The sequence below is a fragment of the Rattus norvegicus genome, chromosome 18, assembly GCF_036323735.1.
Source record: "Rattus norvegicus strain BN/NHsdMcwi chromosome 18, GRCr8, whole genome shotgun sequence".
Classification (NCBI taxonomy): Eukaryota; Metazoa; Chordata; class Mammalia; order Rodentia; family Muridae; genus Rattus; species Rattus norvegicus.
The window spans coordinates 41,398,100-41,470,188 of record NC_086036.1 but is presented as its reverse complement, the minus strand read 5'-3'; the positions used below and the strand labels follow the sequence as shown (position 1 = coordinate 41,470,188).

Below are 72,089 nucleotides of genomic sequence, written 5' to 3'. Positions count from 1 at the left end.
TGATCTTAGAGCATAAGCCATTGGTGTTTTGTTCAGGAAATTTTCTCCAGTCCCCATGTGTTCCAGATCTTTCCCCACTTTTTCTTCTATTAGTTTGAGTGTATCTGGTTTGATGTGGAGGTCCTTGATCCACTTGGACTTAAGGTTTGTACAGGATGATAAGGATGGATCGAAATGCATTCTTCTACATGCTGACCTCCAGTTGAACCAGCACCATTTGCTGAAAATGCTATCTTTTTTTCCACTGGATGGTTTTGGCTCCTTTGTCAAAAATCAAGTGACCATAGGTGTGCGGGTTCATTTCTGGGTCTTCAATACTATTCCACTGGTCTATCTGTCTGTCTCTGTACCAATACCATGCAGTTTTTATCACTACTGCTCTGTAATACTGCTTGAGTTCAGGGATAGTTATTCTCCCAGAAGTCCTTTTATTCTTGAGGATAGTTTTAGCTATCCTGGGTTTTTTGTTATTCCAGATGAATTTGCAAATTTTTCTGTCTAACTCTGAAGAATTGGATTGGTATTTTGATGGGGATTGCATTGAAGCTGTAGATCGCTTTTGGTAAAATGGCCATTTTTACTATATTAATCCTGCCAATTCATGAGCAATTCAAGATGTTTCTATCTTCTGGGATCTTCTTCAATTTCTTTCTTCAGAGGTTTGAACTTCTTATCATACAGATCTTTTATTTGCTTGGTTAAAGTCACACCGAGGTATTTTATATTATTTGGGACTATTATGAAGGGTGTCGTTTCCCTAATTTCTGTCTCGACTTGTTTCTCTTTTGTGTAGAGGAAGGCTATTGATTTATTTGAGTTAATTTTGTACCCATCCAATTTGCTGAAGGTGTTTATAAGATTTAATAGATCTCTGTTGGAACTTTTGGGATCACTTAAATGTACTATCATATCATCTGCAAATAGTGATATTTTGACTTCTTCTTTTCCAATCTGTATCCCCTTGATCTCCTTTTGTTGTCTGATTGCTCTGGCTAGAACTTCAAGAACTATATTGAATAAGTAGGGAGAGTGGGCAGCCTTGTCTACTCCCTGATTTTAGTGGGATTGCTTCAAGTTTCTCTCCATTTAGTTTAGTTTACACTGGTTTGCTGTATATGGCTTTTGCTATGTTTCGGTATGGGCCTTGAATTCCTACTCTTTCCAGGACTTTTATCATGAAGGGGTGTTGAATTTTGTCAAATGTTCTCTCAGCATCTAATGAAATGATCATGTGGTTTTGTTCTTTCAGTTTGTTTATATAATGGATTACAGGGGCTGGGGATTTAGCTCAGTGGTAGAGTGCTTACCTAGGAAGCTCAAGGCCCTGGGTTCGGTCCCCAGCTCCGAAAAAAAGAACCCCCCCCCCAAAAAAATGGATTACAGTTGATGGTATATTAAACCATCCGTGCATGCCTGGGATGAAGCCTACTTGATCATGGTGGCTGATTGTTTTGATGTGCTCTTGGATTGGGTTTGCCAGAATTTTATTGAATATTCTTGCGTCAATATTCATAAGGGAAATTGGTCTGAAGTTCTCTTTCTTTGTTGGGACTTTGTGTGGTTTAGGTATAAGAGTAATTGTGGCTTCATAGAAGGAATTCGGTAGTGCTCCATCTGTTTCAATTTTGTGGAATAGTTTGGATAGTATTGGTATGAGGTCTTCTATGAAGGTCTGATAGAATTCTGCACCAAACCCGTCTGAACCTGGGCTCTTTTTGGTTGGGAGACCTTTAATGACTGCTTCTATTTCTTTAGGAGTTATGGGGTTGTTTAAATGGTTGATCTGTTCGTGATTTAACTTTGGTACCCGGTATCTGTCTAGGAAATTGTCCATTTCCTCCAGATTTTCAAGTTTTGTTGAATATAGGCTTTTGTAGTAGGATCTGATGATTTTTTGAATTTTCTCTGATTCTGTAGTTATGTCTCCCTTTTCATTTCTGATTTTGTTAATTTGGACCTTGAGAGCTTGTTTGGAGGTTCTAGCAGGGGAGCGCAGCTACTCGTATACCCTTGACCGAAGACCGGTCCTCCTCTATTCGGGGAAGGTCGTCCTCTTCGACCGAGCGCGCAGCTTCGGGAGGGACGCACATGGAGCGGTGAGGGAGGAAGGGGACACCCGCCTAGCCAGCCAGATCAGCCGAATCAACCCTGGCGATCAATGGGGTGACAGATGTCGCAGCCAGATCGCCCTCACATCCGATTTTGTTAATTTGGACACACTCTCTGTGTCCTCTCGTTAGTGTGGCTAAGGGTTTATCTATCTTGTTCATTTTCTCAAAGAAGCAACTTTTGGTTCTGTTGATGCTTTCTATGGTCCTTTTTGTTTCTACTTGGTTGATTTCAGCTCTGAGTTTGATTATTTCCTGCCTTCTACCCCTCCTGTGTGTATTTGCTTCTTTTTGTTCTAGAGCTTTTAGGTGTGCTGTCAAGCTCCTGATATATGCTCTCTCCTGTTTCTTTCTGTAGGCATTCAGAGCTATGAGTTTTCCTCTTAGCACAGCTTTCATTGTGTCCCATAAGTTTGGGTATGTTGTACCTTCATTTTCATTAAATTCTAAGAAGTCTTTAATTTCTTTATTTCTTCCTTGAATAGGTTATCATTGAGTAGAGCATTGTTCAACTTCCATTTATATGTGGGTGTTCTTCCCTTATTGTTATTGAAGACCAGTTTTAGCCCGTGGTGGTGTGATAGGACACATGGGATTATTTCTATCTTTCTGTGTCTGTTGAGGCTTGTTTTTTGACCTATTATATGGTCAATTTTGGAGAAAGTACCATGAGGTGGTGAGAAGAAGGTATATCCTTTTGCTTTAGGATAGAATGTTCTATAAATATCTGTTAAGTCCATTTGGTTCATGACTTCTCTTAGTCTGTCTACGTCTCTGTTTAATTTCTGTTTCCATGATCTGTCCATTGACGAGAGTGGGGTTTTGAAATCTCCTACTATTATTGTGTGAGGTGCAATGTGTGCTTTGAGCTTTAGTAAGGTTCCTTTTATGTATGTAAGTGCCCTTGTATTTGGAGCATAGATATTTAGGATTAAGAGTTCATCTTGGTGGATTTTTCCTGTGATGAATATGAAGTGTCCTTCCTTATCTTTTTTGATGACTTTTAGTTGAAAATTGATTTTATTCGATATCACAATGGCCACTCCAGCTTGCTTCTTCTGACCATTTGCTTGGAACGTTGTTTTCCAGCCTTTCACTCTGAGGTAGTGTCTGTCTTTGTCTCTGAGGTGTGTTTCCTGTAGGCAGCTGAATGCAGGATCCTCATTGCGTATCCAGTTTGTTAATCTATGTCTTTTTATTGGGGAGTTGAGACTATTGATGTTGAGAGATATTAAGGAATAGTGATTATTGCTTCCTGTTATATTCATATTTGGATGTGAGGTTATGTTTGTGTGCTTTTCTTCTCTTTGTTTTGTTGCCAAGACAATTAGTTTCTTGCTTTTCCTAGGGTGTAGCTTGCCTCCTTATGTTGGGCTTTACCATTTATTATCCTTTGTAGTGCTGGATTTGTAGAAAGATATTGTGTAAATTTGGGTTTGTCATGGAATATCTTGTTTTTTCCATCTATGTTAATTGAGAATTTTGCAGGATACAGTAACTGGGCTGGCATTTGTGTTCTCTTAGGGTCTGTATGACACCTGTCCAGGATCTTCTGGCTTTCACAGTCTCTGGTGAGAAGGCTGGTGTGATTCAGATAGGTCTGCCTTTATGTTACTTGACCTTTTTTCCCTTACTGCTTTTAATATTCTTTCTTTATTTTATGCATTTGCTGTTTTGACTAATATGTGATCGGAGGCTTTTCTTTTCTGGTCCAATCTATTTGGAGTTCTGTAGGCTTCTTGTATGTTTATGGGCATCTCTTTCTTTAGGTTAGGGAAGTTTTCTTCTATGATTTTGTTGAAGTTATTTACTGGTCCTTTGAACTGGGAGTTTTCATTCTCTTCTATACCTATTATCCTTAGGTTTGATCTTCTCATTGAGTCCTGGATTTCCTGTACGTTTTGGACCAGTAGCTCTTTCCATTTTACATTATCTTTTACAGTTGTGTCAATGATTTCTATGGAATCTTCTGCTCCTGTATTCTCTCTTCTATTTCTTGCATTCTGTTGGTGATGCTTATATCTGCGGCTCCTTGTCTCTTCCTTTGGTTTTCTATATCCAGGGCTATTTCCCTTTGAGCTTTCTTTATTGCTTCTATTTCCATTTTTAATTCCTTCACCTGTTTGATTGTGTTTTCCTGGAATTCTTTCAGGGAGTGTTTTGATTCCTCTCTATAGGCTTCTACTTGTTTATGTTTTCCTGCGTTTCTCTAAGGGAGTCCTTCATGTCTTTCTTGAACTCCTCCAGCATCATGATCAAATGTGATTTTAAATTTAGATCTTGCTTTTCTGGTGTGTTTGGATATTCAGTGTTTGCTTTGGTGGGAGAATTGGGCTCCGATGATGCCATGTAGTCTTGGTTTCTGTTGCATGGGTTCCTGTTCTTGCCTCTCACCATCAGGTTGTCTCTGGTGTTACCTTGTTCTGCTATTTCTGACAGTGGCTAGACCTTCCTATAGGCTGTGTGTCAGAAGTGCTGTAGACCTGTTTTCCTGTTCTCTTTTAGCCAGTTGTGTGAACAGAGTGTCCTGCTTTTGGGCGTAGTCTTTCCTGCCTACTGGTCTTCAGCTGTTCCTGTGAGACTGTGTCCTGAGTCCACCAGGCAAGTCGCTTGGAGCAGAAACGTTGGTCTTACCTGTGGTCCCGAGGCTGAAGGTGCTCATGGGGGGCTGCTTTTGAGCTCTCCCACCAGGAGGGCCTGCGCTGCCTTTTCCCGGAGCCCCTGTATACCGGGGTCCCAGATGGCATTAGGTGTTTTCCTCTGGAGTTAGAAATGTGGGCAGAGTATAGTCTCTTCTGGCTTCCCAGGCATGTCTGCCCCTCTGAAGGTTTACCTCTCCCTCTCACGGGATTTGGGTGCAGAGAGCTGTTGATTAGTCCCCTCAGGTCTGGGTGGTGTCTGGACCTCGGGGCACCTGCCGCTGCAGTGCCCCTGTCTTCCAGTTCCCAGAGGCCCTATACAGTTTCCTTTTGGGCCAGGGATGTGGGCAGTATTGGTGGTCTCTCCCGCTCTGCAGTCTCAGAAGTGCCCACCTGTCCAGGCGGTGAGCTCTCTCTCCCATGGTGTTTGGGAGCTGTGAGCTGTGGGCGGGGATCAGTGAGGTTCGGGCTCCAGCTTAAAATGGAAGTGTCAGGTCCCAGAGGAATTTTGCCTCTGTGTGTCCTGAGTCCACCAGGCAGGTCGCTTGGAGCAGAAAAGTTGGTCTTACCTGTGGTCCCGAGGCTCAAGTTTGCTCGTGGGGCTGCTTTTGAGCTCTCCATGAGGGCGGCAACCAGGAGGGCCTGTGCTGCCTTTTCCCAGAGCCCCCGTGCACCGGTGTCCCAGATGGTGTTAGGTATTTTCCTTTGGAGTCAGAAATGTGGGCAGAGTGTAGTCTCTTCTGGCTTCTCAGGCGTGTCTCCCCCTCTGAAGGTTTAACTCTCCCTCCCACGGGATTGGGTGCAGAGAACTGTTGACTGTGTCCCTTTAGGTCTGGGCATGGTCTGGACCGTGGGGGACCTGCCACTCCAGTCGCAACAAATATTTCTATGTTTAAAATTAAACAGGGAGCATTTAGTAAGGTACTAGCAAACATGAAGTGCCAAATAATAAGTTATTGCCATCTTCATCAACATCATCTGTTCATTATTTGTTAGTCTGCAGCTTTTTGTCATTTGGATTCCAGGATCCATATCAGAAGATTCACAAATGCTTATAATTTTAGCTCTGAAGACCTCTTCTGGTATCCTTGGGCCCCAGCACATACACGGCAAAGTATGCATAAGTAAAAATACGTTCCAATAAATTAAAACAATCACTTCTAACTTTAGCAACTCAAAACACTTGTATAGTCACAGCCCATACACTGTTAAGGGAATTATTAGGGTCAAAGCCTGTGCCGTGACAGTCCTAAGGAGCCATGCTCTGCCACTCATCCTCACCGGTCAACTACAGAGACAAGTGATCATGAAACACAAAGGATATTGATCTACACTGGGAAGAGGAATGAATAAAGGGGTCCAGTGACTCTGACATAGGTCCATTTTTAAGGTCTTAGCATGAGGTGTCAACAGATGGCAAGAGGCATGCATAATCAAGCAGTCCTGGTCAGAGTGTACTCCTGACTATCACTAACCCACCATTGTCCCATCTCTAATCTCTTTGTTGTCTGTGTGAAATCTCTGTTCAGCTGGAGACTCTAGTTGGCACCAGGCCTCAGCTTTTTCTTCCTCCCAGCAAGAGATTCCTAGGAAAATTCCAATTCTACAGGGACCATTGTTCTAATAGTCTGATAGCTGAAGGGAGGGGTCATTGTCTCTTTAGAATGTCTCCATTCTTATCTGAAAAGTTAAAGTGTATGTGATGGCTCTAACAGAGGGTTAGGGAGATGATGCAGCAAGGAAAGGAGCTTGCAAAGCAAGCCTGACAACCTGAGGTCAGACTCCAGAACCCACAGGAAAGGCAGAAGGAGCAAACCAAGTCTACAGAGTTGTACTTCACACACACACACACACACACACCCCACACACAAATGCAAAAGATTTGTAGTGGAACTGAGAATTTCTGATTGCCTAGTGGTATGAGGCTTAGCTACAAAGTGTTGCCTCAAAGCTGATGTGCTAAAGGGTTGGTTCCCTGTATAGCATTTTCAGTGATGTGGTTCTGGGGAGGTCATTGGATTGTGAGGGCTCTAATTTCATCAATGGATCAATCCATTAATGGATTCATAGCTGAACTGGCCATAGGATAGTGACAAAAATTTTAAGAATGAAGGGCCTGATTAGAGGCAGTATGCCACAATGGGTATGACATTAGTCTTGCTTGTGAATTTGATGGGATTTAGAATTACCATGGAAACAAACTTCTGGCCATGTCTGTAAGAGAGTTTCTATATTAGGTTAGTTGAGGTAAGAAGACATATCTTAAGTAAATGTGGCATCATACCATGGGGTGAGATCCTTGACTGAGTAACAAGAAGAAGCAAGAGGAACAGCATCTATTGCTGATTGCTTCCTGAATGTAGATACAAGATACACAGCTGCCTAAAGTGTCTACAGTCATGGTTTCTCCAGCACAATGGGTTGTCACGCTTTTGCAGATCATATTTTATACCTGGCTCCCATCTTCACCTCCTGGTCACCAGGAAAGAAACTGTTTTTCTTTCTCACATGCTGCTGCCATGATCTATGGCCTGGCCTTGAAACAACTTGAACAAAGGACTATGTACCACAAGTCAAAATAAATCTTTATTGTGGTTGTTGTTTCAAGACTGGGTCTCATCATAATGAGAATTCACTATGTAGATTAGGCTGGCCTTAAACTCACAGAATCTACTTCTGCCTCCCCAATGCTAGGATTAAAGGTAGATGCTATTACGTTCAGCTCCATAGTTTTTTAACTTCCTGTAAGTTGTTTTTCTCTAACATCTTGTCATAGCGACAGAAAGCTAGCACACCTAGTAGCACTGTAGTCATTATATTCTCATGCTTAATAATGACACTGGTAAAACCACATTTACTCTTTGGCCCGAAGCACATACAATTATGCTTTGCATAGGCTGCTTGATGGTAGGAAACATCCATGCTATGGGTTGTATGCACTATACTTCACTGTACATTCTGTGGTGTTTGTACAGTTGAACCTAAAATGGTTTGTTTCTCAGAATGTAGCTCTATCATGAAGAATGCATGACTGTGATATATAAGCCAAAGAGTCAATACTGTTTGACTCTCCAGAAACATTAGCTATGCCATACAACAAAAGCTTATCAGCATAGGGTTCAATGGTTAGATGAGCTGTTGTTATTGAAGATTTTCTGCTTCTATTAGAAGACTATGGGCATCTTACATGAAAAATACTTAGTCTTCGACATTACACTGATATATAACTGGCCATGAAGAATATGCTCATAGCCAGGGAGTGGTGGTGCATGCCTTTTATCCTAGCACTCAGGAGGCAAAGCTAAGTGGATCTCTGAGTTTGAGGCCAGCCTGGACTTCAGAGTGAGTTCCAGACAGCCAGGGCTACACAGAGAAACCCTGTCTCAAAAAAGATTAAAAAAAGCAACCAAACAAAAAGAATATGCCACAAAATTAGTTTATAATTCATTGCCAAGAAGGAACACACAGCATCTCAGAGAAAGGGCATTTGAAAGACTAGAAAGACCCTACTACAGATTTAGATGGGTCTAACGTGGTTTACTCTAGATCACATAATTTGATCCAGATTGGAAGCTGTATGATACCACAGAGTTTTATGCTAGAGTGGCTCAGTAAATATTATCTATAGGGTGGAGAGATAAGAAAAAGAATACTTTCGCAATTAGCTAATGAGTGCCAGACAAACATTTTGGCCAAGAAAGTGTCTGTTTGATATTTTGTGCAAAGTACAGTAACTTTTCCAGCATTCTTAGAAAAGGTTATACAAAAGCCTTATATTCTCTCTCTCTCTCTCACTCTCTCTCTCTCTTTTCATGGTCTTGTAATCTTGTGTAAGATTGATATTCTCTGAGCTAGTTTATGTCTAATGGGAGAGCACTACAGTTAGTGTAGAGTGACATGAATACCACACTGCTTTTATTTCTTATCAATGAAAAGTGTACCAATATAAGACAAGAATGCCATTAATCCCCATCTAAAGCATTCAACTGCTTTTCTAGTCCAAAGTCCCAAAGTCTTCTACGTTCCTTCAACAAACAGCATGATCTGGTCTGCCATAGCAATACCCCAGTTTCTGGTAGGAAAATCTGTCTTAGTCACTGTTTATTGATGTGAAGAGACACCACCACCAAGGAAACTCTTATAAAAGAAAGCGTTAAACTGGGGGCTTGCTTACAGCGTCAGAGATTTAGTCAATTACTGTCATAATGGGGGACACAGCAGTAGGCAGGTAGCTGAGAGTTATTGATCCACAAGCAGAGAGAGGAAGAGAGAAGGGAGGAAGGGAAGGGACGGGGGTGGGGGGGGGGAGAGAGAGAGAGAGAGAGATTGGACCTGGCATAGGCTTTTTAACCTCAAAGCCTACTTCCACACATTTCTTCATAATTCTTCTAAATTCTTCTAACCCTTTCATGTAATGGCATGCCCTGGTAGCTAAGTATTTGAGTATATGAGCCTATGCAGGCCACTCTTATTGTAACCACCACAAAGATCTTGGATTGAAAGCTTTCAACCCTACAACCTCAAATTTAACGTCTTCAACAGAAAACCTCCAGTTTAAGTTGAAGTTCTCACACTGTGAATATTTTTTCATTATTTACTGATGTGCTGTTTAAAAATATAATGTAGAAACAAAAACAAACAAACCTCAATAGGGTACTGGCAAGTGTAGAGGCAACAATACTCTTGCTTTTTTAATAGTTGATTCGATTTATTGCAAAAACAATTTTCTTTATTCAGAAAATCTACACAAACACCCACATTCTAAAATTTTTTCTTTTCCGTGAGAGACATGAGAGAACTCAATGTTCAGGTTAGAATCTCCTATTGTTATTTTTTTCCTTTCTTTTGCGATTAGATTTAGCAAATTACTTATAATTAATTTTCTCCTCTGCTGGATCATATTTCACTGGAACTTGTTCCTTCATTAATAATTTATAATCTAATTTAACTTAAATTCTTATTAATATATGCAACTCAGAAGTAGCCTATTAGGACACACCCCTGGGATGAATGCTAAGATATGCAGAGCTTCAAAACTCAAGGTTGCTGGTCCAGTGGCATATCTTATTGGGAAGACTCCTGTATGACAATAGAAGAAGCTAGATCTTGGGGAACCTCATGACTCTGTGGATCTCAGAATGCTTACTCACAAGAGGTAAGTATGAAAACACTATTACGGTTGTACTCAAAAGTCATTCCATATAAAAATGACCAACAGGGCATGGGGCATGTTAGAACACAGGTTACTAAGTCACACCTTTAATGGATGTTGATTCTCTAGGGCTCAGGAATTTGCCTTTGTAAGCTTCCAAGTGCTGTTGAGACTGTCAGATTAGTAACTACACTTTATGAAGCATTATTTTATGGAAAAGGAATTCTTTCAATTTCTTTGTGTTGAACCCACCCAAGGTGTGTTGTATTATCTGATCGTTGAACATTCTGCTGTCAGTTTGTGGTGGCTCTACAGTCATTTTGCAGTCCCTCTCTGTCTTAGTGGGACTCATCTTGACATTTCTATTGGCCTTTTTCCTGCAGCCATGCATCTTGTCCCCACCTTCTCCTCCTGCACCCACCACCCAGCTCTGTTGTCATGTAACTTCCTCATGAAGTTAGCCAACTATAAAACTCAAATTGTGGGGGGCTGGAGAGATGGCTCAGCAGTTAAGAATACTGGCTGCTCTTCCAGAGGTCCTGAGTTCAATTCCCAGTAACCACATAAAGGCTCATAACCATCTGTAATGGAATCCCATGTCCTCTTCTGGTGTGTCTGGAGATAACTACAATGTATTATACATAAAATGAATAAATATATCTTTTAAAAACTCAAATTGTATTAAGCTTCATTGTTATAATAAATAAAATAAATAATAATTTTCCTTAGAGGTTAATGGGAAATAGGAATGGCTTATTTGAGTTGGAAGGCAGGGCTATGTAAAGAGTTAGTGGCTGAATCGAAACAACTAATAGCATGACAAGCCATTGATGATTTGATTAGTAACTGGCTTCACTCAGACAAAAGATTATTATATTTTTAACATAGTCAATCAACACTTACAATTGTATTTATTTTCTCTTGCTATGTGGATCTCACAAAGCAACAGGGCTACAGAGCACTCCTTTACAACAATGATTTGCATCAGCCCCCAAACTTTATGGACTATAATGATGTCCATTTATTCTATGGTTCTGTTGTTTCAAGTTTGGCATAGCAGGACTGGGTCCCTTGCTTGGAGTTTCAGAATACTGGGGTCAAAGTGTCAGCTGGCTGCATTCTTCTCTAAAGATACCATTGAAGAAGAATCTGTTCCTAGCCTCATCTATTCTGTTCTTTGACATAGAATTTAGTCTACATCAAGATAAAGAACTTAGTTCTTTGTGTATATAGGCAGCCCCACCTCCTTGCCTCCTTGGACACCAGTGTCTACTCCTCAAGGCCATTCACTCTTGTAGGCCTTCTTCCAAGATAGTAGTAACAGAAACTTTTGATGGATAGTAGGAGAATTTCCTTCAAGGTCACTTCTTCTTGTGTTTCTACTTATTTCTGCTGTCATAAGAGCAATCTACTTTCAAAGACCCACTTAATTAAACAAGACAGAACTGCCTGACTAATCTTATTTTTGACTCAAAATAATATAGTGATTAATAGCATGTTCACAGACTATGGTTGCACTTGAAAGGGGGATAACTGTATAAGGCCCAGAGTTACTGGGGTGATTTTGACTGCTATGGTTTGCTCCTAGGCCCTAATGATCCACATATGTTCCCATGTAAAATATGTATTTTACTCTAAAAGATTCACAGAAGTCTCTTCCTGTCATGGCATCACTTCAAAGAAATCTTATCGAAATATCATCAGCTCAGAAATGCAAAACACCATCTGTATCAGGTCCAGATGTGGTCCCTGGGGTAATTAATTCCAGACAGATTTCTTCTCTATTCATGGACCTGTGAACCATAAAAGATAAGCTATCTGACTCATACTTTTGACATACCATAGTGAAAGAGGGACACACACACACATACACACATACACACACACACACACACACACACACACACACACACACACACACACACAAACAGGTTATTGGGCTGGAGATATGGCTCAGTGGTTAAGAGCACTGTGGTCCAGAGACTGTTCAAGTCCCAGTACTCACAACTGTCTGTAACTCCAGCTCCAGGGAATCTAACACCTTCACACAGACATACATGTAGGCAAAATACCAATACACATAAAATAAAATAATAACTAGTAATAAAGGTAAACAAATTTACATGGGGTTGAAGAGATGGGTTCATGGTTAAGGATCCAGATTTGATTCTCAGAACCCATATGGTGGTTCAGGTATGTATAGTAACTCCAACTCCAGGGATCCAGTGCCTTCTCTGGCCTCTGAGAATACCAGACACATAAGTGGTACAGGACAAACATGCAGGCAGAATACATACAAAATAAATAAATTCACACACACACACACACACACACACACACACACACACACACACACACAAAGGTTATAGATAAGTCTAATGTAAGATGGGTTTTAATCTAGGCCAGCCCATTAGGCTTCAAAGATTGAAACTCTTGACTCTGCTTCATTCATTACGCTCTTGGCTTTTTTCCATAGAGGTATATGATCTGCCATTGGGAACAGGGCATGTTCATTGTGCAGCCCACATTTGACATGCCTTGAGTATCCATAGCACACATACATGGAAATTCATGATACTGTGGCAAAGCATAATCAATGCTTTTAAAGTCATTATTTTTGACTCATGTCCTCATTTTTAAAAGCATGATAATGTTAAGCACCGTATGCCACATTATGAGTAAGCCCCTGTTTTTTCCCCCCAGCAGTGATTTCATACCCTTAAGTGATGACTCCCTGAGGTTTGGAACATTTGATGGTGATGGTGATCTAATAGATAATTATACCAATGAACAAGTATGAGGAAAATAAGAAAACTAAAAAAAAATTACCAAAAATAAATGTTTTAAACAAAGCCCATTGGCATTTCTTTAAATCAAGGTTTCACTAGAATAATCAATCTCATTAACAAGAAAAGGTCTACAAAATTCTCAATTGCATTAGTCAGTCAGTTTCTAACAAGAGGAATAAGAGATTCCCCAATACCTAATCAAGGTACAAAGTCCAGCATGTAAGAGTCGTTTGGGAGAGTTTTAGACATTCAGTCTTGGATAGCACATCTGTGCAAGGCCATTTAGTGTGGGACCTGCGGTAAAGGTCATAAGCAGACTGGAGAAGACGGACATGGATGACGTGGAGAGAATGTCTTTAATGAACTGTAGCAGATGGACAACCAAAGCCTAGGACAAGCCAATGTGTCTGGTTCCCATTGAGAGCCTTTCAGATTTCTGAGCGGAGGGAGTAGAGGATTAATATTGTTGGAACAGCAAGCCAGATATAACCTTGGCAGTAGAACAGTAAATTGACCAGACCAGGATAATAACAAGAAGAGGACAAGGGGAGAAGTTACAGGATAATCTGGACATTTTGTTCTTCACACATTAAAACAATCATTCTGGCCTACTGTCAGCATAGAGTGTTTTCTCTGGGACATTTGTGAATGGCAGTCATGGCTTTGTGCTGATGTAGTCACCGTTTTTTTGTTCAGACTTGCTGGTGAGCAAGGGCAAAGATTCAGTGGGCTATTGTTACATTTGCTGTCCTGCATTGGGTTGTGTATAAATATGCTGTGTGGAGGAACCCACATACACATTTAGAGGGCATAAATTTCAACAAATAAATTTATATAATAAAATAGTTTGCCTATTAATGTCTGTTGTCCACAATGGCCTTGGAGACCATGTAGAGAGAAATTTACTGAACCTTTTGTGTTTATACAGAATAAAAATTCTAGTCTTACCAGGTAATTAGATAGGCAGGACATATTGAATGCCTACTGTGTATTTTATGGATGTTATCTTGCCTAGTTCTCAAGAAAGTCTTGTGGTAATTGGAACTTCTGTCCTCACCTTAAGGTTGAGGAAGTGGAGTATGAGAGATCCTGTCTTCCTGAGAACAATTACTAAGAAAGCTTGGTTCTCTCTGTAGCACTCTGTACTTTCTCACAACTTATGTATTGGTGTGAGCTTGCTAGCTGCGGATAGCTCAGTTGGTAGAGTATTGGTTGTCCAGCATTCATGAAGCTTTGGGTTTGGTCAGTTATGGTGACATGCACCTGTAATTCCAGCATGCAGGAGGTAGCAACAAGAGGATGAGAAGTCCAAGGTCATTCTCTGCTAAATAGCAAGTTGGAGGCCAGGAGACCGTTTCAACAAAATAAATTAATAAAATAGTTTGCCTATTGATGTCTGATGTCCACGATGGCCTTGGGGACCATGAAGAGAGGAGTTGACTGAACCTTTTGTGGGCAATAAACCTGTGTTGAGCTGAGTTTTCTACATGTATGGCTTGTACTGTTTACCATCTGGTTTGATGCGCTAATTACATAAACTCAGTAGCCATAACTATAAAAATAGAGCTGGAGCAGGATTAGACACAGACTGGCAGTTACTATCATCGTGGTTATTACCATTGCATCAAAGCTGGTGATAGGAACAATGGAATCTGAAGATGGTTGACAGGAAGTTGTAAACAGGAAGTAGTAAACAGCAAGAGCAGGGCGTTACCATTTTGCTTTCCAAGGGCACTGATGGAGAAGAGCATAACTGTAGATATTAGAGGATCCACTGGGGACTCTGGCTCTCAGCCAAAATCTTCCCACGCAAAGGTAAGACTTACAAACTCTTTTACCAAAGAAGGCCCTGATTTCTTTAATTCTATCAAGCCCTGTACATGACTCCAAGAGTAATGACTCCAAGAGCAATAATAAGAGTGCCAAGAAAATTAAAGCCTTGTTTTTAGGCCAAGTTATACTCCCATTGTTCTATTTATCCCTTTAGAAGACAGCTCTAAACCTTAGGCCTGTCTTTCTCTCTTCCCTAACTATGACAGCAGGGCACTGCCCAAAGTATTGTACTTACCCAATGTATCTACCATCTTGACAGACCAGATCTTTTGAGTTCAGACTCCATCTTAGAGAACCTGACCTAAGGTTAAACTCAAACTCTAGTTAACTGACATGCCTGTACCTCGCAATAGTTTCTAGGTTATTCCCCAACAAATCTGCACTTCCAGGTTACAAGTCTGCCCCTGGCACTTCACTTCTTTTTTTTTTTTTTAAAGATTTATTTATTTATTATATATAAGTACACTGTAGCTCTCTTCAGACACACCAGAAGAGTACAGATGGTTATGAACCACCATGTGGTTGCTGGGATTTGAACTCAGGACCTCTGGAAGAGCAGTCAGTGCTCTTAACCACTGAGCCATCTCTCCAGCCCGGCACTTCACTTCTTAACAATCACTATTCAGGAGGAAAGCAGAAGTTAAGTTTATGGTTTCGCTCCCAGCACCAGCCAAATATGTTAAAGGCTATAATGCACCCCCCCAATCAAATGTGTGCCAGGATAGATATCCCTTTCTTGCTTCTATAAGTGTTTGCCTAAAACTGGGCTTGGGGCTGCACCCTCCTGCTCTGCTGTGTTAAACGGTAGTGTGGCCTAAGCTCAAGCTTAAATAAAGAGACCCTAGTGTGATTACATCAAAATTGGCTCCTTGTTGTTTTTTGGGGGTTCATGAATGCTTCCTGGCACAACAATTTCAATCAGGATTGTAGCAGCTTCTTGCTTTCCTGGGGAAAAGTAGGTAGGGATTTCACACTGTGGTGACAGAGGGACCCAGGTTAGTGATTTACTAAAACAAACACAGCCTGAGAACTGCTAGTATCAAGATGAAGAACTGTATCAGGCAGGGCTCTTCTAATCAAGACAAATAGGCCTCCACTGCCACAACCTGCTATATACACATACTGGGTTAGTAGGGTGTGTCTTGCTTTTATTTTTGAGAGGGAGATATAATAATAGCGAATTACATTTTTAAAACTCTCTAATCAAAGACAAATTTTGAGATCTCTAAAAGCCTTGTGAGCTGATGGCTAAAGAGACCATCGCTTAGCCAGGCAGGTTCCAGCACTGTGTCTGCTCACTCTGGGTGAAGTCAGAAGTTGGTGACTGTCATTGAGGACAGCAGAAGCTAGGTCTACTCTGCCCTGTCATTCAAGCTCAGGTGAATTCCTAAGATGCTTCATGGCCTGGCTGCTTCACAACTCTGCCTTCAATTCCCACTGCTTCCCTGATGCATACTATCCAGCCATGAGTAGCATCTTTCAGCTCCTGGGCTTTCAATTTTGTTGTGGTTATTGTGTGTTTTTGTTTGAGACATACAAATATATGCGTATGTGTTATATGGTATATGTACATGTTCTTGTGTGCGTGCATTATATGATGAATATATAGAGCATGTGTATACATGTGTTAGGTGGTACATACACATGTTCATATGTATGCATATGTATTATGTAGTGTACATATATGTTATACATATATATATGTATGTTTACACTATGTGTGTTATGTGGTATCTTATACACGTTCATGTATACACACACACACACACACACACACACACACACACACACACGTTCATGTGCACATATTTGTAGCCCAGAATGTAGCCAAGTACAGCCTTGAGGACCTGATTCTCCTGAGTCCAGCTCCCAGCACTGAATGTGTGGTTACAGATGTATGCCAATTCACATGCTGAGACTCTTTAAATTCTTAGTAGCCAGTTCCTCTCTTGCCTTGGAGCCTTTCTCCTACTTCTCCATATCTCTTCTTTGTTGGTAAAAACACCCACTTCCCTTCAGTTTCTGCTTAGCTATCAGTCCTCCTCTTTGCCCAACCCACATGCAATGCTTCAAACGCTCCAATAGAACATGCACATGATCTTGCTCATGTACACTGGATTCCTAGGCTCCTCACAGTGACGTACAGAGTCTGCAATCAATATTGATTGATAGAATGAAGTTGGCTATGGTAGTGCAAGGCTGTAATCACAGCTACTCAGGAGCTGAGGCAAGAGGATCACAAGTTCACTGCCTACCTAGAAACAGAATAGGTTTAAGTTTAGTTTGGGCAACTTGGATCCTGCCTTATAATAAATGTGAAAGGAGGATTGGGATCATAGCCCAGTAGCAGAATATTTGCCTGCTACATGCAAGGCATTGGGTTCAACCCTTAACACTACACACACTACACACACTACACACACATACACACACACACACACACACACACACACACACACAAGTGGTTGACTGAATGAGTGAGTGAACAGTTAGATAGATGGATGCATGTATGCATGTTGCCTGACTCCCACTAATGATCAATCATAGGGCTATTTTTATTGGGATTCAAAGGTAAGAGGTATTTCTGATCCTTAAGTTAGCTGTCTAAAGGATGTGGAAAAATTAGAATATTTAGAATAGCAACAGAAATAAACTGGTTCCTGATAACTGATTGAACCAAGTCCAAGTAGGATGGTTGCACAGCAACCCTCATCTTCAAAGACACATCCGGATCCTGAGGATGTGATCCAGGCTTCTCAAAGGGAGACCCTTAGGACTATATATTATATCACCATAATGTCAGTCTTTAGATGGCTCCTTGAGGAGCTGCACAAACAAAAACTACACTCACGAGATTGACTCTCCAAATAGGAATTGTGTCTTGAGACTGGATCAGAAGTATGAATGAACAGCTACTCTGGGCTGGAAGCAAGGCCAAGACTTGGCATGAAGCCCCTCATTAACCATATAGCATAGAACAATGTCAGTGGGAGACACTCTTATCAAGAGACACAATGGCCTCAGTCAGGAAACAATGGGCAAGGGATTTCCCAATCAGAAATGTTGGGAGTTCAAAGACGTGTTTTCATGTCTGGCTTCAGCAAGAAAGTCCAGAGGAAGTTCCCTACTATTGGGGTTGAGGTCAGGCCTGGGGTAACAATAAGGTATTTGTAGAAGTTAGGTCCTGTTTCTTCCTCCTAGCCTCATGTTCCCAGAAATAAGACGCAGACTCAAAATATATTTACAAATAAGTAACTTGGCTATATAGCTAGGCTCCTCTCTGAGTAAATCATAACTAGAAATAATCCATTTATTTTAATTTACATTCTGCAACATAGCTTGTTACTTGTGCTCAGGTACCATGCACCCATGTCTTTACATCTTCCTGGCCCAATTCCCCACCTGATTCTATCCCAGAATTCTTTTTCCTCCCAGGAATCCCACCTCTATTTCCTGCCTAAGCCAAAGGCCATAGGCTTCTTAATTGACAGATGATGTATCCATGCAATACACAAGATATTCTTTCTACAGGTACTGTTGCAACAACAGGAGAAAGAAGCCAGAAGCAGGTAGGACTAGGGGCAGGGGTAAAGAAAGATCCAGCTGAACTCTTAAGAGTCATTATCAGCAATGCATGCTGGGTCTGTGTAGGAAGAACCTAAGATGGAGTGGGAGGCAGAGTCAGTGAATATAGTCTCTAGATCAATGGTTCTCAATCTCTGGGTTTGGAGGTTTGGGGGAGACTAAATGACCCTTTCACAAGGGTCACCTAAGACCATCTGTATATCAGATATTTACATTACAATTCATAATGGTACATTACAATTAGAGTTATGATGTAGTAATGAAAATAATTTTGTGATTGGGAGTCAGCACAACATGAGGAGTTGTATTAAATGTCAAAGCATTAGGAAGATTGAGAACCACTGTTTTAGATGTCCAGGATATCAGAGGGATTGGGGATGCATTAGAGCTGATCCTAGGTTAGAATGATCTCACAGAATTCCACACCAGGGATGTAGTAGATTCCACTGAGAGGATGGATGGAAAGGTAATCCTAGAGCTGTGAGCACCTAGGGCATGGAAGTAATTCTGGAATCTGGGTTAGTCACCTTGTAGAGGGGACATCACCAATAATGATTCATTCCAACCATATGGTGGGAAGAAGGCTCTCAAGCTGAGTATATAAGGAGGCAGCTAGGAGCTCCTGTGTGGGCATCGTTTTAGTGATATGTGGGAAGACAGCTCAGGTTTTTGTTGTTTTTGGGTTTTGTTTTTGTTTTTGCGTTGTTGTTGTTGTTTGTATTTTTTTGCTTTTCTACTTTGCCTGCCTTTGTTTTTTCCAGTGCAGGAGAGGTACCCAGGCCTTTGCCCATGTTAGGTATGTGTTCTCCCACTGAGCATATCTTCAGTCTGGGTAAGCAATTTCAAAGTTGAATATAAGTTAAATTTTATAAGACGAATTGATCTAGAAGGCTCTGAAAGAAACACAAAAGGATCATTCAAACATTTAGGGACTGGCAACAAGGTCTTTGCAGCAAGAATTCTCCCCAGGGCCTGGACAAGGCCTAGAAGTGTCCAAGACTCAGGCAGGGAGGCAGGCAGTATTCACTGCTGGAAGGACCTGGTAGACTACTGCCTTATAAGCGATCAGACTTTTCCCCCTCAGTCTGTTTGCAACTGATAATAACCTGGCCCCATCTGACATCCATCTGGCTGGTGATAGAAAATGCATAACCAGAGTATCACAGTTAGGGTGCCTCATCAGGCCATAAGCCAGTAACTCACTGTCATAGTCACTGTTCTATTGTTGTGAAGAGACACCAAGATCAAGGCAACTCTTATAAGAGAAAGTATTTAATTGAGGACTTGCTTACAGTTTCAGAGGCTTGGTCCACTATCATAATAGTGGGGAGTGTGGGACAGGCGTGGCAGGCAGGTACTGGAGAGCTACATCCTGATCCACAGGCAGAGAGAGTAGAGACTAGGTCTGGCATGGGCGTATGAAACTCAGAGCCCACCCTCAGTGATGCACCTCCTTCTACAAGGCCACACAACCTATGCCTCCTAACCTTACTCAAATAGTTACACTCCCTGGTGACTAGACATTCAAAATTATGAGCTGATAAAGGGCATTCTTATTCAAACCACCACACTCACTCACAGGCAATTTTACAATATTGGTGGGTAGCCTTGTGTCTCTGAGAACCAAATAAAAAACTCTGTAGCAGTCCTAGATTACCTTCTCTGAAGGTACTACCTTAATAAGATGGAATCATGACCGATACCCACAGAAACCAGCCAGAGGACTGGGATTCACATAAGTGATGTATGTCTCTTACTTGGAAAAACAGAGACAATGATCTTATATGGGCCATGGCCTCAAACTTAGCAGGCATAAGAATCATTTCTAGAATTTATTGAAAATGTACACTTTAACTAGTTTTAATTTATTAAAATAATAAAACTATTAAAAACACACATTGAGGACTAGTGAGTCTGAATTTCCAGGGAGCAGCAATGTGGAGGCCAAGTCTGCTACCAGAAGTGCAGTTTTCAGTTTATTAGAACTTGGTAAAACAATAGGAATATGGTTATGAGGAGTTTGCAAGAGGTGTGGTCAGTCAGACTGCATACCAAATGAGATATGATTAATAAATACTGAGGACAATTCCTGATTCTATCTTGCCAGCTAGAATGGAGCTGAGTCTATGGAATTACTGGTAAGGTTGGGGATAGGTGGCCCTGGTTGATGGGCTAGACATTCACATAGGCATGAGGGGGCCAGTCAGGGTCATGGCCAGACATCAGGATAGGAGGAAAGAATGAAGCTCAAACTGCATCCAAGGTCATCAACACCCAGAAAATTTTCCCAGAAGTTCTTGATGTGCTGGTAGGAGTCTGAGACTGATAGTAGCCTTTTATCTGGGACTGGCTCTGGCTGACTCTCCCCCTGGATTTCTGCTCCTCCCTGATTCACTGGGCAACTCCTTTAAGCTATAAAGAATCATGAGATCAGATCGCCAGTCATCAAGTGTATTTTCAGCCATCTGAAGAAACCTGAGATCCTACAGCAGAGAGGCTGGACAATCTTGGGGTGGGCTAGGTTGAAGATGAAGCTGACTCTCAAGATATTTTAGATCCTTTCTCAGGGCTACTATCTAGAGAGTTAGAGCTGGGGTTGTGACGGCTTCTGTAAATAAGACAGCAAAAGAAAGAAACAGACTTTTATACTGATACAAGATTTCTACCCCATGATAATGAGAAAATGATAGCACCATACCACAGACAGAGTCAGAGCCAAGAGAAATTGTCAGAATTTGGTGAGCAACCTGTTACCTGCTTGTCTTATGTCATCCAGGGAATGAGAGACAAAAATCCAAAATATAAAAGGGAAACTCGAAATTCTCAGTTTTAAAAGAATTCGACCCTGTATATTTCTATAATTTTAAGGTAATTTGGGGTTCATGAGTTCTTTAATCGAATTGCACTTCTAAACACTGTAGGAGAGCAGCAGCATAGAGAGACCATTAATCCCGGTTAAGCCGAGGAGAGAAGAAATAGGTCCTTAGGATGTGCTTGAGGGAGGGGAGCCAGGACTTTGGGGCATTTGGAAGTACCACCGCATGGAGAGAAAGGAGAAATAGATAAGAAGCTCATGGGTTTCCCTGCATTCCTTTTTCAAATTGTGTTTCTTTACCTCCCCTCCTGCCTTTCAGCTGGGCCTGTTTCTGTTGGTTGTTTAAAGTTCAGCCTAACCCTCATCTCCTTCCCAGATTTGCCCCAGTATGGTTGCAAGTTTTCTCCTTTGCACTCTCACTGCTGTTTCTGTATATATTTGGCTATTATTTATCACCATCACCATCACCATCATCATTACCACCATGACCACCACCACCACCACCACCACCACCACCATCATCATCATCATCATCATCACATCATCATCATCATCGAAAAGTTCTCACTGAGTAGCTCTGGCTGTCCTAGAACTCACTATACAGAGATTCCATTGCTTCTGCCTCCCAGTGCTGAGATTAAAGGAGTAAGCCACTATGCTTGGCTTGTATCCACTTTTTTATAGCTAGAAATAGCCCCCAGCCAGTTTTCACCAACCCCCTCCCCAACACACACATTTCTGCTCCTTTCCCCCAACACTGTGGATCAAAGTTAGGGTCTCATGCATGCTGGGTAACTGTTCAAACTCAGCCTTCCAACAATCAATTCCTTGAAATCAGGAAAGCAAGTTCCTTTTATGCTTCTCTAAATCGGTCTGTTGCCGAGTTAGTTACTAAGAACTAGAGATATTTTTGACTCATTATATCCTTTCCCCAAATTATATCTCATTAACAAAGTTACCGATAGTGTGCAGGTTGCTTCATTAAGGCTTGTCCTTCACACAAAAGCTGCCAGGGAACCCCCAAAAAACTGAACATTCTCAGAATAATGTAAAATAATGCTATCAATTATAGATCATATAGACAAAAAAAGGTCAGAAGAATGGCCAGGTAAATTTGAGAAACTTTGTTGCACCATTTTGCACACACTGTGTTAGTAAGGATTAAGACAAAGCAAAAACATAAAGTGAAGTTTGCTGAAGGCAGCTTCCCCTTGTTGTGTGGCACACCGACTTAAGCTCTAAGAAGTAGTATGAATACCCATTTCTTGTGATTTATAATGTATCCTGTTTGCAACTATTTGGGTGTCATTTAACAAGACAATTTGTTACCCAGCTAATAGATACTTTCTCAATTCAGCTCAATATGTTCAATTGACAAGGTTCCTTGAGGTTCTTGCATTCCAGACTAATATATCCTTTTATGATTCTTGTGAGCAAAATGTATGCCTGTGTTTTTTAATGAACTGGGAAAGATGAAACAATTGGAAGAGTTGGGAAGTGAACTAGCAAGGCATCGTAATTGTATCCCTCCACTAGCAACAGGTTTTAGGAAAAAGTATAGACATAAAGAGAAGGTTCAGAAATCAGAATTGACCTTAAGTCTAAGAGTCTACTTCTCTCTTAAGAAGTCTATGGAGGGGCTGGAGAGTGCCTCAGTGGTTAAGAGCACTTGTCCTTTTGAAAGACTGGGGTTCGAGTCCTAGCACCCACATTGGAGGCTCACTACTTCCTCAGGCACCAGGCATGCATGTGGTGCATAGTCATACATGAAGGCAATGCATTCATATGAATAAAATATATCTAAAAGAAAGTTAAAAAAAGAATTCTATGAAGGTCAGGTGACGGTGGCATCCAGCTTTAATACTAGAACACAGAGGCAGAGGCAGAGAGGTAGAGAGGCAGAGAGGCAGAGAGGCAGAGGCAGAGGCAGAGAGGCAGAGAGGCAGAGAGGCAGAGGCAGAGGCAGAGAGGCAGAGAGGCAGAGGCAGAGAGGCAGAGAGGCAGAGAGGCAGAGAGGCAGAGGCAGAGGCAGAGAGGCAGAGGCAGAGGCAGAGAGGCAGAGAGGCAGAGAGGCAGAGAGGCAGAGGCAGAGAGGCAGAGAGGCAGAGAGGCAGAGAGGCAGGGAGGCAGAGAGGCAGAGAGGCAGAGGCAGAGGCAGAGGCAGAGGCAGAGGCTGGGGCAGTAGAATCTTTGAGTTTGAGGCCAGCCTGGTCTACAGAGTTCTAGGACAACCAAAGTTTTGGTTTGTTTTTCCTTTTTTCCACTCCAATTGTCAGATACTGAGGACAGACACAGACACAGACATAGACAGACACACAGACAGACAGACACACAGACAGACAGACACACACACACACACACACACACACACACACACACTGTATATTGTCAGGTCCCAAAAAAGCCCAGGACAAGTCTTACTCAGTACCTGTGGTTCCTTCCAGGACTTCTCACCCAGCCCCCAACCCTAACCTAAACCTCTCCAGCCCAAGGGCTGGGCTTACCTTCCCCCCCAGCTTCTGATTCCTCTGTAACTCAGTCATTTGGCTACATGCTATCTGGGTTCTTCTCACTCTCTTGGTTCCCACTTGGTCTTATGGTCCTCAGTTCCTCTCTTGGTCTACTTATTCCCTCTCTCCTCTTCCCCTCCCTCCCTCTCACCAACCTGTTTTCTAGTGGCTGTGCTCAGTATAGAACCTTCCAGATGCCTCTGGCTGTGCTCTCCCTAACCATTCCCTAGGAGTGGTCATGTCCTCATTTTCATTCATGTACATGTATCAAAAATGTCAAAAAGGTAAAAAAAAAAAAGCGTGAAAGCATGAGAAATGTTTAGAATATGACAACGGAAAAAAGCAAAGTGTGCATTTCTAGGAAAATCATGATTGATCATGCAAAGACACATAATCTTCTGGGTAACATAGGTGACTATGTAAAGAACTAGGTTGACTATTTTTTAAAGATTTTTTAGTTTTGCTTAGTTTCTTGCGATGAAGTTTACCTTGATGATGAAGTTCAGTCTACCTACTCTGGTATTTTCTCTTTCCCAGTGGTACTAAGGAATTGTGTGGGTTTAAGGTCTGGCCAAACAGTGCTGAAGAGGTTCACAAGACACTTCTCAACCTAGTTTAATACTATAGACACCAGATTTTAACCTCATTAATTCTATAAGCTTATTTTCTCCTGTGTGCAACTGTTATTTTGTTTCCTGCACTCAGGCTTTTTAGCTTTCTTTCATTTTTTTAGTTTTTAATAATCTAATTTTTATTGACATAATTGACTTTCACCAGTCTTCTTATATAGTATTCATGTCTTGCAGCGGCCGTTAATAAAAAATAACGTTTGGCAAGCTCCAACCCGAGTTTCATTTTCTTAATTGTTTGTCTGGAGTGTCTGTCAGGGCAAGCTCGGTCTAACCTCATCCATGGAATAATAGAAGGAATGAGTGCGAGGTTGTTCTGGTGAGGGATCGTTAAGATTGGGCGCTCCCGAGGTCACCCGAGAGCGCTGAGGAGAAACGAGAAAAGACTGAGTGCACGAGATTCCCACAACTTCACAGTCAGGAAGCCCACCTAGAAGGTAGAAGACGCGACCCTCCCCTACCCGTAGCACGCAGGAGCGTTCTCCTCTCCCGCCTTCCTCTCCATGTGGGATGGCCCGCCTCTTCCGCGTCACGCAGGCGCATTCTACTTGGCGCTCTCTAGGCGCCCCAGACTTTCAGGATGCCCGCCCCCTCGATACCACGCATGCGCGTCTTTTGGGTAGCCCTTTTAGGCTCCACCCCCTCCCAAGGAACTCCGCCCTTTCCGTAGCACGCAGGCGCATTTCCCAGGGCGCTCTCTCAGGCCCCCGCCTCTACCTACGGCGCCCCGCCTCCCCCTTAGTACGCAGGCGCATCTTTCTGGAGCGCGCGCAAGGTCCGCCCCCCTCCCCGCCACCCCACCCCCGCCGCCCTGCCCTGCCCCGCCCCTAGGCGGTTGCTGGCGGCAGCCGCCGCCCTCCCTCGACCCAATGGCGCGGCTGCGGCGTCAGTAATGTGAAGCAGTGAACTGGCTTGTCCGGCCCCCGGGCCTGCAGCCCATTACACCATCCGCCGCGGCAGCTGCTGCAACGCGAACGGCCTGGGAGGGAGGGTGCAGACAGCTCCGCGGGGCGGGGCAGAGCGAGCAGCGCGGCCGGATTCATTCCTGTGGGGCGCGGGGCATGGAGGAGCTGTGCGGCTGCAGGCGGAGTAGGGCATCCCGGGCGACGGGGACAACGGTTTATATTTGAAGGGGCGGCCGGAACCGGAGCAACCGACGGCGGGAGGACCAGCCCCGGGGCAGGTAGTGATGGCTGTGGCCTGGGGCCCGGTGGGGAGGCCTGGGCGGGAGGAGGGCGTCCGGGCAGATGGCGGCCGGCGGGGTCGTGTGGGCCGCGGGACCCAGGGCAGGCGGGCGGCTGGAAGGGGTGGAGGCGAAGGCGACGGAGGGCGGTTGTGGCCGCGGAGCACGGGGCGGCTGGGGAAGTTAAAGGCTCGAAGGCGGCCGGATTTCCTGAGCGCCTCGCATAGTTTGAAGGGAAGAAAGCCTTTCCGGCGAGGTCTTAGCGTGAGCAGGCCGAGAGTTGGTGCGTCTGACCTTTTTGTTCCTTGTCGAAACCCATCCTGGCCACAATGAGGCCTTCCAGCCTCGCGCCCTTGGCGAGTGCTCTGCAGATGCAAGAAAGAAACATTTCTGAACCCGCCGCGTCTCCTGCCCCTTTCGGTTACTCGCTGGGCGTGTGCAAGGCAAAACCAGAACAAAGCTGGGCTGGCTAGAGCCAAGCACGAGGAAACCAATTACCTGTAGTGTTTCATTTTCCGCACTTTGGGAGGAACTGCCTCCTTTCGAAACATTATGGTCTCCGCGTGAACCCTTTTGTATTTTCTTGAGCACCTCTTTTGGAGGAAGAGGGGGAATCGTTCCTAGTACGGTATTTCCCCCTCCCCCTCTACAAGATTAGAAAATAGGGAAGCCCAAATCGTGTTTTTGCCTTTACGTGTATGGAAAATCCTAAAACTATTGTTTTTTTTTTTCCTCCTTAAATTCTCTAGTTTGGTGTTCTGCTTCTCCGATGTTGGAATGCGATAGGACAGAACATACTCTCTGGGTTTTATATCCGTTCTGGGTCTCAGTGACTAACATTGAACTTTGGCTCCTGTTACTTGCCTGCGTGGAGAGTTAAGCTGGAGCTTTGCTTTGAAGGATAAATAAAGCTTAGCCTCGACTGGACATAAATGGATCTAAAGACAGCGGTGTTCAACGCAGCGCGCGATGGCAAACTCCGACTCCTCACCAAGTTGCTGGCAAGCAAATCTAAAGCGGAGGTTTCCTCCTTGATCTCGGAAAAAACCAATGGGGCCACACCACTCTTGATGGCTGCTAGGTATGGACACCTCGACATGGTAGAATTCCTTCTAGAGCAGTGCAGTGCTTCCATAGAAGTCGGGGGCTCTGTCAATTTCGACGGCGAAACCATCGAGGGGGCCCCCCCTTTATGGGCTGCTTCTGCAGCAGGACATCTGAAGGTTGTCCAGTCTTTGTTAAATCATGGAGCATCTGTCAACAACACGACTTTAACCAACTCAACCCCTCTTCGAGCAGCGTGCTTTGATGGCCATTTGGAAATAGTGAAATATCTTGTAGAACACAAAGCCGATCTGGAAGTGTCCAACCGACATGGGCATACGTGCTTGATGATTTCATGCTACAAAGGACACAAAGAGATTGCTCAGTATTTACTTGAAAAAGGGGCAGATGTTAATAGGAAAAGTGTTAAAGGTGAGTTCGGCTTTGTTTTTGTTTTGTTTTGTTTTGAGTGGCAGCCTCTTATTTTTGGAAGTTTGGTAGCAATTTGTAGCGTTGTTGTTGAGTAGGCCTACATTCACAGACCTGTGTTTACTAGGTAACCCTTCCAGTATTACCTTGACTCTGATACTTACTTGATTGTGCTTTAAACATATGTGATAAAGGGTCCCAGTCAGCTGCATTTTCTCTCGCTTCCCTGAAGTTACAGAGCGTATTAGTGGCAGAAGAGCTGAGCCTCCTGTTACAGTTTGTCCGTTTGAGAATACAGTGAAATACATTGTTTTGAACTTTTTTAAAAAGGATTTATTGATTATATATATGTAAACTGTAGCTGTCTTCAGATACAACAGAATAGGGCATAGGATCCCATTACAGATGGTTGTGAGCCACCATGTGGTTGAAGGGATTTGAACTCAGGACCTCTGGAAGAGCAGTCAGTCTCTCCAGCCCTGTTTTGAAGTTTTTTTAAGTCACTTTGGAGTAGTGGGTCACTATCTTATTTATTCTAGGTGGGCATTTTATTTGTTACTCTGTCAGTGAAGACTAGCCCACATGACTTGAAAGGATTCATTTGAAAGAGATATGTGTTCCCTGATTCCACTTACTTGAGGCAAATGGAAAAATCCTTTTACGAAGAATATATATTAAATGTAGCAAGACAGAAAATGGATTTTTAAGACTCGCTCAGGGCTTAAAATGCTAAATAGGGACTAGGTCAAACCAGTGTGGGTTTGTTGGCAACATTTAAAGACCTTTGTCAGGAAGAGCTTAGGTTTACAGTTCAGTCTAACTTTCAAGATTGTAAGAAACTCAAGACAGTAGTGATAGGTTAGGAATTCTTTCCACCTTTAAAAGAGGCTTTCTTGGCACAATTTTGATAATCTGAAGATCTGAGTAAATCTTCACAACAGTAAAATAATTCACCACCTAGCTTTAAAAAGCTGTTAAGATTTAAGAATAGGGGCTGGAGAGATGGCTCTGCTCTTCTAGATGATAGTTCAATTCCCAACAACCACATGGTGGCTTAGAACCATCTGTAATGGGATCCGATGCCCTCTTCTGGTGTCTCTGAAGACAGCGACAGTATGCCCACATAAAATATATAAATAAATCTTTAAAAAAATGTCAAGAATGGCATAAATCTAAGAGTTTTTCAAACAGCATTAATTGACTTACTTTGTTTACAATAAAAAATAAGTCTTGTCCCTGCATTCTAAACTTTTATAGAAGCTCATCATCTTTTATATTTGTATCTGTTCTTTAGAGATAGACTGTGCACCCCTCTCTTCCTGATTTGTCTTTGCTGTTGAGTGACAACCCGTGTGTGTGTGTGTGTGTGTGTGTAGGGCAGGGAGCTCATGGAGGTTTGCACCAAGGTACTAGAAAGCTGTTGAGCCAGTCAACATGTAACAGGGTCCCTGCAAAAAGGTCTTGAAAAGGCATTACATAAAACTGAGAAAATAAAGCCAAAATTGCATTTGTGTATGTGTGTGTGTACATGTGTACATGTGTGTGTAAATGCATGTGCCTGGGTTTGTGGGTGTATGGGCTCAGGCGTAGTGAGAATTGTGGTTTGTTTAAAAATACAGAATTGTTAATAGAAATATGTTTCAATCCCAGATTAAGGGATATGGAGTTGCTTTAGATTGTCCACAGCAGCTGACTATGATTTGACTCATGCTCTAGCAAGGGCATGATTTTGCCATACATAGTTTCTGTGAATGTATAACATTTGGAATTCCGGGGACTCTTGAAAGGATATGTAAATGCTAGAGCCCCAAGAAGGGTTGTGGCAGCGGCAGCTGCTGCTGCTCCTCCTCTTCTTCCTCTTCCTCATCCTCCTCCTGCTGCTGGTTGCTGTGGTTGAGGTTTGTTGCATTGTGTCAAGTGGTCCTGTGCAAAGAGACAAGAAGAAGAAATTGGATATCCTGACTACGAAGATCAAACTTGCCCCAAGGAACTGGACTCCCCTAATCAGCAGGAAGTAGTTTAACAATATCAATGCCCCCTTTCTCCTCTAGCCTTCTTTTTCTCCTTCCTAGTGTTGGGAAGTTGGAATGGAATGGAGGAGGGTGGTGGAAAAAGGAATTGACAAGTAGCCAAAGCCTGGCTACACTCCTGTGTCTTCTTAATCCGCGGTTATGTCATTCAAACAACAAGTTTTCATTGAATGTATGTAGTTAATTGATCTAGGACTGTGCTGCTATGAATATTCTTAAAGAAAATTGTGTATTAGCACACTTCTGTAGAATAATAATAGTATGATAGTATGAATGCCTGAATGGGGTGAATTGCTGAAGCAAGTATGTGTTGTGATGTAAGGTGAGCTGTGAGGCAGTGTATTGGTCCTGAGCATGTTTGTAACAATAGTTTTTTTTAAAGGACTACGAAAATGATAAGCCTTTGAGATTTTTTTCTTGAAGTTTTTCTATCTTGTTCTATAACCTGTCTTTTAAATTAGTAAGTTATTTTTAAATTCTTAACCGTAGCTCCTTATTTTCAAGAACTACATACTTTTTTTCTTTTTGTACACTAATGAAATAGATGTGCTTTTTTATTTTTACAAAAATAAGTAAATCTTGGCTGAATGAATGGTTTATACTACAGGATACACAGTATCTTTAGTACTTTTCCTTTAACATTTTTCCTTTTATTAAAAATAATTTTCTCACATAATAAGTCCCAATTATGGTTTCCCTTCTTTTACCCCTACCGGTTCTTTCCCACCTCCCTCCCATCTAGATCTACTCTCATCATTAGAAAGTAAACAGGCTTCTAAGGGAACATGCTGTACACCACATTATACTCTACTGTACCGTATTATACTATATTTTTATACTGTACTATGATAAAACTAACACATTGGGATTGAACAAAAACAAACAGAAGGAAAAAAGCCCAAGAAAAGGCAGAAGAAACAGAGACCCACTTGCTCATGTACTAGGAAATCCCATAAAAACACTAAACTGAAAATCTTGATAATATGTGTGTAGATAACCTGGTGCAGACCTGTGTAGATCATGCTCATGCTGCCTCAGTCTCTGTGAGTTCATGTGTTTGTTAGTTATATTGATTAGAGGGGTTTATTTTCTTGTTTGTCCTCCAACCACTCTGTCTCTTAAACTCCGTGCCTACTCTTCCGTGGGTCTGAAGGGAAGGATTTGATGGAGACATCCCACTTATGAGTTGTGTGTTCCAAGGTCTTGCAACTCTGCAAAATGTCTGGTTGTGGATATCTTTATTTCTTTGCAACTGCTGCAGGAATAAGCTTCTCTAATGACAGCTGAGCAGGGCATTGATCTATAGTATAGCTGAATGTTGTTAAGAGTAATTTGCTTGTTTAGGACAGTATTTGGTTTTCCCCTAGGCCCTGTACTGTCCAGTCTTCGGTTCTTGGTCATCCAAACAGTGTCACTTACAGGTTCCATCACATGGGGTGGACCTTAAGTCAAATCAGATATTGGTTAGTTAGTCTCACAAGACTTTTCGACACCATTGCACTCGCATCTTGCAGGCAGGACACCATTGCAGATCAAACTCCTTAGTGGTTTGCTTGGTTTTTGCATTTCTCCTTTGGTAGAGTGCTATATCGAAGATGCTAGAACATAGGTTTGCAGGCTGTCTGAAGGCACCAGCTTGACTTCTCCATGTGCAGTGAGTGTGTAGATATTGTCTTCAGCACTGGGGTCTTGCCATCAGTTTGTGGTGAGCTATATAGTCTTGGTAACAGCATGGTTTGGGGGTTCCCATGGACCCCCTTTGACCAACAACTCAATTAGATAGTACTCAGTCCCACTGCTAGAAACTTCATTTGGTGACAAGAGATGGTCAGATCAGGCTTTTGCTCCCCCATTTTTGGGGTATCTCATTTAGTTCTCCTTCATCTATGTATATATTTTAGGAAGCTTCTGTTATATTAGGTTTCCATAATACCCTATAAGTGGCCCTTCACTTTAGCTGTCTTTCCCCATATTCCCCTCTCCCCTTTCCTCCCCACTTCATCCTCCTGTTCTAGCCCTCCCATCCATCCATTTCCCTTACTTAATGAGATTTATTTCTTAGTCCTCCCAGTCCTTAATCGACCTAACCCGTTCTTCCATGGCGAGTACCTGGTTATCGTTGATTTAGCAGCCAGTATCCACATATAAGGGAATATGTACTACATTAGTGTTTTTGGGTCTGGGTTACCTCACTTAGTTTTTAAATTCTAGTTTTATCATTTACCTGAATATTTATGATTTCCTTTCTTTTAATTACTGAGTGATACTTCATTGTATAAACTTGCCACATTTTCTTTATCTTCTGTTGAGGGACATCTAGCCAGTTTCTGGCTATTAGGAATAGAACAGTACATGAATGTGGTTGCACAAGAGCCTCTGTGGTAGGATGAAGCATCCTTTGGGTGTATATGCCCAAGAGTGGTGTATATAGATGATCTTTCAGTAGGTCAGTTCTCATCTTCCTGAGGAACCATCACAGTAATTTTCATAGTGGCTGCACACGTTGGCACAGTAATGGACGAGTGTTCGCCTTCCTCTGCATCCTCACAAGCGTGAGCTTTCTCACTTGTTTTCTTTAGCCATTCTGATGGGTGTATGATGAAATCTCAAAGTAGTTTAAAGAACTGTCTACTCAGGCTGGAGAGATGACTCAGTGGTTAAGACGTCTGACTGAGGGGTTAGGGATTTAGCTCAGTGGTAGAGTGCTTGCCTAGCAAGCACAAGGCCCTGGGTTCAGTCCTCAGCTCCGGGGGGGGGGGGGGGGGGCATCTGACTGCTCTTGCAGAGGTCCTGAGTTCGATTCCCAGCAACCACATGGTGACTCACAACCATCTGTTATGAGATCTTATGCCCTCTTCTGGTGTGTCTGAAGACAGCTACAATGTACTCAGATACATTAAAATAAACCAATCTCTTTTTTAAAACAAAACAAAACAGAAACCTGTATATTCACTGGGTGATGTGGTGCAGGCCCATAATCCCAGCATTCGGAGGCAGAGACAGGTGGATCTCTTGAGTTTGAGGCCAACCTTGTCTACAGAGTGAGTTCGAGGGCAGCCAGGGCTATACAGAGAAACCCTGGCTCGAAAAACTACATATTTTTCTAATTGAGCTTTACATTGATTGTGAGTTTTCAGTGATAAATGTTTTTGTAAGCATTCTTTATCTTTAGTATTTTGTTCCTGATTGTCTTTAAGGGTAACTGATGAAACAGCCTTTTTTTTTTTTTTAAATCCTGGTTAAGAATGTTTATTTAAATTACTGTTTAATCATGTCAATATTAGGATTCTTCAAGATAACAAAAGAGGAGGGGTAAAATTATGATCTCATGTTGAGGCTTCTTGATGTTTTGTCTTTTTGATTTATCAGTTTAATGATGTTCATATTATTGATATAACCAGATGTTGAAATCCAAATGGGGTATGTTTTAAATTCTTAAGTCAGTGAAGATATGAGTTCTGATAGTATTTGTCTTATATTTTCTAAGCTTGATCTAGATACTTCTATAAAAAACAATATATGCTACACAAGATAAGTGTAATAATAGACCATATTTTTGTCAGCTCTTTCTCCTAGTATATGACTATTTTTGAGTGATTCAAAGGAATGTTCTCTTTCTCATCACCATTGTCACAGCAGCTTTGTATGTGAGGATGTACGTGCTCCTTTTTTTTGCCATATGATCTGTCTAAGTCATGTTTTTCTTGGTATCAATATCTGACATGTCTTTATATGAAGACAAGTAAGGAAAGAGTTTCAGATACCTTCAATTTTAAAGCCATACACAGAAAAGATTTTCTTACTTTGTTTGTAACCTTTTTGTGATGACACTTCTTTTGTTCTGTGGTTCTTTATGGATGATAGGGTCAGATTCCAATGTGCACACACCTTCATGTGCCTGGTCCTGAAGCTTTGTTTCTTAGGTAATTGTTCTTTGATTGATCCTCAGACTTTTGGGAAAGGGCATGGGCGTGGGGGATGGGGAGAGAACAGTGGTAATCGAAAAGAAGAACTACTTAAAACTGATGTGGGTGTCATTTCTTGAAGGGGCTTGAGACCCCATGTGAACAACAATGCCAAGCAACCAGAGCTTCCAGGGACTAAGCCACTACCCAAAGACTATACATGGACTGACCCTGGGCTCCAACTGCATACATAGCAATGAATAGCCTAGTAAAAGCACCAGTGGAAGGGGAAGCCCTTGGTCCTGCCAAGACTGAACCCCCAGTGAACGAGATTGTTGAGGGGTAGGGCAGTAATGGGGGGAGGATGGGGAGGGGAACACCCATAGAGAAGGGGAGGGGGAGGGGTTAGGGGGATGTTGGCCCGGAAACCGGGAAGGGGAATAACAATCGAAATGTAAATAAGAAATATTCAAGTTTATAAAGATGAGAAAAAAAAAAAACTGATGTGGGGCTGGAAGAGTAGCATATTTGATTTGGTGGTAAAGAAGAATTTTCTTTGAAGTTTTAGCTCTACCTTAAAAATAATAAATACTGATAAGACTAGGGGTAGAATCCAATAGTTTTCTCTTTAGTAGTGGTGGGGACCCCATGGTCTCATGCACGCTAGGCAAGTGCACTATTTCTAAGCTCTATTTTCCACCCAGTTTCTTAGAACATATGTCATGCATTAGAAAGTGTTCTGAAAAAGATAACACCAATCGGTTATACTTGGTCTTACTTTAAAATGCCCTTGAGTTCTTCATTCCTTTACTTTTTAACAAGTAGTTGACTATTTCTTAAGCTTTTCTCATTACTTTTTAACAGGCTGTTGGCATTTTTTTGAGTATGTTTAAGCAGTAGAATTCATTAGTTGAGAGGGCATTATCAATAAGACAAGACACCTCGTTTTTTATCCCAGCCTTTGAGGTTTGATCTCAGACCTTTATCTTTAGGGAAAGAACTTTATGCCTAACAACAAATTACCTAAGGAGGAGAGCAATGGGTTCCTTCTTTCTCCATAGCATTCCATAATGGGAGAATATTCTTCAAATACTCAGGAATATCTCTCTAGTTTGACATAACAATTGACTTTTTAAATATTTTAAATTTTATTTTGATTTTAAGCATGTATGCTTCTGCATTGTGTATTTCCAGTGCTTGTGGAGACCAGAAGGTTTTATCTGGGGTTGGTGTTACAATTCTGAGCTGTCATATGGATGCTGGGGATTGAACTCCGATCCTTTGGAAGGGCAGCCAGTGTTCTTAATCACTGAGCTGTCTCTCCAGGCCTGTAACTATTGATTTTTGAGACAAATTAGTTCCTATTTAAAACCAATGATCTCCAAATCTGAAGAGATTTATATTAATCCCCAGAATTACTACATTTGTCTCAGCACTTCACATTTACAATCTTTTTTAGATTTTGGGTTTTTGTTGGTTTTTTTTTTTTTGTTGTTGTTGTTGTTTTTTGATCTTTTGTTTGAAATTGTTTTTCTTTATGCTTCGATTGTTTACTTTGCTGCTCTCAAATGAAGTTACTTTAGCCTTTCATGTCTGCTTTTACATCCAAACTGTTCTCAGGCATATGCGTTCCTAGGAATTGAAATAAGGTCACAGAGGTTACTGTTTAACTTTTGAGGAAATTAACTGGCTGTTTTTCAGAGCAGTTGCATGGTTTATATTCCTCAGCATATAGGAGGGGCCTAATTTCTCTGCACTCACCAGCACTTGTTCTGTTTAAATATACCCAGCCCATTCTAGAATTGTGATTTTGGTTCATAGTTTTCTATGGCTAATGATGTTTAATATCTATTCATATGCTAAATTTATGTATTGTTTGCCATTTCTGTATCTTAGAGTTTTCTATTTTTTATATGTTTTGTAATTGAGCTATTTGTCCTTTCTATTATTTAAAGAGTTTATGTATTTGGTATACAAGTCTTTTATCTCTCTCTCTCTCTCTCTCTCTCTCTCTCTCACACACACACACACACACACACACACACGTCTTTTATCTCACACACACATACACACAAGTGTTTTTCCCATTTTGTAGATTACTTTTCATTTTTGATAGTAGTGTTTATAGCAATTTGGATTATTGCAGATTTTAAAGATATCCGTTGTAGATCAGTTGCATAATATTTGACTTAAACAAGATAATCGCTTATTATATTTTTATTTTATATAAGTGTGTGGACACACAGAATGTTGTGTGGTGGTCAAAGACAAAGTTACAGGTTTACTAAAGTTGTTTATGGCTTCAGAACTTTTCCAAGGATAAAAATTGTGACCTATTTATAATATATACTATATTTCCACTTTGGGTCATTCAAATTTAGACTAAATAGCAGGACACAGTTGGATACAGATGTCTGTAATCCCTTTATTTTGATTTAGGATGTTTGAGAGCATGTTGACAGCATTTATGTTTAAGCATTGTATTCTATTCAGATAGGGGAACTATAGGTTTGTACCTCCAGGCAGGGCTGGATACAGAGAATTCTTGAGCTTCAAACTAGTTCTTCCCAGAGTACTGGTATATTGTGGGTTACTGACTTTGAGAAACATATTGACTTCATTGTTTGGGTAAAACTTTTCTTCTTTTTCTTTTTAAAGAATTGTTTATTTACTTTATGTATGTGTGTATACCATCGCTGTCTTCAGACACACCAGAAGAGGGCATCAGATCCCATTACAGATGGTTAAGAGCCACCATGTGGTTGCTGGGAATCGAACTCAGGACCTCTGGAAGAGCAGTCAGTGCTCTTAGTCACTTTGCCATCTTTCCAGCCCTAAAACTTTCACATATCATTATGAATTCTTTTATATTCTTGCTATCAGTTAATTATAGGAGTCTTTAAAATGCTCCCAGAAAGTACTTCTTAAGGAGTATGGTCATAAGTGCATTGTAAGTTCCTGATGTTATCTGTACCAAAAAGCATTCCACTGAAGATGACTACTGTTCATCTAAATTTTCTTTGTTCTGTTTTTGAAGTAATATAACTGAAGATTAGCATAATCACATTATATTAGCTTTCTGCAGAAAGTCTTTTGAGTTGGTTTAATATGCCATTAGTTAGTATCTTAGGGTTTCATTGCTATGAAGAGACACCATGACCAAAGCAACTCTTTTAAAGGGCAGCATTGAATTGGGGCTGGCTTACAGCTTCAGAGGGTTCAGTCCATTATCATCATGGCAGGAAGCATGGCAGGGTCCAGGCAGACACAGTGCTGATTAATGAACTGAGACTTAGACATCTTGATCCAAATGCAGTCAGGAAGAGATGTTCTTCCACACTGGGTGGAGCCTCAGCATAGGAAGAGACCTCAAAACCTACCCCCACCGTGACACACTTCCTCTAACGAAGCCACATCTCCTTATAGTGCTGCTCCCCATGGGCCAAGCACTTAAACACGAGTCTATTTTGCTTTCTATTTTCTTTAAAGGTAAATTCATGAAATCTCAATGTCAAACACCTTTAGGATTCTTGGAAGTATTTATGTTAAACATTGCATTCTATTTTCCGTTGTTCCTTACTTTGAAAGTAAGAGACATAATAAGGCAGCCTTGCTACATCTCAGTCATTATATTGTGAAGATATTTAAGAGCCAGAAAATGTAGTAAATTTTTGAGTTGAATATATAGTAATTAGCATACATTGTTTAAAATCAGTGATGATTAGCTGTCAAAAATACAGTCTTTGGCATATAATTTAACATAGATGACTAAAAAGAACATAATGACTTGATCTTTTAAGTTTGGATAAAATTTTTTACATGAAGAGTTTTTATATAGACCAATCTCTGTCTGAACTAGATGTTCTTTTTTTTTCCCCCCCTCCTCTTTTCTCTTTAAGGCAGGGAACTCACTATGTATGTAGCTGGCTATCCTGGAACTCACTGTGTAGCCTAGACTGATCTTGAACTCACAGACATCTACCTGCCTTTTCCTTTCAATGTGGTAGGATCAAAGACATTAGCCACTGCTCTGTCTTTCATTTTTTTCTGAAAGTTTGTAAACAGGAAAAAATGTTTAATTAACTAGGAATAGAAATCAAAATTAAAAATGATTTCAGAATACTATAAAAGTGGATCTTATTTTTTTCTTTCCCTTCCAAATTTTAATCTTTTATACAATATATTTTGATTATATCTATCCTAATTCTTGGACAATCCTCAACCCCTCATCCTTTCATGCTCTCCTTTCCCTTTCCCTTCCTCTCTCCATAATCAGCTGAATTTAGTTAGTGCTGCCTGCTGGAGTGTTTTGTTTGCTTGGTCCTGTGCAGGTAATCAGAATGGCAGTGAGTTTGTGAACGTAATAGCCATGTCACGTCCAGAAATCAGCATTTTGCAGCACACCTTCCTCATTCTCTGGCTCAGTTGTTTCCTGAAACTTGTGAGATTATAGATTTTTCATTTAGGGCTAAGCACTCCAGTAGACTTAAGTCTCTGCATTAACTATGGAGTACTGCAGAGAGAAGATGGCCATGGGTGAGGGCAACACTAATCTATTTGTATGAACAAAGTTTTAGAAGGCAGGTTGACAAGATTTAGTGAAACAATGGCCCTCTAGGCCATATAACCTCTTGAGCCATGGTTTTTGGCCATCTTTGCAGTACCTGGCCTAACTTCCCCTCCTGTGAGTATCTAATCAGAAAGCAGTTGGTTATGCCCACATTAGTGTGCACATTTGCCCAGCAAGTCAGGGTTGGAACTGTAGCTAATATAGCTGGGTATGTTCACTGATGGCTTTCCTCTCCCAGCAGGCTTCATGGTACTTTCTGGTACTCAGAAAGCTATACATCAGAGAGAAAGTTTTCAAGTCAGATCCAGCTTGATTGCTATGTGTCCTACAATAGTGTTGTGTCTTCAGCAGTAGGGTCTTCCCATCTAGCTATTGTGGACAGCCTAGAGCACTGGCAATTGCCTGTATTGGTTGGGGGCCCCTCCATATCCTCTCTTACTCATAAGGGAGATTTCCATTTACTAGCTATACCTTCTAGGCTACAGCTGCATTGTCAGTGTATGCAGGATATCTATGTTTAAACTTTTTTAAAAGTTACAGTTTTTAAATAGCTATCAAAGTACTAAGAGAAGTACTAAGTTGCCATAATTGTTTCTCATACAGCTTTAGGTTTGGTTAATCCATTCACAACTACCTCTCTTCTGTCTCCTCTACTTCATTCCCTCCTTAAACCTTTAACCCCTTTAATCCACCTCTCTCTACTTGGGATCTTTTATGCTGTGTGGCAGAGTTCAGAGGTTAAGACAGTAACTTTATAACCTATGAAGCCTAAAATACTGTGAATTTTGCTAGCTTCTAGGTTAGGCTCTTACCAGAGATACTGAGAAGCAGGACCAGAGAAGATGATAGACATGGTACGGTCTTGTAAAGTCCACTTCCCATAGTGCATGTGTGTCCCACTTAACCAAATAAAATACTTTCTAAAACTAAAGTTTTTTTTGTACATGCTATAGTGGTTTCAGAATCTGGAAGATTTTCTGCTGTTGCTGAAGAAGAAGCTTGAATTAGGAAGGTGTCATTGATTGAACTTTAATTTGAATGTTGACTACTATTAGAACATTCACAAGTGTAGTATGACTGACTTTTTTTTTTTGTTCTTTTTTTCGGAGCTGGGGATCGAACCCAGGGCCTTGCGCTTCCTAGGCAAGCGCTCTACCACTGAGCTAAATCCCCAACCCCATGACTGACTTTTAAAATGGAGTCTCAGATTGCAATCCTATAAGAAGAACAATAGTATCAACCAGGGATTAAACCTTCAACCGAAGAGTATATATGGGTGGGTCCATGACTCCCACAACATATGTAGCAGAGGACCACCTCATCTGGTTTCAGTGGGAGGGGAGGCGCTTGGTTCTGTGGAAGCTTGATGCTCCAGAGAAGGGGAATGCTAGAGGGTTGGGGTGGGGGTGGATAGGGGAGCACCCTCTTAGGCAAAGGGGAGAGAGATGAGATGGGTGGGAGACCAGGAAGAGGGATAATATTTGAAATGTAAATAGAGTAATTAATTTTAAAAAAATGGAATCCCAGAAATGATGTCATTGAGGTGGCATTTGGGAGATTTATGTTTATGTTTTACCACTAATTTTTGGTTTCCTGTTTGTGTGTAGAATTGGATTTAGCTGTCTCCTTATATCGTTACATTAAAGATTAAGAGACAATAAATAATACATTTTAAAAATATAAACATTGTACTAGTAGATCTTTTTTCTTTTGTCATTTCTGCTTTTTCCCTCCCTTTTAAAATTTGCTACTTTGTCTAAGTTTAATTTACTACTTTTTCTTCCTTTCATAATTTCTTTTTTTTCAATTGATAAGATATAATTGCCCACCTAAACATACAAAGCCCAGTACCATCCATCCCTTAAGAACATTGATAACAACCTGTAGCATAATTTCTTGATATAGTTCTTTTTCATTTTTGTATATTCACTTATGTCTCTACTCTCTGAGTTTAATATGTTCCGTATTTTTTTCCTCCTATCACAATTTCTTGAGATAGTAGCTACTTTTAAGCCTTTTTGCTAATGTGTACATCTAAACGTATGCATTATTCTGAGCACAGTTTTGGTTATAAGATTTGTTATTCAGTACTTTCATTGCCAGTCAGTAAAATTACCTTTTGACGTACTTCTTTGACTCTTGGATTATTTATTAAAATGAGTTTTAAAACTTAAAATATAGAGAATTTTTTATATTACTGATTTATGGTTTTTTAGAGACAGAGTTTCTCTGTGTAGCCCTGGTAGTCCTGAAACTCACACTGTAGACCAGTCTGGCCTCAAACTCAGTGGTCCATCTGCCTCTGTCTCCTGAGTGCTGGGATTAAAGGCATGCACCATCATTGGAAAGCTTTATGTCAGTCTTTTGATACTCTTTAAAACTTATTTTATGGACTAGATTATGGTCAGTATTTGTATACTCCATGTTTCTTTGGGGGAAAATATTTTTCTTCCACTATTTCTGTCTTTATGTTTAAGATGTGTATTGTATGCATACACTATGTATTGAATTTTTGTTTGCATTTTAGTCAGTGTTTTTCTTCTAGTACGATCATTTAACTCATTTCCGTTTAATAACATCTCATAGTTGGATTTTCATCCATTTCCTTTTAGGTTTTCCCTGTTTGTGTTTTCTGTTTATTTGTTGTTTGCTAGTTTGTTTATGAGGGATTTGCCCTTGTGTTTACCCCTTGGATTATCCTTATTTCTTTTTATTTTATAATTTATGAAAAAACTAATTGCGTGTATGTCCTTGTACTGTTTTTGTAGTAGTTCCCATTGTTTAATACGACTTTGGCCTACATTTCTACTCACTTTCCAACAGTGAGACCTTAGGCCACTTGAGCTGCAGGTGTTCTCTCTATTTCTGTGCCATCCCTGCCAAGTATTTTACTTCCATATATAGTATTTCAAGCTCACAAGATACAGTTGAAAAACCTATATTTATATAGATTTCCCTCTTTTTAAGTATGTATGTTCATGTCTCCTGGTTTCCATGTAATTTATTCCTTCTGCTAAAAAATACTTACTCCAAAGATATTTTGGGTTTTCCTAGTAATAAATATTTTAGTTTTCTTTTTCCTCTGGCAGTGTTTATTTTCTTTTATGCATGATGGGGATCTAGAAGTACAGCCTGGGAGTTCTCTGTTAGGGATTTTGACTGAAATTCCATGTCTCAGCTTTTGCTTGTGGTAACACTTTTGCTGCTTTTGATCTTGCTGCTTTCTAGCAGAGAGTGAATGGAACCTTTCTATGGCTTTTCTCTTTGAACTTAGTTTACACACACACACACCACAGACTCACTCTCTCTCTCTCTCTCTCTCTCTCTCTCTCTCTCTCTCTCATCAAACCCTAACATAGGTGCCCTCCACTTAGTTTTAGAGACAAGGACTCTCCTTAGCTTTGAAGATGTCAGGCAGGCTGGGCTGGGCTGGTTGGTAGCAAGTCCCAAGAATCTACTTGTCTTTAACCCCCTAGTGCTGGACTTGGAAGTGATCACTACCATAGCCAGCCTTCTCTACGTAAGGTTCTGGGGATCAAACACATTTACTTGCTTACAAGGCAAGCACTTTACCAACTGAGCATTTTCCTTAGATTCCTCAGATCTTCGTTTGTGGTCTTCAGTACACAGAAGAGAAAACAGCATACAAAACAGCTGAAAACTACAAAAAAGCAAATAGATATTCTAGAACAACAACAACAAAAAAAAGTTCAGTGCATGACTTTTGAAAATGGATTACCCCAGTGGACTAGAGAAGTTATGAACTAGGTGTGTCAGATGAAAATGGAGAGAGAAACTGACAGATGGAAAAGGTCTACAAGACAAAGGGAACAGTGTCAAGCAGTCAACAGCATTATTTAAGGAGAGAGTTTGAGAAAAATTTCGAGTTAATGAAAATTACATCTTACAAAAGCCAAGCAGGATAAAGACAAAAAAGGGGACTCATCAGATTGGCTTATTGAGTAGAGGCTGAGGAGTTGAGTGGTAGCAGTCTTAGTCCAGGAAGCTGGATTGCCTCTGGAGTTCTGCCTAGAAATGGGCCCTGGAGGATTCCCGGAGAGCCACTGATTTTCAGTCCATGGAAGGCTGAAGAGATTAGGTTGTAGTGTTAGCGTGGACTGATAGTAGCAGTGGTAGAAACAAGATAGGTGTCCTCATCAATAAGGGTGAAAGCAAGCAGCCCAACCAGCCTCTTCTAGCCACTAGAAGGTGCTGTCCACTTGGGTTGGTGTGAGCATTCTGACCCCCCTCATTTAGACCTTTCCAGAATACATAAATAGACATGCCCAAAGGCCTGTTGATTCTAGGTGCAACCAAAGTGGCATTAGCCATCACAGCACCTGAAGGATGATCCGTCTGGCTTCCACAGGTACACACACATGATTTGAGCTATGCTGTAACAATTCAATCCTCCAAGTAGTATAATATTTGCTTCTAGTCTTTGAGTATACATAGTAACATCCTCAGTTATTTTATTAAATTTGATTTCTTTTTCTGTGATGGCTTGTCTCTTTATAGTTCAGCTTTGCTCTGTGGATCTGTAGCCTGAAGTAGAGAATGAGTTTCTAAAGCTCCCTTCCCAATAGATTGTGGCTGCCGGTATCCCCAGTCTGTAATGCAAGATGTTGAGAGACCTTTTTTTTTTTTACCTGTTTTCTAAAGCCAGTGAAGACCTTTGGGGAAGTTGTGCCCAATTCTAGACTTTGCTAGCTTTCTTTCGTATCCTGGATTACTTTGTTGGCTCTTAAGTGCTTTCAGGCAAAGTTTTAGATGTATATTTGTTGCTAGGTTTGGTGGAACAAGTCTGTAACTCCTAAACTCAGTAAGTACAGACAGGGGATAAACAGTTAGACAGCCTGGGCCTGTATCAAAATAAAAACAAAAATGAAGGAAGGACAGATAGACTAGAGAAAGCGAAAACAGGTTTTTGTTGTTCATGTTTTTGTTTTTCGAGATAGCATATTGTCTGTGCTTGACCTGGCTGGCTTTGAAAGTACAGTCTCCCACCTCTACTTTTCAAGTGGTGGCTTAGAGGTGTACACAGTCATACCTGGCTCTCTTAGTGCATAGTCTTGAGTGATTGTACTGCTTTGTCACTGCCATTACTAGACAAAAAAGCCTCCTTTCTCGCTCTTAAGTCAGATTTTTTTTGCCTGTAAATAGCTGTATTTAGAATACACATAATTTTTCAGTAAATGCAGAATTTTAATTCATTTAAAACTGATTTGCTGCATCTCTGTTCTTGATTTTATGTTACTTCTATGTAAAAGAATGGCATTTAAGCCTTTTGGTTCAGATTATTGCTTGTTTGTTTTTAATTTATAGCATCTATTTTGGGGGAAAATAAAAATAGTAGGGATTCTCACTTCAGAATAATTTGAAATGTTTTTAAAATATACTTAAAGTAGTAGTCATTTTTACTTAATTGAAATTTGAAACAAATGATGATCAGTAATCAGAACCTGTGTGCCTTGGGTGGTTGGCAATACTTTGTTATAGATCATTGAAATCTGAGAATAAACAGTTTCTAACTAATTCTCTAGTACTTAAAGATACTGTGGGAAAGAAAACAAGATCAACTAATGAAATGTTTCAAAGTCTTTGTATATAACAATGTAACAAATCATTTTAAATGACATTTACTTATTTACTAGTTGGGGGTGGTGGGGTGTATGCCATGAATTGTGTGTGAAAGTGAGAGGCCAACTAAAGATAGTCAGCTCTTTTCTTCAGCCCTGTAGGACCCAGGGATAGAACTCATCAGGATTGGCAGCAGGTGTTGAGCCACTATACCTGGTGCAAAGCCATATTGATGGCCCATGTTTTTTCTTTCTGTGTGCATATATGTGCCTGTGTTTGCATCTGTGTGTGCATACCATGGCTTGTGAGTTTGTAGAGTCTCTTTCTGGTTTGTTGGTGGTGTAAGTGGTGTGTGTGTGTGTGTGTGTGTGTGTGTGTGTGCGCGCGTGTGCGTGTGTGTACACACTGTATATGCCAAGCTAGTTGGTCCACAAACTTTCTGGAATTCTGTTTCCACCTCCCATCTTAGTGTAGAAACACTAGAATTTCAGGCTTGCACTACTGTGCGGAGAATTACATGGTTTCTGAAGATTCATACTCAGATCTTCACACATGGTTGACAGACATTTTACTTACTGAACTTTATTTACTGAACCACCCCAACCCCCAACTTTAATTCTAAAGTAAATTTGCTATTTAAAGTATTCATCTTCAAATCACTTCCTGATGTACATACTATGTTGCAGGTCCCCAAAAGCACCTTGATATTTGAAGGTGACTCACTAGACTAGAACTCATAGGAAAGATTTATTATAGTGATAAGATAAGGAAAAACAGCTAATCATAAAGGGAGAGTCAAGAGTAAGGTCTAGAGGAGCATGTGTAGACCTCTTCATGTTTTCTCCTTTCACGAAGAACACTCCTCCTCAATAATAAAAATACACGGGGTTGGGGATATAGCTCAGTGGTAGAGCGCTTGCCTAGCAAGCGCAAGGCCTTGGGTTCAGTCCCCAGCTCCGGAAAAAAAGAAAAAAAGAAAAAAAATACACATAGTATTTTGCCATAGGGAAACCCATGACAGATTTAATGGTTAAGGTTGTTATTAAGGACTGGGTCACACAGGTGCCTTTTGCCCAACCATGTCCCAAATTTTAGACTCCTGGACAGAAGCCAGCTATTTAACATAAATTTCATAAACTACAGTTTGACACGGTGAGCCACTATCATTTGGGGATTACGCTGGTATAGAGAACAAGTTTCCAGATGCCGGTCTGAGGTTAACCTTGTGAGCTCTTTCTGAGAGTAGTAGTTTTAGCCTGCTTTGTTAACTTTCTATGAATATGTCCAGAACGATGCATTACAAACACTTCGTTTAACATTGTATATCCATATCAAAGATCTGCATGGTGGCTTTGCTTCTGATCATTAATCAAATGGCTCTTATTGTCCTTATATGTAACGTTTGATGTTTATGTCATACTGTTTCTATAGACTGTTAGTGACATGCCAGTGCCTTTTGTCAGGTTTTAATTCATGTGACGGATGATGGGACAGTGTTAGGGCATTTAGTACATTTAAATCAATATTTAAGAAGTGAAATTATAACAAGAATTAACTCATTCTCATAGGATTTCATGCATATCCTTTGAAGGGTTATATCATACCACCCACATAATTTTCAGGTCTTGTAAACTTGTTTTTCCTATGAGAGCAGTGTTTTGAAGAATATGTAACAAATTTTGGCTTTTAACAGTTAAAACTCATTTGATATTTTGATATTGATTGGAAATTTTTTTTGTCCTCTACTAAAGTCGAATCTTAGATCTTAAAGACTAGATTTTCCATTTATAAATGGAGAAACTGACCCAGAAATGTACCGATGACTTATGAATTTTATTTCACCTATTGTTGTTCAGAGAGTATGCATTAGAGTCACAGGATATTCCTGTATTTGACTGACTGGAAAGTGGCCGGGGGCTGTTGAGGAAGGGGCTTTATCTGGCAGCTCTGCTGTTGTGTGGTTTGTTCTCCTTCTTGTACTTGTTTTAGTCAAGTTACTTGTTCAGGAAGTATTTCCTCAGCTCCTACTGTGTATCAGACACTGATATTAGGTGCTGAAGGTGACTGTTTGATTCTTTGTAATTCTGTCTTACGTTCACTTAGAGTTGCCTGAACTTTGAGGGGGGAGGGGTTTACATTATACCATGACCCTGGTGCTTCAAAGTATGTTTTTTCCTCTCTCTTTAAGGCAATACTGCACTGCATGATTGTGCAGAGTCTGGAAGCTTGGACATCATGAAGATGCTGCTTATGTATTGTGCCAAGATGGAAAAAGATGGCTACGGAATGACTCCTCTTCTCTCAGCAAGTGTGACTGGTCACACTAATATTGTGGATTTTCTTACACACCATGCCCAGACAAGCAAGACAGAACGTATTAATGCTCTAGAGCTTCTGGGAGCTACGTTTGTAGATAAAAAAAGAGATTTACTTGGGGCTTTGAAATACTGGAAAAAGGCAATGAACATGAGGTACAGTGACAGGACTAATATAATTAGTAAACCAGTTCCACAGACACTAATAATGGCTTATGATTATGCCAAGGAGGTGAACAGTGCAGAAGAGTTAGAAGGTCTTATTGCTGATCCTGATGAGATGAGAATGCAAGCGCTGTTAATTAGAGAACGTATTCTCGGTCCTTCTCATCCTGATACCTCTTATTACATTAGATATAGGGGTGCTGTCTACGCCGACTCTGGAAATTTTAAGCGATGCATCAACCTATGGAAGTATGCTTTGGATATGCAACAGAGCAATTTGGACCCTTTAAGCCCAATGACTGCCAGCAGCTTACTGTCTTTTGCCGAACTGTTCTCCTTTATGCTGCAGGACAGGGCTAAAGGCTTGCTGGGCACTACTGTTACATTTGATGATCTCATGGGCATACTGTGCAAAAGTGTCCTTGAAATTGAGCGAGCTATCAAACAAACTCAGTGTCCAGCTGACCCATTGCAGTTAAATAAGGCTCTTTCCATCATTTTGCACTTAATTTGCTTATTAGAAAAAGTTCCTTGTACTCTAGAACAGGATCATTTCAAAAAGCAGACTATCTACAGATTTCTTAAGCTGCATCCAAGAGGAAAGAATAACTTCAGCCCTCTGCATCTGGCTGTGGACAAGAATACTACATGTGTAGGGCGGTACCCTGTTTGTAAGTTCCCATCTCTGCAAGTTACTGCAATACTGATAGAATGTGGTGCTGATGTGAATGTCAGAGACTCTGATGACAACAGTCCCCTACATATCGCTGCTCTGAACAACCATCCAGACATCATGAATCTCCTTATTAAATCAGGTGCACATTTTGATGCCACAAACTTACACAAACAGACTGCTAGTGACTTGCTGGACGAGAAGGAGATAGCTAAAAATTTGATCCAGCCCATAAATCATACCACATTGCAGTGTCTTGCTGCTCGTGTCATCGTGAATCATAGAATCTATTACAAAGGGAACATCCCAGAAAAGCTAGAGACCTTTGTTTCACTTCATAGATGATAACTTGGTTGTGCTTCAGCACTGTTAAAGCACGAATTGGGAACAGTTGTTTTATTAATGAGCACTGTTGTGATAACACCAGCATTCATTTAGCTTGATATCATTATGCTCTCATTGGCTAAAACATTGTAAACATCAGATTTGCAGGATTGGTTTCCCAGTATTTAATATAAATATACCGTATAATATATTGTTGTGAATTATTGAGAAATGTAATGTCATGTTCAAATTTCTAAAATTGTCTGCCAAAGGCCATTCTGATTTTGTTTGCTGTCGGGTGTTTGGGACAGAGTTAACTGTTTTTCAGTGATGTCTTTATATTTTACTAGTTTGTGAATTTTATACAATTGAAAGTCATCCTCCCCTGGCTCCCACTTCTGTCTTCAAGTTTTGACTGGTTCCACATTTTTCTCCCAAACCATTTCTGCTACAGTGTTCCCTGGACTTTTGAGTCCATGCTAAGTCATAAACCTATGGACTTGTTCACCATTTGCAGTTACCATAAGTGCTTTATCTTCTCTATGCACCGGCTTAAACTGGGACTGTTGTGTGTTGGCATATTCTCTATGCAGCAGTTGATCAACGTCAACTCAAAACACTGCTTTAAGTTAGGAAGCTCATCTCACAGACGTACCCTTGGCGCATGCCACGTTCTAGAGTTGCCGGTGAGCAGTCTGAGCTCAAGCTTTACAATTTATGTTCTGTTTCTGCTCTATTTCCTCACATCTGAGCTTTCTTTCTTCAATCCACAGGAAATTGTATATGCTAAATTTGGGAAACAAATCTGTTATAACTCATTAACCCAGTTGAAATTTAGGTCTGTCATCTTAGGAGATCATGCAGTAAAGGAAGACCTTTGTAGAGTGACCTGCCTTTCATACCGCTCCAGCTTCGTCCTGCTTGTGCTGATGGTGTAACTAGGTGTAGAGGATCTGCTTCAGTTTAACCTCAGACTTTATCACACAGCCTAATGACTCACGTTGAGCTATCAGTCGAACTGCAGACCATTTTTAGTTACAAAAGGCTAGAGCATGTCAGTGGCATGATGCTTGCCAAGCCAGATCTAGGCATCTAAGATAATTACGGTATTTTAGTATGCAGTTTACTGCTATAGGATCAAAGGTCAATAACAGTGTTCTTTCTTTCTTCAAGTTTATGTATATCTTTTAAAGATAACGTGCATGAATTACTTTGACCTCAATTATTTGTCACCCTATTAAACACAAGAAATTGCACAGTGATTTCTGTCCCCTTAATGAAAGCGCCTCCTTCTGTTCTTCTTCCCCTCCCCGCCACCTCCTTCCTCCCAGCTCTTTCTCCCCTCTCTTTACCCCCTCCACCCCCTTTTTTTCCTATTGTAGATTTGTTAATGCCACAGAAAGGGCTCTTTTGACTTAAGAGAAGATAAGTGAAAATTAAGAAGATTCAGGTAATCACTCAGCACTTTACGCTACTCAGAATTTATAATGAATGGTACATTGCCCTACAGATGTCTTAAAAAGCTTGTTCTGAATGAAAAGCCCCTTATTGATTAGCAAAGAGTCACGCCTGTGAACTTCATGATCTGGGTCACTTGGATTTAGAGATGACATTTTATTCTGAGGGTTGATGAAATGCCACCTAAAGAATTACAAATAATGAAATTCATCTTTATTCAGTAAATATTTGTAATGGGTAGTAAATAAAAAACATTAGACTTTTTCATTAAACAATTGAGGTTTAATTCTTTAAAATGTATCCTTACTCATTTTACTACATTTTAAATTACATTTTACCATTGGAAAATGGATTAGTTATCAATAGGCTCTGTAAACTCATCGATGAAAAAGGTTTTACTATGGTTTATTTACCATGGGCAAGTTTGATAAAATATTTGAGCTGCTATATATAATAATGTCATTTAGACAGATATTCTAACAATATTTTGAAATCATCTCTCTTTAATGTGTCTTGTGAGAGTTATCTATGAGTAAGCCACTGTTGTATTTTTTTTTGTTTTTTGCTTTTTTTTTTTTTTTAAAGAAAATTATCTTGACCATTTTTACAAACAACATTGGTTGATTTCACTTTTTGGGTAAAAGATGTCAATTTGATTTTAGGGATTTAATGTGTTGCCACCCCTCTTTGCCCAGAAGAGTGTGGCTCACACTGTTTTACAGGCGCACAGAAATAGCCCTGTCTGAAATAAGGGTGTCTTTACTAGTGGCTTCCTTCACTAAGGACAGATAACTTTGAACTGGTCCTCACGTAGTCTTGAAAACTGCACTGCTGTATTGCAGTCAGGATGCAGCTCTCCGTTTTCTGTTTGCCCTTTCTAGAGATGCCCTTGGGAGCTCTTGAAAAAGCAGTTTAGTAGCTCAAAATTAGCCTTGATTTTACTTGAGAGTGAATTGGTTCAGGAGTGCAACCTCAGATAACTGTTAGGGCTTTCATCAGGAAAGTGTGAGACCGAATAAAACATAATTCTGAAGTTTGGGGGTTTGTTTTGGTTCAAGGCAAGGAAATGATCTAATTGTACTTATTTGAATCCAACTAAACTGGACACGTGGTAGTATTGGCTGGAGTTAGTGTGCGATCTCAACATGGATCTCCAGAAATGCTTCGGAATTTCAGATGTTTTACGATTTTGATCATCTCTATAAAAGAAATTGTCCTTTTTCAGACACCAGTCTCCTTTCCAAATGCAAATCAATTACAGGTTTTAAAATGTAATTTCTTTGTCCTTAAGTCTGACAAGCATAAGCCAAGATGTACAAGATAACTTGGTTACCCTTAATGATTTTGAAGTTAGGTGATTTTTTTTTCCCAAAAGCGCATTTACTATGAGTTGAGAAATTGTTTAGGTTATATTTGGAAATTTAGCTTTTTAAAAATCAACTTGCCCAGCAAACCCCTCAGCTTGAACATACAGGTGTGTTACTCTGTCAGTAGTGCCCAGCAGGGGCAGCTTTGGAGTAGGGATCTTATACCTATGTAGCAGCACCATTGCTTGGGACTTGAACTACTTCAAAGTTAGATACTAAGGAAACTTAGTAGCTCAGGTCTTAGTGTCTTAGATACTAAGAAACTTGAATTGCTTGTCATCTTTTCCCTTTTCTTTTTTCCCCTTGTGTATCACTAAACAACTAGTTTCTCTTCCTTTTGTTGGTTCCCATTGTGTATTTTTTAAAAGAAGTACTGTATCCAGATGCCAGCCAATAAATTGTCACACAATGGAAAAAAAAAAAAAAAACAATATGCCACAGCATTGTAAGGTTTAATAAAATTAAATTTGCACCAAACTTAAGTGTGCTCTCATTAACTCTTAGTTCTTGGTGAAGGTTACTTTGAAATATATTTCAATGGATTCCTGGATTCCTTTTTGAAAAAAAATGCCTCCTTCATAAATAACTTCAGCCAGTTAGAACTTACCATGCCATGTATTACCGATTCTGCGGTGTCAGTAAGATGACTTGTGACAGTTTACTGTAAATTTTTTTCTGGTAAATATATAAGAACTAAAATCTCGGAAGACTTGGTGAAGAGCACAGGACTACTTTTAATGTGTTCTTGTCCTTAATAGTTGGTATTATTAGAAACATGTGCAGTGAGTGATGTGTGTACAATGAAGGTAAGTGTTCTATACTTCTATTTCAAGTAATATAAATTCCATTCCCTGCGTCTTAAGTTATCTAAGATTTCAGTTGACCTAGAAAGTTGTTCATAGTTAGAATCCAGTGTTCTAACTTTTCCCTCATTGCTGTGCCTGACCCATGACATTGAGTGTGTATTGGTCGTTAGTCTTCATTCCTAGCTGTGTGTTAACTACAGTTGTCCTTATCACTACAAATACTTAGAAAAAAAACTTACCAAACTTAACAACAAGGAAAGAATATTCTATTTTAAGGGTTTGAACAACAAAATGTACATGTCAAGATGCTATACCTCGCAATGCTGTTTTTCATAGTTTTATCTGTGCTGCTGGGCAGAATAATATTGTTGTTTGGGCTTTGGGAGTTAGGAGGAGTAATTACTTCCTAAGTGTCATGTTACTTTATGTTTATCATAAAGGATCCATTAAATAAGATTTCCTCATTAAATTGCAGCTTTATTATTCTGTGAGTTTAGTTGTTTTCCCAGTGAGTCCCTTTAAAGGATTTAATGACAAGTGGTTCTGTTAGTGCAGTTGGGATGCACTGCCCTATTTTGTATTCTGTGGGTGTGAACTGAGAAGTACACAGGATTTGACATGATGCCTAAAACTGAAATGGAAAGATCATTCGGTCTGTTACATTCATGAATCATAAAATTTCTCTGTAATCAGTCTTTAGCGAGAGTTAGCTTATTATGTATCTGCTTTCTTTTTCCAGGGCTGGGATTACAGAAATGAGCCGGGTTAATAGGTTTACCCTCTTTGCCAGCTTAGACAATTACTGTGTATCTTTCTGGTAGCTAATGTTAAAAGATCTCTGGTTTATATGAATGTAGCTTTGTAAAGAAATTGCAAATACAAACTCTGTGATTGTCTATGGTCTTAGCACCTGAAGTGTTTAGTATTTAGTAGAGGATATACCTTGCACTGTGCATTTCCACTAATTAAATTAGTAGATACTTTGGTTTCACCAGTTTTCCACTAATGTCCTTGTACCTGGATCCATTTTAAGATTGCATCTACTCATCTTGTTCGTTTAACCAAACAGTCTTTTATCTTTGCTTTTTTAAATAGTGGTTTCGAATATTTTATATAACTTTCCTTAATTCAGGCTTATTTGGACTGCCTAGGAGTTTTCTAGGGAGGTATGTGTTACCGGTCTTGCTTTTTCAATGTATAGATGAGTCTAACCGGTATCACTGATGATGTGAATATCAAATCAACACTCAGTTCACGGATCTACCAGGTCTCTATAGATTTTAAAATTACTTGCTTTTTTTTTTTTTAATTTCACATTCTATTTTCTGGAACTAAGTCACTAAGTCTAAACACTGCCCAAGGGAAGAATGTAACTTTCTAGAAAGGGCTATTTGCATATGTTACTTAGAATTCTAATGTACAATAAATTTGATCCTTCTCATTTACCATATTTAAATTATTAGTTATTTTTATAGTTCAAAAATGGTATTTTGTTACATCAGTTGTTCATATTTTGCTAAAATGAGCCAGTATAAGAAGCTCAGGGCTGGAATTCTCAATGGTAATATACTTATTTAACCCTGGGTTTAAGCCCTTCCTTCTCAACATAATATCCATAATGGTGTGGAGACATTTGTAGTGAAATCAAGCCACTTTTTCACTAGGGCTTCAAATACTGACCAAAGAGGTGATTGGGCTACTCTTTTTGTTCAAGCTTTCATTGGGAATAAGGGCTAGGGACTAAGACTCAGTAAACTTTCATTATCTGTGGGCAGCTTGAAAGGATGTTTTTTCTTCCTCTGGAAGTATTCAGTTTACAGGCTAAAATTTGGCTGATAACCTAGGAACTACTCTGTTACCCCTATTACCCTTAGAGCTGTATCATTATCTTGCATAAACATCTTATCATGGTTTGGCTGGGTCTTGTGCTGCTGAGAAAACACTTAAGGTTGGGTAAAAGTATGCCAACTGCAATTGGCCAAGTTAACTGAGTTTGTGATCAGCATAGAGCCAAGTAGATCTGACCCAGTAAAACTGCAGGACCAGGCATCATATGTCCTTTTAGCAGTCCATCAGCATCTTCAGGGTTGAGTAAACTCTGCAGCACAAGTGGCCTTTAAGATTTTTGCAAAGTAACCTAGGTAACTATTATAACTCAGATGTCAGCTGTGATCTATAACAGAGATATTGGGAAGCCAGTGTCCTACCTGTATGACCAAAGCTGATGAATTTTAAGTCAAGGGCAGTGATTTGCTCTAGCAGATCCTATTCTGTTGGTTATGAGGGTGTGTTTGGGCCATTTTATGGGATGAAGTTTTTCCTGTTAAGAGTTTTTCTCTAGTAGAGCATTTCCTCTCTCCATTTGTCTTTGTTCACTCTATACTTTTGAGGTCTTTGGCATCTGCCTGAAGTTGGTTTTCATGACCGTTGTAAATGCACCTGTTTGCCTGGTCTAGTCAAGGAGCTATAAACATTCTGGCCTACTCTGGTACTTCTTACAAAACTGTTGAGGGTTCCAAGGATGAGAACAGAAGGGCACCATGCTTTAATGAAGAACAGAGTAAGGAACTAGAGTTTATTTGCTTTTTGTGGTCACTCTTTCAAACTCCTTTGCTACCACTACCAAGTCCTTTAGGCTCATATTGTATTTTGTCAGTGTCAGCTCTGGAATCAGTCATTGCCCCAGAGCATCATGGACCTTTCACAGGAGAGTGGTGTGTACAGTCTAGTATCTGTATGTGCTTGGCACCAATGAGACGTCTCTGCTTCTTGACCTCAGCTAGCCAGTGTAGGAAAGCTAGGAGTGTGCCCTAACATACCTGCACCCTGGAAACAATGGCTGTTTGAAGTTTGATTTGGCTCAATTTTATTTGTACAACTTAATACAGTTTAATACAAAGAATAACAAGTGATGTAAGATTCTGACTGCCAGCTATACCTGTCATAAGTGTGTTAAAGACAGTTGAAGGGGAATCCTGTTGTTCCTTACAAATCGTCCTCTTCTTTTTCTGGTCTTATGTTTCCCAGACTGCCCTCCACCTTCTGTGAATAGTATGTACCTAGTCTGCATTAGTGGAGTTTTGTTCATTTTCCAGATATCAGCATTATGCTTAATTTGTGCTTTGTGGTTTGTTTGTTTGGTTGGTTGGTTTTTGCAACTTGCATTCTGCCTTAGATAAAACTGTAAGCCAGGCTTGATGGTGTGGAATTGTCATCCAGCAATTAAGAGATGAGGGCAGAGGAACGGAGTTTTGGGCCATCCTCCATCACAGCAAGTTCAAGGCCAGCCTGAACTACAGCAAACCTCATCAAAACAACAAAATCATACAATGATCATATAAAAGTGAACATTAAAACTGGTGCATTCTGTGTATTACTAAACTATTCACTGTGACGGTAGAAAATTACTCAGATCTGTTCTTTGCAGTTAGGGATTTCAAAGAATTTATTATTAAATACGGGATTTATAAATAAGGAGACAGAAGAGACCAAAAAGCAAATCTTAAGGTTTTAAAGTTTTGTTAATCTATCAAATTATCTAGAAGTAATTAAAGCTTTTTCAATCATTTAAATTGGCCCAGGAAGAAACAGTTCTTTAGGCACTCCCTATGAAAGATTTCAATTTCAAGAAAAATGCTTTTCTAATTGTAAAAATTAATTTTAACCTTTTATTCTGTAATTGCTATATAGTTTGTTCCCAATATTGTCACACATTGTTTTCTATTGTTGCCATGGCCAAATATACAGCAAGCAAATTTGAAGGAGGGATGTATTTAGGCGTGGTAGAGGGTACAGTCTGTTATGGTAGATGTGCAGGGAATGCTGCTAGTTTTTCCTTTTCCTCCAAATGTTCAGTCGTGGCCTTTGAATTGATCTTTCTTCTGAACAGACACATCCAGAGGTATATACGTTAGCCCAAGGCCATCATACTCAAAGGTGGCTTGAGTGCCATGTCAGATTAGGGCAGATTCCATCTTTGTTAAATCAGTACACTGGGGACATATTGGAGAGATTGAGACAAAGCCTAGGACTGTTGAAAGCCACCATGTGCATTCTTTTACTTTGTTGTTAATCCAATCTGACACTTTCAATAATTGTATCTTACCATTTCAGACAACTTTTAATTTGTTCGTAATTACTGCCACTATTGTCTTATCTGCCTTCACTTGACTTTTGTTTCCTCTTCCCTACCTTTAAGGAGATTGCTTTCTGTGGATATTTTTCCTCCTCTGTTTGCTTGGAGCTTACACGTTCTTTTTAGGTTTCTTATATGGCCACCTTTATATTTTTAACATTGAGTACTAGCTGGATTGAATCATGTTAGGGACCCCAATGATTTGTCCACCCAGAGCTTCAGAGCATGAATGTGTTTGGAGCAAGGCTCTTTGCAGAAATTAAGGTAAAGATTCCATGACAGGGTCATTTGGACTAGGGTGATCCTAAATACAACAACATGTTCTTAAAGAAGAGAGGAGGGAAAGACGCTAGAAGAGAGGAGTGGCTTCTTCAAAGACTCTAGGAAAGACCAACTGTGCTACAACTGAATTTTCCTATTTTTGACTTCTATGCCTGAGATAGTTCTAGAGTTTTAAGCTCTGAAAATGCTAAGGATCTTTAGGGAACATGGAGTGAGTAATGGATTTGTTGTTGTAAATGCATGATTCAGTAAGCATAATCTCAGGTTTTCATTTAAAAAAATTAAAACTGACTCAGTGTTTGAATTTCTGAGACCAACAAAACATAGACTTCACTGGTAGAGAAACGCACAAGTTTACTATCATATGTACACAAGAGTTTTAAAAGCTAACACCGTGTTAGCCAAGTGGGAATACCAAAATAGGAGCATTTATCATAAGCAAGAATACAACATAAAAATAATAGTGGTCAGTTTCTGATACATAAGACAGCACGGGACAATTGGAAATATAGAAAAAGCCTGACAAGAAAGAAACCAAACTGAATATAGAGTACCAAACATAATGAGTAGTGAACTGTGCCTTCCCCCCCTCCCCCCGTCTGTCATACACAGACACACCCTGGGTTTGGGACTTCTGGCATCATGACCGTGGGCAACATTTCTGTTTTAAACCATTGAGGTGGAGGTTGGTTGTTTCGGTCATCTTTGGGACCATTGGCTTAGCAAAGCTACACACTGACCATAGAATGGCTTGACCTAACCACACCACCCTTAGGTGGTTGTAAGCCTAAGTTGGTTTTCTGCTCTGTGGTTTTCCCATCTGTGAAGGGTCTGCTGTGGTTTGTTGGTTTGCAGTTTGCTGACAGCTACATCTGTGACTGGAGTCCAGGTTTCATGGTGGAGTTTTCTCCCTTCTAAACTACTACTCTTAATGTGGAGGAAGGGGACTGGAAGGGGTGTGAGTTTTTCACTGTTGCTTTCTTTGTAACTGCTCTTCCCCAGCACTTCGAAGTTGTAGGTCCTTGTCTTCTGTCCTCTTCATTTGTTGGTGGTATTTTTTTTTTTTTTTAATTTCAACCTAAGCTTTCCCTGTCTTGGGCATTTTGCAGTTGTACTGTGATATAACCAGGATTAGATTTGTTTGGTTTTTTCCCCCCTGCTTTTCATTTCTGGGTATTTTTCTTTGGTTTTAGAGATATCAGTATTTATCACTGTGGTTCTCTCTATTCTCTGTGTCTGAAACTCTTACTAGACACATTGCTAGACTAACAAATCTTAGCTTTTGTCATGTCTTCCACATTTGTTTAGTGGGCTTGTGGTTTTCTTTAGTATTTGTACTTTCACAAATTCCATTATCTATCTAGACTACTGTCTGACATATTACATTTCTAAGTCTCATTGCTTTTGTTTTTATTTCTACCATTCCTGCTCCCCCACAATTTATTTATTCTGTTTTTGCAGCTTCTGAGTGTCTCATTTTAAGCACCCCACCCACTGCATGCCCTTTCTGCCTCCCCAGGCTCTCAGGGTACTTAATAATCTTTCTGTTAATTTCATGTTCACATTGGTATGGGGCAAAAGATGATGGATCCTTTCTTGTGTTTGTTGCATACTTCACTCATTATATTTGGTTAAAAATGTTATGTCTTCACAGGGATTTGGGAGTTATACAGATCCACCAGGGCCTAGGGGTTCCCAGGATCAAAGTTTGTATTTGGTTTATTGGTTGGTGTGATGTTTTGTATATGCTCTGCCCAGGGAGTGGTACTATTTGAAGGTGTTGCCCTGTTGGAATAGGTGTGTCACTGTGGTTGTGGGCTATAAGACCCTCATCCTAGCTGCTTGGAAGCCAGTATTCTGCTAGCAGCCCTTAGATGAAGATGTAGAACTCTCAGCTCCTCCTGCACCATGCAACATGGCTGGATGCTGCCATGTTCCTGTCTTGATAAGGAACTGAACCCCTGAACCTAAGCCAGTTCCAATTAAATGTCCCTATAAGAGTTGCCTTGGTCATGGTATCTGTTCCCAGCAGTAAAACCATAAGACAGTTGGTTTTGTTTTGTTCATGAGATAGGGCCTCAAGTTGCCAAGCCTGGCCTACAACTTGATATAGCCAAGGATGACCTTCCAAGTCTTGTTTCTACCTAGCTCTTGAGTGCTGAGAAAATAGTCTAGGTTATGTGGCTCTGGGCATTGAGTCCAGAGCTTCCTGCATGCTAGGAAGCAGTCCACCAACTGAATTATATATAGCACCAATCACCAGAATCCAGTTCTCAAAAAAATTTCCATCTTGGGCATCTTGTATCAAGCAAGAGAAGGAAGCAATTTTGAATTCTACCAAAGTGCAGGCCCATAATTTTAGTTTGTCATGGGAGAATTTTGGGGTTGGTCACAGCAGGGAGTAATGGATAGGTATCTTCAGTTACTGCTGCTGTACTAGAAGCTTTAGTCTCCTTGGCCTCCTTCACTGAGTCTCTTTCCTGACATGGTTTGTGGGTTTCAGCTCCAGCTTCCTGTCAAACAGGGTCTCAAGGAAGTTCTTGTAACACAGCAACATTCCTGCCTGCATTTCCTCTGACTGTTGGGGAGGCTGGTATTGTGTGTACTTAGGCATCCATCTGGCTTTGAATTCTTCAAATTCTATAGCTTAAGGCTCTTTCTTTCAAGGTCAGTTACATGATTAAATGTTTTTGTGTCTTTATTGAGTATTTCTATGCTTATCTGTGATTCTCATTTCAAACTGGGGTTACTACTATTGAAGTCATTAAGGCATTTACTGTCTCATGAATCAGAGCTGACTGGAGGCCATTCTTATACTGTCATATTTAGTAGCATTCAGTTCTATTTTGTGAACATAAAAGTGTAAAAGCATAATTGTACTGAGAATGCATGACCTTGGGTACATCATGATATTCAGTTCCAAATATGATTATTGTCTGTCCTCTGCCGTAACAGAAAACAAAGTTGCTCGGGGCAACTGAGGCCAGCATTTGTAACTGAAAACCTTTTCAAACACAGAACTTGTCTGCATTTTGTGGTCACTGAAGTAAATCCATCTCAGTTGACCTTCCTGGAAGGGCCAGGGTAAGAGGGAAGGGGAATTTGCATATTGTTTTTCCTTTGATCTCCTAGAAAAACTGACGCCTGTTTTCAGGTACAAAGTATACTTTGTACCTTTATTCCTACCTCCCTGTGAAGGTAAAATTCATTTAAGGTAATGTTGTGTCTCTACTAGTGAGTTAGTGTTGCAAAGCAACTAGAAGAAGAGGCATGTCTTAAGTATGTTCTAACATAAGCTGTCTAATGCATTGGCCCCCTAATACACTCCATTTAATGCACAAGCAATATAAGTACATGTGCATATATTTATCCTGCATACAGATAGGAGTAGCGCCTTCTGAAGCCAGTATTTCATGTAGATCTAATGGGAAAGCGTACTGTTGGGTCGAGTCAACAGCAAGCATTACAGACTGCATTTCCTGTGGTGCTCAAGTTGAGGTTATAAATTCATAATGGCAAAACTGCTTTTAGTCAGAGAAAGTGCAAGCCATTGAGTGACAGGTGTCTAGAAAATTTAGATCCATCAGATGGGAACACACTTTAAATAATTCTGATAATATCTGTTTTGCTTGATAGTTGCTTAGTAACCCACAGGAGCAGGACATGAGGGAGTTGCAGTTATGGGAGTTTCATCCATTCTGAAGAAAGCAGCTTGTCCTTTATCAGCACAGACAGTGAAATGCAGCAGAGGCAATGTGTTTTCAAAAACTACGCTGTTAGTGGCCACGGCATCTCTCGTAGACATAGATTATCCGATGGTGAGATTGGCTCTAGAAGAGAAGCACATACAGCATGCAATCTATTCTTTAGTGTTTAGGAGCACCAAGGAAAAGAGCTATAGAGTTTGAAGGTTTGAAGGAAATGCACAAGCCATGAGTGTTTCTGTGACTTCTGCATGAGTGTTTCATGTGTACTCTGGTGATCAAGTAGTTGAAAAATAGTTTGGCCCTGGTTGGTTTAAGAAATTCAACTATTCAAAAATAGCTCACAGTTCATAGGCTCATTTTTGCTTCATTGAATGCTTTCAACCTGTCTTCTAAAATACACAATAGAACACGAAAGACCTAAGTGTTATTTTGGATATGTTCAAGTTCTCTTGGAGAACTACTAAAGGATGTCTTTTCTAGATCTCAAACTTCTATGTAACTTTAACTCTTTGTTTAATTAGAATCAACAAACTATGTCAAAGGCAGTGATGAGCTGAAAGCACCACCAAAATTTTAAGGTCAGGAATGGGTAAAATGTCAGAAAACAAGTATGAGACCATTGCTTCCTTGTCTCCTAGTGTATGACCTGGAAGTCTGAATTCCATGTTGATGAGGCTTAATAAGAGTTGTATGAGGTATAATAACATAGCTAAGCAGAGCACCTGCACACACTGTCTATAAGTGTAGTGGCTGGTGGAAAAAATAGATCATCAAAATATTTTAGATGCTAGAATTTTTTGGCTCTTAACTTTTAAATGGGCCTTACGTTTACAATGAGCTCATTTTATACTTGGAAAAACAAAATTCTTTCTGCAGTTTAGAATATCAAACTGAAGAATGCAGCTGATAGTTGAAACAAGTAATTGATATGCTCTCTTTGAAAGATGAGCTAGGGAGGTGGTAGGAAGAAATAGAATTAGAACTAGAAAAGCTTCGTTCTTAAGTTTTGAATCATGACAGTCAAGGCCATGAGATATCAAGATTCTGCACAACCTGTTAAAAATGACTCAAAACAACAGAACCTGGAATAAGAAATGAGTTAACGTTTTCAAAGGCTTTTATTTGAAGAGTCTTAATTGTCTTCTCTTTTATAAGTAGAGAAATGATTTCTAATTCTGCGTCTAAGGGAAAATTGGCCCCATTTTCAATATTATAAGCAGATTCTTAATGCCCAAAGGGAATTATGTTCTGTCTCCTATTGCTTGTGGGAAGGGTGTTGCTAAGAAACAGGATTCCTGATCCATTCTGAAGAAAGCAGCTTGTCCTTTATCAGCACAGACAGTGAAATGCAGCAGAGGCAATGTGTTTTCAAAAACTACGGCTGTTAGTGGCCACGGCATCTCTCGTAGACATAGATTATCCGATGGTGAGATTGGCTCTAGAAGAGAAGCACATACAGCATGCAATCTATTCTTTAGTGTTTAGGAGCACCAAGGAAAAGAGCTATAGAGTTTGAAGGTTTGAAGGAAATGAACAAGCCATGAGTGTTTCTGTACACAGTATACTAAGCCCTATGCCAGCCATATCTTGAGGACTGTCCACCATAACTCATGTGCGATATCCCCTTTCATACTGAGCAAATGAGATCATCAGCCTGCCCTCATACCTTCAAGCCTGTATTTCCTGAGTCCAAATGCAGCGTTCCGGACACTATTTACCAGGCTTCCACCTTTATTTTCAGAGGCCAGAGGAGGGACCAAGTCAGACCACTGCAGAGAGATGAGGCAGATTTTGAAACATCCAGAGACAGGCCTAGAGTACCTCTATTTCTGGTTTCTTATCTTCTAAGGAACAGGAGTTCCTTCATGTTTTGTGTTTTGGTTTTGTTTGTTTCTACACTTAAAGGTACCACATCTTCAGTTGAAAAGGCAGTATTGCCAAAGATCTAGAAGGTACTGAAAGCTTGCAGGCTGACGCCATGGTGGGAGCTGCCTGCACAGAGCTGGAATCTCCCGGGTTCACACTTCCCTGCTAGTCTACCGCCTTACTTTCTGCCTTTCATGCTCACCTTTTCAAGATTTACATCAGCTTTCTCCATTACGACAGCTTGCATTTGGGGCTGGAGAGATGGCTTGGAGGTTACACTGGCTGCCCTTCCAGAGGACCTGGGTTCAATTTCCAGCACCCACATGGCAGAACTACTGTTGTAGGTGATCCAACTCCCTCACACATGCAGGCAAAATACAAATGAGCATAAAAAATAAATTATGATAGCTGGCGTTATAAATAGCTTGTGGGAATCAATGCTGTATTTAGAAGTAATAAGATTCATTCTTTTAATAGGAATTAATTGAGGGTACTTTGTGACAGATAGCATTGTAGGAAATACTCAACAGAAATTAGGACAAATCCTAGTTCTGATAGAGCTTGTTCTCCCATGGAAGAGAGACACACAAGCCCCTCATAGCTGGGTGCTCCATGGTTGTTTTCCTGTGCAGTGGAGAGAGATGAGAGTGAGTAGGAAAGGGTGAGTCACTGATGGCTCTCTAACCACCTGCCACTTTAACAGACCTGAAGGAAGTAGGAAGAAGCAAGCTGTGTAGCTTGGTGTAGGCTGCAAGTGGGCAGCAGGTGCAGTAGAAGGGCCCTAAGGTAGGTTCCACTCTGTTGGCTCTGGAATCGGAAGAATACAGCTCAAGAGTTGGGGAAAGCTCTTGATGGCCATTTGCATGAGTGTGGATTTATGGTGGGCCACGGGGAGACCTGAGCTAAAAAGTGCTCCGTGTTATTGGGAAACAAGTCTGACAACAGGCTAAAGGGTGCATTGCTGTGAATGGAAGCTGGGAAACCTCAGGAGAGGTTCTTACTGTGTTCTGTACAGAAGATGAAGGAGACAGGCTGGGAATTCTGGCAAGACTGAAGAGAAGTACAAGGGCATCAGCTGATGGTTAGCAGGAACTAAAGGATTGAGTGTGAAAGGGAGGAGAAGAGACAGAACCAGGAATGCTAGACAGATGTCTCTTCTTTTTTAAGATTTATTTTTAGGGTCATGGGCCTGAGTTCATAGGTGTAGTGATCCTAGTGAAGTCAACATGCTGGTTGCTAGAATCTGGGTTTGTTGCAAAACCTATATGACCCCATGGAGACTCTTCGAGAAATCACATCTCCGTCAACCAGGAGCGAAAGTTGATCGGAGAGTATGGACTACAGAACAAATGTGAGGTGTAGAGGGTCAAATTTACCCTGGCAAAGATCCAATCCGTAAGGCTTCCCAGGAGCCATTGACGCTGGACAAGAAGGATCCTCAGTATCTGTTTGAAGTGACTTGTTCACCTTGGGTTGCTGGATGAGGGCAAGATGAAGCTGGATTACAGCCTGGACCTGAAGATTGAGGATTGCATAGAGAGGCTGCTGCAGACCCAGGTCTTTAAGCAGGACCTGGTCAAATCTATTCACCATGCCCGTGTGCTCATCTGACAATGTCACATCAGGGTAAGCAAGCAGGTGGTGAACGTCACATCCTTCATTGTTCATCTGGACTCCAGAAGCACGTTGACTTCTCCATCCATTCTCCTTATGGTGGTGGCCACCCAGGCTGAGTGAAGAGGAAGAATGCCAAGAAAGGCCAGGGAGGTGCTGGAACTGGTGACGACGAGGAAGAGGATTAATTGATACCTTGTTGCACTGGAGGCTTGTCTAGTTTTCCAGTTGACAAATAAAACAGAATTGATACTTGAAAAATTTTTTATTTATGTGCGTTGACACTTAGCTGAATGTGTGTCTGTGCACCAACTTGTAAGAGGAGGCCAGAAGATGGAGTCTTTAGAGCTAGAGTTCCAGATTGTTATGAGCTGCCATGTGGGTGCTGGAACCAAACTTCAGTCCTCTGCAAGAGCAGCAAGTGCTCCTAGCCACTGAGATATCTCTCTAGCCTCCAGATGCCATTTTTATTAATAGTATAAAGTAAAAACATGCCTCTCTGGAACACAGCAGCAGTAACCAGCAGTGTATAACAAAACTAAGGATACTAGTCAAAGACTTAAACATGTTTAAAATTATTTTAATTTTGCCTTTAAAACAAAATTGCAAATCACAAGATGAAAGATTTTTTAAAATAAAGCTTAAATAAGTGATTGTTGGTTCACACAGACACAGAAGTCAAGCTCACAATAAAAGGTGGGCCTTTGTAGAGAGTCCTGGGAGAACCTTTGAGACACCTGTGAATGGAATATGTTTCTTCCTGATGTGACAGCAAGCAGTGTTCCAGAGGAAAATGATAGTAATGTCAGACTGATAGCTACCCACTGTCCAGAGGCTGAGTGTTAAAGTAAACCATAGAGTAGGGACTGGCAGAGAAGAGAGCAAGTCTATAAACTATGTGGCATGTACACTAAGAAACTGCTGTAAAGGAAAAGGGGACAGAACTCACCAGAGTTTGTGTTCTACTACGGTCAGCAGTCTGTCCCCATCCCTAAGCTGAGCTACTATGTTAACATAATTAATTTTGGTCTGTTGGCCAGTCTGAGCTGCTGCACTGGCATAATTTTCAGACCCTTATCCTTTAGAGATACCCTCAGGAAAAGGCCAATAATCTCAGACTCCTTAATGGGCAGGGAGAACAGGTAGGTCTTCTCCAAGGACTTGATCTTCATGTCCTTAACCAGGCAGCCCAGCTTGGTGACAGGATCCACTCCTTGTCTTTAGCTTTATCTCCACGAGCCCCACTTTCCATCATCCCTGTGTGGAGAGGCTACTTGGGGGACAAGATTGGAAAGCCCCACACTGTGCCATGCAAAGTGACAGGCCACTGTGGCTCTGTGCTGCTGTGTCTCATCCCGGCCCCAAGAGGCACTGGCATTGTCTCTGCTCCTGAGTTCAAGAAGATACTGATGATGGCCGGTATAGACGACTGCTACACTTCAGCCAGGGGCTGCACTGCCACTAGGGGCAACTTTGCCAAGGCCACTATCAATGCCATCTCTAAGACTTACAGCTACCTGACCCTTGACCTCTGGAAAGGGACTGTGTTTGCCATGTCTCCTTATCAGGAATTCACTGATCATCTTGTGAAAACCCACACCAGAATCTCTGTTCAGAGGACCCAGGCTCCAGCTGTGGCTACCACATAAGTTTTTTTATACAAGAAAAATAAATGAATTACCTGTTAAAAAACATAATCTTGATAATATAATTATGTACTATCAGTGCTAGGATGTTAATCTATAAGATATCTAATTCTAGCGATGACTTCAGAGTGATTGTGTTAAGCATCCATGTATTTGGAAATAGGTTGCACGTCAGTTCTTGTGACTTTCACGGAGAGATTATGGCTTGTTTACAGCAATAATGTTCTTATGCTCCAAGCTGCCTTCATATATTGTTTTAAAGCCACAGCTCTGTGCCTCATCCAGTTTCTTACAGGTCTACTTTCAGCTTGCACTGTCCTTTCCAGCTTTGCATTCACTCATGATTCATTGTCATTCTGTTCTGCAAGCCTCTACTAAGACAATTTGCAATATCCTAGCTCAGACTTAGAAGGCACATTGAGAGGAATGAGACATGAAGATGTGCTTGGCTTGTCCTAGCATCCAGCATGGGGGGATTGAGAAGTGTTTATTCTGAAAGTTGGGGGAAGGAAAAGGTGGTTACTCCTCTTTTATCTACTTTTAAAATATGTCATTCTACAAGGCAAGAATGTTACTTCCATGATGCTGTCTTGAGTGAAATGAAGGATCTACATATGATTTAAAGACAATAGTCACAAGAAGTAGAGAGAAAATAATGCTACCAAAGTGAAGAACTACTTAATTTGTAAACGACACGAAAGACAGGGGAGTAGGAAGATAATTTTATTTATACAACCTAGATTCTGGGAAATATTAAGAAAAGAGTTTATCTTCCGAAGAAAGAAATGTGGCCACCTTGTACATATGAAGTTTGGTTTTCTATGAGGGGGAGAGGGAACTGGTAAAAGTTGAAGAGAGTTCATTGCTTTACAGAGAAAGAAAACACACGTGCACACAGTGGTGATGTTTGCTGAAAATCGGAGTTCAGCTGCGTCCCCAATTTCTTAATAAAATCCAAATGACCAAAAATATGATCTGTGTATGTATGCTTATGGAACCAGTTCTCTCCATGACTAAAAATACACTTAAAGACCGTGGCCATGGCCTTTTCTAAGAAAACAAGTCAGAACAAAAGATGCTATGTTTGAGTGTTTGCAGCAGCTAATGTCTTAGTCCATTGTTAGTACTAACAAAATACTGTAGGCCAGATGGCCTGAGCAACCAAAATGTATTTCTTGTGGTTTCTGCAGGCCGGAGGTCTAGGTGCAGATGGAGTGGTAAGTCCCGAGGGCCCATTGGTTAGTTAATAGACTATGTCCTCTTCTTGTGTCCTCATAGGTGGGCCAGGGAGGCTCTCTGGGGTGTGTTTCACGAGGGAACTAATGCCATTCCTAATAGGCCACCCTCATTCCCACCCTACCCTACCTCCCATTGACATCCCAGTAGGACCTTGGGAGTTTGGCACCCAAATGTTCCATCTACAAAAGCAGGAAAAGACAAAAGATCCCATGATGACTGAGGTGTTTGGAGCGGCAGAGTCAGCCTCCTCTGCAACTACTTCTATTCAGTGATTCACTTACGAAAGTGAACAGCAAAGCTCTAAAGAGGTTGGACAAGCCCTACACTAAGCATTTTATTTAATTGACATCTTTATTCTTTGCTAGGATGCCTGGTCAGTTTCCAATCAAGGGTTATTTATTTAATTTTTCTAAAGACAAGGTATCCTTACATAGTTCTGACTGGCCTGGGACTCATTATGTAAACCAGACTAGACGAACAGAGATCTACCCGCCTGTGTCTCCCAAGTGCTGGGATTAAGACTACCCTCAGCCACCAGTTAGATTCTTTAGAGCCTCCTCTGTAATGCTCTGAAACCTCTTCTGCCAACATTAACGATACTCCCTGTGTTCATCAATGTCTCAGTGCAGCTTAGTCATGTTCATAAAAATGCCAGTAATAAGACCAAGTTGGCTTTAGTAGCTACAGAGTAAACAGGGGTGTGTCACCAAGGGATGGAACTGGAATCAATGTGTGTGGTCATTCCGAATTCAGTTTCCTGGGGGCAGATTGAAGCTGGTATTTGCATAGGTATTTGGAATTGGGCCACAGCCCTCTCTCCTCAGATCTATTTATGTCTACTGACCTAGATGGAGGGGAGGACAGGAATGCACCAGAAGTTAGGTTCAGACACGAACAGGCTGGCCATCTTCAGGGCTCTGACAGAGGCCAGGTAAGGTTCACAGGGCTTCTAGCATCACTTGGAAACATGCCAGTACATCGTGTAGTATGTTTCATTATCTAAGTAGTTTCTGAACATTTAAATCCATCCTGACTCAACTGCCAAGGGACAGACATATCAGCACCCTTCAGGCATAGGGTTGATAAAGCTGCCCCCAAACTATGTAGTGCTCCAGAATCTGTGTTAATGAAATGATTTTTATTTTTTATTCCTTTATATTTATTACTTGATGTATGATACCAGAGCCTTAAACATGCTAGGCAAGCACTTTACCACTGAGCTAAATCACCAACGGTACTCACTTTTATACATCAGAAAGGATGAGAGATGATCTTTCTCTCTTTGCTCTCTCTGTCTCTGTCTCTGTCTCTGTCTCTGTCTCTGTCTCTGTCTCTCTCTGTCTCTCTCTCTCTCTCTCTCAGGAGAAATTCACACATAATTTTTTTTGAGACAGAATCTCATTTGGCTCAGACTTGGCCTTGAATTCACTATGTTGAGGAAGGTTACCTTAAACTCCTCATCCTCCTATCTCCACTTCCTGAATACTAGAATAACATAAAATTTTAATTATATAAAGTTATATAAGTTCCCTAGAATTGGCAGTTTCTAAGCAGAGAATGAACTCAAGACCACAATCCAGCCAAGCTTCACAGTCCCTCTTAGGGTTCTATGCTTTCTGGCTACAAAGCTTCTACTTGGCTGGCTTTGTTCAGTCCACATGTTGAAGGTCCCTGTCGGTTGAAAGAATAAATGAAAGGAGACGATAGTACCTAACCATGCCCCCTCTATCCACAACACACAAGGTTTCTTCTAGTTCAGAAGTTCTAGTCTCAGTGTTACTCCATGTCCCCTGCCTCTCTCTGCCCATAAACTCTGCTATTCTCCCACTATTCTTCCTACTGTTTCTAGAAACCCAAGCCAAGACAAGCCTTCGCCCTTACTATATATACCATCTGCAAGAAACATTCTGTCTTCAAATCTCTCACACAGCATTCATGTCTCAGTTTCTTTAAAATTTTTCAAAGTTTAAAATTTTTAAAAACAATTTAATTAAAACAAACTTTCCATGAAATATTTTGATCATATTTCTTTCCCTCCTCCAGCTCCCTCCAGCTCCTTCCCACCTCCCTACCCACCCGGCTTCATGTTCTTTCTCTCTCAAAGAGAAAACAAAAACCATGAAAAGGAAAACAAACAACAAAACAATAAGCCAAAACCACGCCCAAGAAAGGTACACAAACAGGACAGTCTGCTTTGTATAGGCCAAGCTACTCTGGGCATGGCCTCCTGGTGTGTGGCTCCATTGGACAAACCTGACTTTCCCTTTCCTCACATTAACCAAATGCCAAGAGCTCCTCACTAGGTCCACCTCCCTTCCTCCATGCTGGCATTCTGTCTGGATTGAGCTTGTGCAGGTCTTGTGTATGCTATCACAGTCTCATGTGTGTATCAGTCCTCTTTTGTTCCCTGGGGTCATCCACCCATCACCTCCGGCTCTTAGAATCTTTCTGCCTCCTTTTTTTGCATAGATCCCCGAGTCCTGAGGGGAAGGGTTTGATAATTATCACACTTAGGGCTGAGTGCTCCACAGTCTCTCACCATCTGCACATTGTTCTATTGTGAGTCTCTGTGTTAATTACCATTGACTACAAGAACAGGCTTCTCTGATGAGGGTTACGTTCATCTGTGGGTATAGAAAAATGTCTTCAGGGGGCATTTTATTGCTATGTCCTCTAGCTGAATAATAGTAACAAGATTTTCCTTTATGGTCTATCTAGTCTCAGGTTCTTGGACACTTCAACAATGTCAGGTATGGGCCCTATCTTGTGGAGTTGGTCTTAAATCCAACCAAGGCCATGTCTCAGTTTCAAAGTCACCTCCTCTGAGTGTCTCCTAACAGTACTGTCGAACCCTTTAATCCCTTCCCGCCCATCTTCTGATGGAATTCTACCACTAATATTCTGGGTCTGGACCTTGGGCCCATCTGCAGAGATGAAGCCTCCAGTTAGTGCCAAAGGAAGATGCTACCTCATTCCTGGTGAAACCAGAGAGCTTGGGTCAAAGAGACACAGGTCTCCTGGAGTAGCTGTGGGGTCTAGGCTAGGCCTGAAGCAGCCATACACACTGCATGAGGGCATAATGAATGGAGAATATACCAGTTTTGGAAGCTGCCAGACCAAAGGGCTAGATCACCATCCTCTGTAATCACATAGTCCTTCAAAATAAGGAATGCAGAAGGGGTTGACAATGGAAATCCTTGGTGAAGAGATTGGTCAAGGTACCATGGTCTCCTCTATCTTTTTTTAAAAAGTGTGAGAAGTGGCTGAAGTGCAAGGGGTTGCCTAGCGTACTTCTCAAAGGCTATCTTCCAATCACAACTCAGAGCTGCCTCAGCAGTCACATCCCACACCTTACTTTTTACATAGAATGCTGCTCACACTCTACTAGTACCTTGCTTATGGTGTGCTAAGTTCACATTGACTCCCTGATGCCCCTTCTGGGAGTATTTGTAACGGTCATTTGTTGCTAAGTAAGTATTGTCCACTCAGTGGTCAGCTTCATGAGGAGAAATAATATATCAAATAGGCTCATGTTTTAAAAACTACCCTGTACTTAATAAACTATAAATATATAATAAAGGGGTAATAAGTGAATTCTATCGATATGGGCCATATTGTTTAGAAGTAAGTTGTTTCCTTTTTAAAAGGTATTGTCACAGACATAGTAGACACACATACACACATGTATGTATGTATGTATGTATGTATGTATGTATGTATGTATGTGAGTGTGTGTAGATTGTTGTCTTTATTCAGGTGAAGATAGGCACAAGATAAGGTAAGGCCTGTGATTGGGCAGTGAAAAAGTAAGGCAGGGACAGAGTTTTTGTAAAGCAGGAGTAAAAAGAAAGAAAAGAGAACCAAAATGGAGGCAGAGAGGAACGACCCAGATTCGTGTGGCCTTAAATGGCCACAGGTGGTTATGACTATATCTTAAGGGGTGGATTTTTATAGGATAATTTGTCTTATCTCGGTGGGCAATTTATATCATTATCAATTGGTTGTGAGTTTATTGTGTGGATGTTTTGTAGAATGAGAATTTAGGATAGAAATCTGATTACTAAATTACAAGCTTATTGAGTTTTGGTTTTAACAGGCTACTGGGAGTTGTGACTATAACCACAGGGGACGGATGCTGGGAATGTGAGCAGAGTCCGCAGCAAGAAGGTGGCTGCTGCTGGGCTTAGATGGTAGCCAGCAGCGTGGGATGGCATAGGGAGCTTAGCGGGTGAGATGCTTGCTGACTGAGATGAACACACCTGCAGACGCCATGTGGCCCACCGAAGGTGGCTATAGAGCGGGATAGTTATCAGTTTCTTACCTCTCTGTTTTCATTAGTAGGCATGTCAGTAAATGTCCATCATTTCAAATACCGCTTTTCTTCAAAAAAAAAAAAAAAAAAAAAAAAAAAAAAAGGTAGCTGAGCCGCAAGGCCTGTAGCTGAAGTTCCCTTGCTTTAGAGCTGAAGGTCAAGGCACCTCAGCTCTTCCTGGAAGTTGCTTCATGTTTCTGAGCATAGACTCCAGTGCCCTAGGCTGACCAGAGACCTAAGCACTGGCTTTTCTACTCCTGTGTGTGGAATCTGCACCAGGTCTTGGCTGAGATGCAGCCAGGGCTATGGAGCAGGAATGGACGAGTTCTGAGAAGCATCGGCTGTAGGAGGTGGAGGTGGGGTGGGGAGCATCAGAACTTTGCCCAGCAGGCAAGGCAGAGAATCTTTGCATTCTTCCCCTAGACAGAAAAGTCTCCTTTTGACCACATATGTAACTTTCTGTCATACACATATGAGCTACTGGCATGCTGGTTCTCAACTCTTTGAATTCTGCAAGAGTTAACATTTTGCTTCAAAATAAAGGATCATAACACAAAATCAATTTGAAATGCTGCCTCCAGGACAGTTGCAGGGACAGACCTGACCTGGTGGAGTGTGGAGGAAATGAATACAGACAGACAAAAAGCTGGAATCTGGGCTCTCGGATGGAGATGTTTCAGTACCCCAGGAGCTCAGCGCATTTATTATATTCAGAAGTCATTAGTCACACATTTAGTGAATCCCTGTTACATAGCAGGCTCTCTTCTTGATGCTGGGGAATAAAGCAATGACTTAGATATTCCCTCAGCAACACACACATATAAATGAACATGTGTTTTACACAGCATGAAACCCACACGCGTGCCGCAATGGTGAGAAGCCTGGGCTAAGCGTACCTGGACACACGTTTAGGATGGATGCTAAGGGGTCATTCCCAGCTATCCATTGCTCCTCATGCTGAATGGGTGGGATGATGGCAGTGCCTGTTTTAGAAATTATGCTTAAGTACCTATGCCAGGACCCACCGAGGATACTGTGTGGGGTAGTAAGGAGGACACAGAATCACTCACAGGTTACTCCAAGGTGTTCAACTTGAGAACACTAAAATGAAAACTAGAAAAAGCTACAAGGCTACATTTTAGTTGTTGGCTGTGGAATTTTTATACCACCATCACATGAAGAAGAACCTGAAGAAGGCAACAAAATGTCCACTAAGGTTACAGGAGATACTTTTTTTTTAAGTAGTTGGGAGCAGTACATACTGTTAGCATTCTACCTAAGCTCCACCCCCAACTGTTACCTGGCAACAGCCAGGTATGCCTGACACTATAAAAGGGGCTGTTTGCCCCCTCCTTGCCCTCTTGCTCTTGCTCTTCCCCTCTTCCCCTTTGTCACTTCTCTCCCCATTTCCCTCTGCCCCTTCCCTCCACGTGTTCATGGCTGACATTTACTCCTCCTCCTCCTCCTCCTCCTCCTCCTCCTCCTCCTCCTCCTCCTCCTCCTCCTTCTTCTTCTTCTTCTTCTTCTTCTTCTTCTTCTCTCTCTCTCTCTCTCTCTCTCTCTCTCTCTCTCTCTCTCTCTCTCTCTCTCCCTTGTCTCCTCTCATTAAACCTTTCCATGTGGAACTGTGTTGACCTGGTATGGTTTGTCCAGACGCGAGCCGAGATTTCTACCCCAACACACTAACACATACTATGTGCCTTGTATTTGCTTTGTATAAAGTCGCTGTGTTAGGGTGGAGAGATACTCTGATTAGGCTGGAAAACAGAAAGAATTAGAGGTAATGCTGAATCTGGGCATACCCCATAGGATAACAGGGCCTTACTGTGAACAATCTTGTTTATTTTTGTTTTCCTTCCTCATTTAAACATAAGGCATGCTTTCTTCTACTCTATTTTAGAAAACTCATGACACAAAATACGCTATCATGTAGACTTGTCTTTTACTCCAGTCTATATCTCTGGCAGAAACAAAACAAAACAGAAGTAAAAATATTCCTAGTCTGAACTTTAGCATCAATATAATTTCACGGCTTTTCAGGAAAAGAAAAAAAAACCCTGTCTGAATCATTTTGAATACTAAATTTAAAATGCTGTCACATTTGGGATGAATGTTGGAAAGTGGACTCCAGATCCATCTTTAGACAGTAGAGGTGCCTGATGTTTTGCTTGTTTTTACACAGTAACGTTTCTTGTAAAAGACAGCAGAGTTCTCATGGTCTCTGGGGGAGCAGAGCTAATTCTTGATCTGTGGGAGCATGTTTATATTGCAATGATCTTAATTTACCCATAAATAAATTATTCTCCTCCAAGGCCCATATAAATATAGTTTTAATTGCATGCCAACTGTTAGACCCAAAATTAAACAGCTCTGGCCCTACTCTGCCAAGGGGAGGAGGTGTTCTAGAATATCTGAGTTGAGATTTTTGTGGCTTCAGGGACACTTTGGGAGAGGGAAGAGGCAGAGACCTGTTTTAGATGAGTGAACACATTTCTGTTGTGGAAATCTTGTTTCTGGGTCAGACTCCATGTTCAGATGTTTCCCAACAAGCCCAACGGTGATGCCAGCCTTTTTTATCTTTTTTCTTCCTTGAATCTCCATGGTCCTTGCCCAAAGGAAACCACAGAGTGATCGAGAGAATGCCCTCCTGGCTTCTTCCTGCATTCAGTGTTCCTTAATTAGCAGAAACAGACCTGGCTTAGAAAAGACTGTTTGTGCCCTGATGACGAAGTGCCTTCAAATAGTTGCCCTCCAAAGGAAAATGTAGGCCAGTCTTACAAATTAACTTGAGTACCAGGGTATATAGGCCATGTGTGAAATTAGGTTGACCCCAATAGAAGCAAGGTTAGAAGCTAGTCTGGGATTTGAACACCCTCCTCCCCATTGGCACCCCTCCACCATCTCACCCCAAAGCAGCACTTGAGGGCTTGAGGCAGAAGCTTTCTGTTTTCCTGTTGGGAAGGCAGAGGATAAGGGGGCGTGCTTCACTGAGCTGTTCTTGCTACATTGGATGCTCTTTAGAAAGTGGATGTTAAATACAGTTGCTGCCCCTTCTCATTGCTAGCAAGGAAAGTTCACCCTTACCTCCATTGCTCTCTCCACTCACCCACCACCCCCGTCCCTATTTTCCTTCTGTGGGATGGTGAAGGCTGATGTCCCATGGTAGGTTTCTCTTGAGAGAAGCACTCTTTAAGTGCCCTTTTAATCCTCACTTCATATTTTTTAACAATTAAAAAAAGCCAATCTTTTAAAAGAAATATTCAAATAGTCTTGAAGTATTTTGGGTTTTCTTCCTTGCTTACCAGTTAAAGCTGTATGTACTTGGAGCCAGGGGTGTCACGCAATGGTAGAGCTTGTAGTTACGATGTACAAGGCTCTG

At 40.9% G+C, this 72,089-nt stretch overlaps 1 protein-coding gene and 1 pseudogene across 1 annotated transcript; both read left to right on the top strand.

Annotated features, from left to right (window-relative positions):
• The first annotated feature begins 24,888 nt into the window (after positions 1-24,888).
• Positions 24,889-50,678, top strand: Fem1c (fem-1 homolog C). Its single transcript, NM_001106932.1, has 3 exons — positions 24,889-25,243; positions 25,993-26,719; positions 44,990-50,678. The coding sequence occupies exons 2-3, from the start codon at positions 26,176-26,178 to the stop codon at positions 46,297-46,299; spliced, it is 1,854 nt and encodes a 617-aa protein (NP_001100402.1). The 5' UTR covers positions 24,889-25,243; positions 25,993-26,175; the 3' UTR covers positions 46,300-50,678.
• A 5,672-nt stretch (positions 50,679-56,350) lies between these two features.
• On the top strand, positions 56,351-61,774 carry Rps9-ps7 (ribosomal protein S9, pseudogene 7; annotated as a pseudogene).
• The last annotated feature ends 10,315 nt before the right edge of the window (positions 61,775-72,089 follow it).

Bases quoted from the DNA above. Each gene is read 5' to 3' on its own strand.
- Fem1c (NM_001106932.1), top strand. From the start codon at position 26,176: ATGGATCTAAAGACAGCGGTGTTCAACGCAGCGCGCGATGGCAAACTC. The intron at 26,720-44,989 runs GTGAGTTCGGCT...TCTCTCTTTAAG, and splicing joins TAATAGGAAAAGTGTTAAAG to GCAATACTGCACTGCATGAT.